Source organism: Juglans regia, chromosome 8, assembly GCF_001411555.2.
Source record: "Juglans regia cultivar Chandler chromosome 8, Walnut 2.0, whole genome shotgun sequence".
Classification (NCBI taxonomy): domain Eukaryota; kingdom Viridiplantae; phylum Streptophyta; class Magnoliopsida; order Fagales; family Juglandaceae; genus Juglans; species Juglans regia.
Window position 1 is genome coordinate 27696875 of NC_049908.1, and position 60948 is coordinate 27757822.

Sequence of the window (60948 nt, forward strand, 5' to 3'; positions counted from 1 at the left end):
ACAGATGTTTTGAATTGATCTATAAATAGTAGTATTTTATGATTCTCATTGATAAGATGTGTCTGGCTGTAAATAAGTTAATATATTTATTTGAATATATGAAATAGGTTAAAATGAACTTAATTTTTTTATGAAAAGTTAAAAAAATAATAAGTCTCATCAATGATTGGTTTGTGATGAGTTGAACTCATTAGTCTAATTAACAACCGAACACAGCTGTAAAGCTAAGCTATTAACTATCCTTAAATGTCACACCAAATGATAAAGTGATGAGAATTAGCGCCAAATAACAAGTCCTGATCATTTTTTTAGCTAAAAGCTTGAAGAAAATAGACATTCCAATGTAGGGAGCTGATAGCTAGGGAAGTCATATTTTTGGAGTTTTTAAGGAAATTTCTTGTAACATGAGGAAGGCTTTGTTAAATCATTTGGTTGTTATCATCGATCATTTCATTTCACATCATGCCTTGTCCCATCTATTGGACACATGAGTTCAAGCAAAATAATCAAAAAGGCAAATTATGATCAGAAATAACACTAATTGGCAGCAATTATTGTCTTTGACATTAATGCCATTTCTAAATTTCATAGGCTTGACACAAATGAGTTATATATCCTAGAAAGATAAAATTGATCAGAACAAAGATCAGGAAACAGAAAACAGAAAACAACGGGAAATTAACAAGTCCACCATTGCCAAGTCAAACCCAGCAGAACAGGTCCTCTAAAATGAACAAAAGAAAAGAAAATGAGAAACTAGACAAACAAATTAAAACTTCATTTAAAAGACTGCTTTCCTTTGTTTGATTCATTAATATTGCCTACATCGATCTTTTGGTTTATTCAATAATTAATTAGACGTTTCTCATACGTACGGTAAATCTCCATGCATTTTCTTCTTTTGAATTGACTGAAAGAAAAATATTATCTTCTTTTGAATTGACTTGGTAATTCTTGGCATTAATCATTTTCATTGTTATTAATCATTAAGATTGATTTAACATGTAATTAATCATTTTAATTCATTGTGATTAATCGAATTAGGCCGGCCGTGGTTTCTCTTCTCGATCTTTTCCTCTTACTGAAAAAATACATTTTCTTTCTTGTGGTATAAACTCTTCAACTTCGCAACATTAATTTCCTCCCATTTTCTGATAATTGAAAGAACAAATTAATGGGTTAGCATTGCATACAGGTTTTGTCTTGGACAGCTTTTCAAGGTCCCCACTCGAAGCAAAACTGAAGAATACGTTGTTGGGAAAATACCTATAAGAAAGAGGATATATCATAAGAATAATCTACCCTTCAGCCGGTTTTACCATCACATGCCACACGAAAGCTGATATGGCAAACTTGGTTTATTTACATGCCGGTCAGTGGTTAAATCTCCATCTTCTCTCTTCCCCTATGAATCCCTCAAAACAAATTTCTCATCTAAGAACTATTCTCCGCATAAACTTCTTTCTCGTTACTTCTTTTGCTCTAATAAGTTGAAAATTCCAATTTTGGAGGTCGCCATGTTCAATAGGAAGTAGACAAAAAATACAAAAGAAAAAAAAAAATCAAACTTTCACAACTTTGATTTTCAGTGCTTGATAAAAATTAAAGAAAAAAACCCAAACTTTATCCAAGAAACAAGCACTGATCTGGAGGCTTATAACCATCATTTTTCTTCAACCATGGATGCTTGAAAGAAACTTACAAGGCATAAGAAAAACAGGAAAAAAAATAAAAAAATTTCAGGAATAAAAAAGAAAGAGAAAACATGTGTGAGTCGATCGTGGCTGGGATCAGTCAGCCAGTTAGTCGGAGCTTTCTCGTCGGAGATCCCAGATGGTTACTGTGAAGGCTGGCAGAGGAAGAACGCAGGGGGAAAGGGGGGGACCAATGATGCTTTGCTCTGCTTTGATTTGGGTATGGAAGGGGTTAGTTGTAAAACTAAATGCAACGTGTAACACCCCGTTCCTGAAGGTTCGGAGAGTTAACTCTTAATACCTAAAATTAATTTAAATAACATAACTATAAAATCCAGAAAATCCCATAAAATATCAATACATTTAATCAATCCAAAAATCTAAGTTCCTCTATAGGGACAATAAAGAAATTTCCAATAACATAAATTAGAAATTCTCCAAAAACTCGAAAATATCATCAACTCATCAAATCAAAATACCCGAAAAATAAATCAGTTTACTAACTACGACTCTCAAATAAGCATTTGTACCCTCAGACACTTATTCCACTACAATCATCACACATTGCTTAACTTTCTACTCTTGTTCTCCAGCTAAACCATAAAAAATATTTGAGAAATAATTGGAGATAAGAGGTGAATTATCAACAATTCAGTAAGCAGATGACATATACTAGTATGTAAACATGAGCATTTACAGAGTTCAGAATGCAGAACACACAAATTTTCTTTCAGAATGCATAATCAAAATAATGTTTTCAAAATGCAGCATCAGAACATGTTATCAAAAATATCAGAGCTAAAGTTCGAAAATATTCATAATCAAAATCTCTTTGGCATAGCATAAACTGAAACATCACATCTTATCTTATCATATCATAACAAATACCATGTTTAACCCCCATGGTAGGGTTGTGCAAACCCTGGTAGCTAACCGAGTAGAAACAGAATGTGAATATTCCCCTTATTCATTCTCGGAGCCCCGAGTGTGCACATAGGAAAGACCACGCAGAAAACCACTTTGTTTTCAAAGTGTGTGCACCAGAAACAGAAAAGTTGGTACCAACTCGAATAGAGGCCACAGTTTTACACCCTTGGTAAGGTTAGAACAGAACAGAAACAGAAACAGAATATTATGCCAGAGATTTTCAAAAATCACATCAGATCATATCAAAGTAGATAAAATCTTCAGAACAGAACAAAATCATATCACAACATAATTTATGCATAAAATTTCATATTCACTCTCTTTTCCGAAGTTCAGAAACAGAATGTCAAAAAGAAACTCATGTCTACACCAGTCATGACAGAAAATAATTTCTTCTTAAACAGAATCTCATGTGTAATGCAGAACAAATAACTGAAGTAGTTCAAATTTATTTTCATAATCAAATATGTAAATTTTTCAAAAATCAACATCAGTTCATTATATTTTAATGCAAAGTCTAGTATAAGAACCATGCTTACTTAGACTTTTTAGCTTTTTCAGAATTTTTCTCAAAAATGTCAAACAATAACTAATCGTCACCTATAAAATAATCATGTAATTCTTGTAAATTTACAATTAATCACATATTTCGATCTTTAATTCTAAGCTTCTAAGATAATCTATTTAATTCCTCAAAACCTAAAATCTCATAACCTCAAATTATAAATCATCACTTTCTAAAATCATCAATATTGATTTAATTATAACTTTGACTAAAACATTTAAAAGTCTGACCTATTTATTATTGAGAACAAACTATAAGGTTTAATATTGGATAATAGAATTATCCCAAAACATTTTAAAATAAACCATGACTATTTTTTTTTTTTATAGACTAAATCATATCTAAAGTGTAAAAATAACATTAGACCAATATTGTTTACTCTTAAAATAAATCTTTACTTAACAACATGTTAAAATACTTAAGTGATTTTTTGTAATCATAATATATAAGGGTGTACTAATATATAATAAAAGTTTAAAAGCACATTAATATAACATGTCGTAAAGGGTATTAAGGTAATTTCATTTAATTCTTTGAAAACAAACAAAATCTGCGTAAAACAAATAACTTGCATGGCAAGGCTTACACAAGGAGAATTCACGCGGCAGCGTGCAATGGCTGGACTGGGTAGGCAGTGGCGACGCTGTTGGAGAGCAGGCGTGCGGCGAAGATGCTGTCAAGCTGAGCTAAGCATGAGAGAGAGAAAATGGAGAGTGAGAGAGCGAAGGCCACAACATGCGGAAAGGAACGAAATCAGACCATGAGATGGGAAGGAGGCGTGCGACGGAGGCTCACTGAGAGAAGTGGAGCTACGACGGAGTTGGGCAGGTGCGCTAGTGGTGGTAGGTACTGCGGCGGTGCACTGGAAGAGAGAGAGAGTGAGAAAGAGAAACACTGTGAGAGAGAAACAAAGAAAGACGGAGAAGCACTGCAAGCGTTCGGCAAAAGCTCACTGCGAGGGACAAGGCGGAACTGAGGCGGCTCGAGGCTGACGTAAAGGTGACAACCGGCAGATTTTGTGGCTATCTTGATAATTTTCCCGTCGTACGGTGGTGACCAACTGGATTTGTGGTGATGCTCTGTTTTTGAGAGGAGAAACAGGGACTCTCTTATTTTTTGGTGATGGCCAGCGGTGGTTCCGTGCGGGTTCACGGCAGCTTATGGAGATGTAGACCAGGTTCATCAGGAAGGTGGCTGCGATGGCTTCACGCGGCATGCAACTTGGTGCACGTCACGTGGAGTAGGAAGGCAGAGGCTTCCTGTTAGGTTGGCATGGTGTTTTCCGAATGGGTTAGGACAGGCTGCTGTGATGCTGGGACGGCGTGGGTCGTGGCTTGTGAAGGTTGGTTTTGTGCGGCAGTTGTGTGAGCCGTGACTAGGTGGGTCGAGACCGAGCTAGAGGGTGGTGCGCTGTTTGCAAAGAGGAGGAATTGTTGGGCTACGGTTTCGTGTTGGAGGGCAACTGCGTGAGCTTTTTTCATATATATATATATATATAGGTGATTGAACATGAAAAGAAAACCCTAGAGGAGGAGACGTGGATGGCAAAAACCCTAGAGAAAAAAAAAAACAAGAGACGTGGTAGAACATGCATGCCGTGGACCTAAGGAAAACTCTAGGGGTGGAAAACAAACGAAAAAAAAAAAAACATGCAGAAAAGTTTAACGTGTAAAAACAATATAAATAAATAAATAAAAAGAACTTGATTGGGTCCGGGTGTTACACAACGTTTAGTTAAAAAATAAAAAAATAAAAGCCAAATCATCAGTTGATGTATGTGGAAAGGAGGGTAGCTTTACTCATATCATAATGTTAACGATCCTACAAACCAACTTACGTATGTCTCACAATATTTAAAATTCTATTCCGGTGATCATTCTCATTAAAGTACGGGAATGGAATATTTCAAGTGCACGTACCGTTTCAGAATTAGCTATTTAATTCTATAAAAGATGAAAAAAGTGCACAAAATAATAGAATATTTTAAGGTCCCACTCACATGTAAAAGCACTGATCTGGATCTGTTGGAATTATTGGTGCATGATCGCATCTCTTAATCACTCCAATAGCAAGACCAATATCAGCATCAACAAAGTGATCTGATGTTGTTACTTTGCAGAGAGCCCTATCCCGCAGAACTCTATTTTTTCTAGCTTGAATATATAAGTTCGATCGAAATATATATGCGTTAGTTTTCCTAATTTCAGCTGCTGTTTGAACGTTTTGAATCAATTGTTTCAGTTGTAGATTTGTTATACAAGGCAAGTAGAGGAAACTTGCCAAACTGGGTCTGCTATAAGGCAAGAAAAACTTGCCAAAAGTGAAAAAGGGAACATATTCTAACCGAGAATTTTAGAACTCTAGCAGCCCTAAAACCAGGGCTAGCGCTGTTGAGTTCTCTATAGGTTAAGAAAATTTCCTTAACTGGAATCAAGGAAAATGAAGCTTGTAGGAAGCTTGAAACTGCTTCCCGGCCCTCATCAGGAAATAGATCTAAAATGGGGAAGAAAAAGAAACCAACATCATTAAGCTGAAGTACGTACTCACCGGGAACTGGATATATTCCCAGCTATGAACTTGGCGGCAACGAATTAAGATTGACCATTTTCAAAAGGGCGTACAGATTTTATCATTAAATTCTTCGAAATAATTACAAAACAGATGGACAAATTATAATAAATTCAAACGGCAAAGGAAATTACCAAGAAAAATGATTTTCCATACTCGTCCATTCACGTACTTAATTCCATTTCTGATTCTCTATTAATAACCAACCAGAGTAACAAGCTGGTGGCTGGTCATTGGTAAGATACGTTGCCTTGGCCATATCATTAATTAATTACACATAATCCTGTCCATTATTTTACTCAAATCACGCTATATACTAAACCAAAAAGAGAAACTTTTCTTGTGAAATCTTCTCCCTTCCATATATAGCTGCACCTCAGAATCAATATGTATATATATATATATATATATATGTATGTATATAAATTAGACGTGCGGCCTCTTAGGTGTTTTTCCCACAATTGTGTTCCGATCCCTCTCTTGTATCCTTTTTTCTAGATCTGTCTTTGCCATTGTATGGTGATCGCCATGGCTTGTTTGGCTACAGGCGCAATGATTTTGCTCAGTTTCATGTCTGCCGTTGGTGTCTGCTTTGGTGCTGTGTATAAGGTGGGCGACTCAAACGGGTGGACTAACGAAACCAACGTTGATTACAAGGTTTGGTCTTCTAATTCGACCTTCTTCGTCGGCGATACCTTTTGTACGTAAGCTTTTCTGATCTTAATATTATTGGTACTTCATTTTCTTTTTAATTTCTAATATTATTGAGATGTTTTTTTTCAATCACATATAAGTGATTAATAGTTTTGGCGGAATTTCTTTAATTAGTTTGATCGATTAATTAAGATCAGAGAGCGATGGACAAACCAAAATGATTTTATTGTACATAAACAAGAGTAAATTAAGTATTTTGGCGGCTTGTCCATACATGTTCCTTAATTTGTCCGTGCACACATGATCATGAACTGTATTTTAGTACTGCATGTTTATGTGAATAGTGAAAACAGTACTACTGTTTAGAGAGAACTCATCTTTTATTATTGCATAACAGATATATATATATATAGGAAAATGATTATATGTCATCTAAGTTTGTCTAGTCAATTTGACTGTTCATGTAGTTTATTTTATTTTATTCTTTTACTTGATGATTTAAGAAGTGACTAGTGTATTGATGTTTTTTTTTTAAATGTTTAAAGATGTCTAAAAGTTATTTTTAAAAAAAATTACACTAGGGGCATACCAAGTGGGCAAATATGAGTGACATAGTAGCACTACCCATATATATACTGAAAAATTATATTCATCATTTTCACACACCACACATCGATCATGCACCACACTTTTTTTTTTCAATTAGCTTATACGGACTTATACATTCTAAACAAATATATATATATATATATATAAAAATTAGTACAATTTCTTATTAATATATATAAGATGGTAGTTGCTATTTGACGTGCAGTTTTTCAGTATGATTACAAATCCAACGACGTAATGGAAGTGAGCCGCGAGGATTTCGAGTCATGCAACGTAAGAAGTCCACTCAACTTATACACTAGCGGCAGGGACTCCATCACCATGTGGAAGCCTGGCCATTTTTACTACCTTTGCTCCTTTCCGGGTCACTGCCAAGCCGGCCAGAAGGTCGACATCAGGGTCCTGATCCAACCTCCAAACCCGACTCCTTCTCCAAGCCCAAGTCCATCAGATCCACGTACCTCATCAACTCCAAGTCCAAGTCCAAGTCCAAGTTCCACACTACCATCTACACCAAGTTATCAGCCAACCCATCCACCTAGCCCAAGTCCCAGTACTACTACCATTCCGGCCACTCCGGACGCTCAACCACCACATTTCTCTCTGCCGGGAGCAGAGGCGCCTGCACCATTAAAGAACACTGCCCCGACATCGTTCCTACCATCCAAGGTCTTGCTTGGTCTTCACCTTATGATGGCTTTGGGTTTTCTTGCATATTATTAATATGGATGCAGCGATTCTATAGGAAGGATAGAGATCATATAGTTCCCAGCTACTAGTAGTAGTAGTAGTAGTTAACTAGTTACGTTTAATTAATCAATAACCAAACGTTCTACGTACGATTTACTTAAACAAGCTTAAATTTGTTTCTTTATTAATTTAGTGATCATCAACGGTACTATGATCAAAGAAGTCTTCCTGATTGTTTATATATATAATTTGAAGACTTGCAAACAAGTGATTATGCTTCTGCAGAGTGCCTTGGAGCATATACAACTTACAAGTAAGAAATTATTTTGTTTATTTTTGGAAAGAATCCACATGATTACGATAATCAAAATCCGGCCTGAAACTTTTATAAATTAAGCAGATTTACACTTGAATTGAAAATGAAAGAATTGATGGAAAATGAATAAAGAATTGCATGCATACAGATGCCATTGAACTTCAGATCTTTGATCTAGTTAACAAACCTGCAGTCCTTCCTGACCTCACCCTGTCTTCCTGTGAGAACATCGATGTAACCCATTTTCACCATAGCTGAAGCAAACTTGTTGGCCCAAGCTGCATCATTCCTTGCATTGTTCCTCACAATATTTTTCGTTGAAGAGCTGCTAAAAAGAGTTTGGTCAGATGTCAACAAGCCTTGGTGGTTCTTCAAATCTTTGTAGTACTTGTTATCTAGCTTGTTTGGTGTGAGAACATCTAGTGGCACCGTTGGATCACGTTCATCTCCGGCATTTGACGGTGGGGGACACTTAGCTTTTAAGCTTCTAGCAAATATGGGGTCCATCGAGGGATCTTGTGGATGTGTTGCATTGAAAGAGTATAAGCGAGTTGAGAAGGAAGAACAATGTGAGACCCCTATAGAATGTGCCCCGGAAAGCGTCACCATTTCATCCAGACTAAGGCCTTTTCTTTCAAAATTTTCTTGTAGTTCCTTGGCATTAAAGGAAGGTGGTGGGAGGTTCACGTCAGGCTCATCCTTCAAAGATACTCTGCCATCACGACGTCCTGATGGCACCGCATAATTTATACCACCCACTTTATAGGAACTGTCACGAGCAGCAAAGGCTACAATATCTGCACACGACACGGTTTGAGGGCATTGAGATTCAATTTCTGACTTTGCCTCGTAAATCACTTCAAAGCCTCGCAAGCTTGGATTGTTGGCTCTATTTTCTTTCTCTGCTGGATTTCCAGGTGTTGAATCTAGTAGAACGGAAGCATCACAGCCCTGAAATATTTAACGTGAATGAAATTATATAAGGGGGGATATTACGATATGGTTTTGCTTTTAAAATATATGAGATTCAGTACTTTGTGAAAAGAAGAAACAAACATACCCTAACAAAACAGTCATGGAAATGCATTCTAATGAGACCTGCAGCTATGCCAGGATTTCTTGACACGGCTTTGTTCACAGCTTTCCTCACAAGTACTTCAGCAGTAGGACAACTTGTCCTATAAAAGCCCACTTTGAGGGATGCCAACGAGACTGAGGCCATAGTAGACATAGTAAGAAAGAAAATCAAGCTTAAGTATAGGATTGGCATATTCACTGTGCAACCAAAGGACCTCATCTTTTCGAGAGACAATATTAAAGAGCACAAAACAAGGGAATATATTGGAACAAAGCAAGAAAATTACTGAGAGAGAGACTAGAGAGAGAGATGGTGAAATGAAGTGGTTGAGATATTGGATGGAAGAGTTGATACTATGTTTATTTATAGGCAGAGAAAAGGTGAAGATGGAGATTGATGATATTGCTATGGACGGCTGTACTTTGTAAACCATGCAAAGCGTGTTATCATACAGCCGCTGCAAATAATCAAGCAGAGAAGCTTGAAGCTGTCTCAGTTTGAACAATTCCATAGTGATAGAGAAGCTTGAAGGCGTCTGAAGTTTGAAAACTTCCATATATTATTCCCTGATCAGTAATTCCCAGGTCCCTTGGCCACCTAATTCCCTGATTTGAATTATTTATGATCTGTTTATATTCTCCTTTTGGCAATAGACGTATTCATCGCTTATTGTTTGACTTTCAAATATGTCCAAAAAGCATGGTTGTCAAATTCTACTATTTATATATTTATATTTTTTTTAAAAATGATATTTACGATTTTAAATTATGCAGTTCCGAGTATTATTTTTTTTAAAAAAATATATAAATTTGAAATTTATGTAAAAAAATTATTTTTTTAATAATAAACTTTAATTTTTTTAAAAAAAATGTGCAAGACTTACGTATTTTAATATTGTATTTGTTCCAGAAATTCAAAATTAATATGTGGAATATTTTTTATTTAAAATTCAAGTACTCTTGTAATTAAACCAAAACTTATTATATCATTGGTTTTTTTTTCTTGACTTTCAAAGGGGTTAAATGGAATTACACGATGGTAATAATATATTATATTAATGCTGAATAGTCAATCGTATACCACATTCTCAATAATCAATAAATATGTTCGGTACATAATAAATATATGGGTCATGCTGGGCTGGCCCGCTGGCGTGCCGCCAGCCACAAATCTTATTTTTTATTTTATTTTTTATTAATATATTTAAATTTTTTTAAAAGAATAAAAAAAATACAACAATATATTAAAAATTATTTATTTAATTATTAAGTGAAAAAAAAATTAAATATGCAAGTGATGAATCATGAAAGTGAGGCCGGGGAACTAACATTTTTCAATAAATAAACATAATAATTACTAAGAGAAATGATATATATAAGTTTTAAATAAACAAGTCTCGCACAAATCCTTTATAAAAAAATGGATTACACTATAAAAAAATGTAAAAAACTCAATTTTTCTTGATGGGACTCACATTTTTATAAAAGACTTGTACAAGACTATTACATTTAGAGTTTGTGTCTAACATTACTCAATTACCAATACAATAAAAATTTTAGATCCGTGGGTTTGTGAACAAGCTGACACGTGTCAAAAATCCATGCATCGTGCATAAAAAATATAATTTTTATATTCAGTCATTTGTATGCATTCTTTACATATTTTATTATGTGATTTATTATATAATTTTTTTAATATAAAATAATTATTTTAATCAATTACATCAATAAAATACATAAAAAAATATACAAAAATATTATATATAACAAAATTCAATTACTTTTTATATAATCATTATCAAAACTACTGTTAATTAAAAGTGTTGGTGCTAATCATTTTCAAGACAACTTTCAATCACTATTTTCTTTTTTTTTCTATTTTAACCATCACATGACGGACTGCCACCCCAAAAGACAATCCGGAATCCGGCTGCCGACAACCACTTGCATCAAGTTATTTTTTAAAAAAAAAATTATAAATCCTAATTTTTAAAACAAAATTGTAAAAAGAGCTATATAATTTTCCTATGGATTATCTTAGGTCTGTGGAGTACTGGACCATTCAAGCACATAACACTTCATTGAACTCGATCGGTTGAGTGAAAGCAATATTCGATTGCAATATGTACGTAGGATCACTCCTTGCAAACGGGGTCCGAAACAAACATCATGTCTTAGATTGCATTTAAGTAGTGAGATTATCTCAGATATTTTATAGATAATAAATAATAAAAAATAATGAACAATAATACTGGAGTATTCTCATAGGACAGTACCCAAACGGAGCCGTCTTATAAGGATATATATATCACTCTACTTTTTTAGATCAACAGAATTTTCTTTAGGATTATTGGGTTTTAAACTTCAAAAGAATAGAATTACACTTGCATAACATTGAAGGATGAATGTAGAGTAAAAAGCATAAAGGAAAGAAAAGCCCCAAATAATTTAGTTAACAACCCTACAGTTCTTCCTGATCTCACCCTGGCTTCCCGTGAGAACATCAATAGAACCCATTTTTACCATGGCTGCAGTAAACTTGTAAGCCCATGCTGCACCATGCCTTGCATTGTTCTTCACAATACCCGCAGTGGAAGTGCTGCTCAGAAGAGTTTGATCAGACGTCAATATGCCCCGGCGGTTCTTCAAATCTGTGTAGTATTTATTATCAAGCCTGTTTGGTGTAAGAACATCGAGTGGCACCGTTGGATCATTGACATTTCCAGCATTTTGAGGTGGTCGGGGACACTTTCTTTTCAGAATTCTAGCAAATATGGGGTCCATTGAAGGGTCTTGTGGATGTGTCGCATTGAAAGAGTATAAACGAGTTGAAAAGGACAAACAATGAGACACGCCTATAGAATGTGCCCCAGAAAGTGTCACCATTTCATCAAGACTCAGGCCTTTTCTTGCAAAATTTTCTTGGAGTTGCATGGCATTCAAAGAAGGTGACGGCAGGTTTTGGGAAGGCTCGTCGCTAAGTGATACCCTGCCATCGCGTCGTCCTGAAGGCACTTTATAACTTATGCCTCCAACTTTGTAGGCGCTGTCACGGGCAGCAAATGCTAGAACGTCTGCGCATGAGACAGTTTGTGGGCATTGAGCTTCAAGTTCAGCCTTTGCTTCATCGATCACTTCGAAGCCTCTTAAGCTTGGATTGTTGGCTGGATGTTCCTTCTCTGATGGATTCCCAGGGGTTGAATCAAGTAGAACGGAGCCGTCACAACCCTGTAATAATAGTTAGGTGATCAGTGAATATGATTAACATGAGTACTTAAGACATCTATTGCCATAAATTCCTTCTACAAATGCTGTTTGACTCAATTTGTCTCTTGAAGATGAATTTGCGAAACTTGCAACGTTCATAAGAAGTTTAACACCACAAAAAAAGGAACCTAATTAACAAAGTTAATCGGTTGCAGAGAGCATACCCTGACGAAACAGTCGTGAAAATGCATTCTGATGAGGCCCGCAGCTATGCCAGGGTTCTGTGACACGGCTTTGTTTACAGCTTTTCTCACAATTGACTCTGCAGAATAACAAGTTGAATGATAGAAACCCACTTTGAGCGATGCCAATGATACTGAGACCATAGTAGACATGATGGTTAGAAAGAAAACCATGAAAATCTTGATGGTTGCCATATTTACTTTGCAACCCAAAAGCCTCTTTATTGTAATGATCAGAGAATGAAAGAGTCACAGAACTATGAAAGAGAATGGAGTAAACTATGAGCAGCAAGAATAATGATAAGGGAATGATGGAGATGGAGGGAATGGTTGAGCCATTTATAGAGAAAAAGGAGAAGTACAGCTTGAGGCTGACGGTTTTACTTTGTAAACCAAAGCGTGTATTGCATAGCAGAGAAGCTTGAAGTTGTCCAAGTTTGAGCAGTTCAAAGCTAGGTATATAAGAGGAAACCTTCTTCACTGGCTAGCTCACTCTTCCACGTAAAGTTTCTTATTATATATATATATATATATATATATATATATATTATTTAATTTCTGTCAATTTATCAGTCAAGTTTTTACTCGTGTCCGACTAGTCGATCGGTCGAGACCTCTAACTGAAATTAAATTGGTTTTATATCTATCTTATAATTTTGCAACAGGCAAGTTGATCAGTGAGTTTCTTCAGTATTTTTTATCAGCTAGATAGGGTTCTTGTATATGTGTCTTATGACGTTTAAACCAGATGTATTAATGAAAGTTTGGTAAGACATGGTACGTAGGGCCGCCATTATATATATATATATATATATGGAAAGGATAAGTTATATTTGTAATTTTTAAATGGAGATTATATGTACAAACTATTCGTTAAATGAAAAAAAAAATATTATTTTAATAAAGATATTATTGTAATTTAAAAAAAATTTAAAGATAAAATTGATTAGACTTCTACATACTATCTATTTGGAGACTATAAGTTGGATTGCTCTATGCAAAATACTATATATATATATATATATATATTTGAAATGAATGACTTGGAAGCAAAGTAATTTACAAAGGATCGAGGTAACATCCACTCTTGACCGTACTGCCAGGAAACCGCGTGACATATGGATGGATATTGGAAAGTTAGGCCGTCTTCCCATGACAATTGGTAGCATTTCTGCATCGGAACCCATTGAAAATTACCATTTCAATTTACTTAAAAAGTCACTCTGGTGAAGATCATATGCCTTGCAGAAGACAGCTTTAAATGCATGGCAGGCCAAAGGGCATGTATATATAATGACCAAATCGTATCAAACTTGATGCTGTCTTTGTTTGAACAGTTCCAGAAGTTGGCCGGCCTCTCTCCATTACTCATGTAGGGCTGTAAATAAATCATTATGTTCAATAGCTCACTCGATATATTCATCTAATTAAATTCGAATCAAATTCGACTTGTGAAAAAAAAAATGCTCGCTCGTGAAAACAGATACCCACTCGATTAGTAAATGGCACATATTCGACTAAAATCGACTCAGCTAAAACTAGTTAAGGTCCACTCATTTATGCCCGAGTCAACTCAATTAAAACTCATTCAATTTGGTCATTATAGATGCCATTGAACTTCAAATCTTTGATCTAGTTAACAAACTTGCAGTCCTTCCTGGCCTCACCTTGTCTTCTTGTGAGAATATCGATGTAACCCATTTTCACCATAGCTGCAACAAACTTGTTGGCCCAAGCTGCATTATTCCTTGAATTGTTCCTCACAATATTTTTCGTTGAAGAGCTGCTAAAAAGAGTTTGGTCAGATGTCAACAAGCCTTGGTGGTTCTTCAAATCTTTGTATATAGTACTTGTTATCTAGCTTGTTTGGTGTGAGAACATCAAGTGGCACCGTTGGATCACATCCATCTCCGGAATTTGATGGTGGGGGACACTTTGCTTTTAAGCTTCTAGCAAATATGGGGTCCATCGAGGGATCTTGTGGATGTGTTGCATTGAAAGAGTATAAGCGAGTTGAGAAGGAAGAACAATGTGAGACCCCTATAGAATGTGCCTCGGAAAGTGTCACCATTTCATCCAAACTAAAGCCTTTTCTTTCAAAATTTTCTTGTAGTTCCTTAGCATTAAAGGAAGGTGCTGAGAGGTTCACGTCAGGCTCATCCTTCAAAGATACTCTGCCATCACGACGTCCTGATGGCACTGCATAATTTATACCACCCACTTTATAGGAATTGTCACGAGCAGCAAAGGCTACAATGTCTGCACACGACACGGCTTCTTCTTTTTTTTTTAATGGAGGACGGGACCTCCGAGCTTTATTGAAGAAAAAAAAATCACTTATGGCGGAGGAAAACCGTAGTTACAAGGAACTATATATTGTGTAAATTACATTTCCATGAAAAGAAACAGTGATACATTTCTAGAACTATCGACTTTCTAGAGCCAAGAGAATATCAGGGGTATGCCAAGGCCGTTTGTCATCCCATGTTCCAAGCCACCCAACCATAAAAACTACACCCTCATAGCAGGTTAGCCTGCTTTATCAATTTGCAAGAGGCCCCTAATCTGTGATGGGATAGAAGATGATTCGGTCCACAAGCCTGAAAAACCATCAGTCCCCAACTTTGCCAAACCATCTGCCACAACATTCCCCTCTCTGAAAACATGTTTTATCCTGTACGAAAAACCAACAAGTAACACAACAATCTCCTCCCAAAACTATTGTAATTTCCAAATGCCACAGCTACCAATACGTAACCATTTAATCAGAATAGCAGTCACATTCAATTTCTACACCCCTCAAGCCCAACTGGGCAGAATGCCGTAAACCATATAACAATGCCATTAATTCAGCATTGTTATTCGTATCGGGCTCTAGTCTTTTAGCAGAAGCAAGAATGAGTTCACCCCTATCATTTCTTATAATACCTCAGGCACTTGAAAGACCAGGATTATCTTTACTACATCCATCTAAGTTAAGCTTACACCACCCAAAAAATTGGTTTCTGCCACACAACAAATCTCGGCTTCCTCGTAGCATTATAATTTATGGTCAAGCCTAAATCTTCCACAATACTTTCATCATCAGCATGCCATTCTTTCACAACCTTGATTTTAAGACCCACCCACGAAATCCAAAAACGGATTTTCCTCCAGACTGACTCTATATTTTCAACCCTTCCCTCCATGCAAACTGTACAACGCCATAGCCATAATTGCCAAGTAATAATGGAAGGAATTAAGCCAAACAACATACCTCTTATATTGGATCTCCTTGCCCTTCGAAACCAAAGCTCAATTTTTTGCCTCCAACTTCCATTTCGATCAGACCTCAGCCCCAACCTCCCAGATATTCTTTTCTAGATTGCAGAAGCCATTTGATCTTCCACCAAGACATAATTTTGGTCTTCATATGCCCCTCTTGAGCAACACACACATTTGGAGACAATAGGCACACCAATACTCTGAAGCTTGTCATCAACCGGTAATCCCTTATGCATGGCTTGCCACATAGTAGTAGAGATTTTCTTTGGAAGAGCTGGATGCCAAACCCACTTCATCCAAGGTACCTTGGCCTTTTCTTTGATACACTCCCAAGCGCTACTCACTGAGAAGGACCCGTTTTTTTACCCTTCCCAGAAAATTTTGTCAAGACCCTGCTTGCAGTTGCTGAGCTTGGCTAAAACTTCCAAAGTTGCCTCATGACCAATAAGAGAAATTAACAACTCTTCATTCCAACCAGTTTCTAATTTATCCTCTTGTAAGATTAACTTTAAAGAGACAATATTTTCTCTATTCAAACCCAATGGCTCCAATTCAGACCATTTGTTCCACCAAAAAGAAATGTTTCAATCTTTTACCTTTCATCTTGACTACTTTAAAACCACTGGCACACAATTCATCACCATTTGCCAAAACCTTGTTCCTTTACTCGGATCCACCAAGGATATATGAGAATTTTTAATATACTTAGCACGGAAGAATGAAGCCCACAAGGAATTTTCTGCAATAATTTTCCATGCGAATTTCATGTGCAAAGCTTTTTGGACCTCTCGAAGCTTCCGTAACCCAACTCCACCTTCCCTTCCGGGTCTACAAATTTTTTCCCAAGCAATCCATTTTTTTTTAGTCTGCCATTTTCTATACCCCAAAAGAAAGTGCTGAAACTTTTATTAACAGCATCTAAAAATGCTTTAGGGACGTGTATAACAGATAAAAGATGAACTAGAATATTAGATAGAACATGACCATCCACATTGGTCTATGCATATGTATATGAAAAGTCATATTTGTATAATATGACCCTAAAATCCTCTACATTGACTTATGCATATCTAAATATTTAGCTAGTTATGAACAATGCTTATCTAAATTTGGATAACTACTATTCACTCAACAAAACATATTTTAATCATTATTTTCTCTCTCCTTCCACTCTCTCTCTCACAATCCCTTCATTTTCTCCCTCCTTCAACAACACAACAAACATTCACCTGCACATTCATTTTATTATTATAATATATTATAGTTTTTTTCATTTTATTATATTTTTAATATAATATATAAAAAAATTATATTTTTTTATTATTGCAATTATATTATTAATGTCAAATGTATGTAGTGGATGCTAATTGTAAAATATATATAAAAAATTAATTTTAGAAAAAAATTAATAATAATAATATTTTATTATTTTATTACAAATATGCAAAAGCCAATGTGAGAATTTTACTTGAATAGCAAAGTGGATATGCAAAAGAGGTGATTTTGCATATACATATACATAAACCAATGCTAATACTAGTAACAATACTCTGGCTCCCTTAAACAACAACCGAGCCTTCCACCCTTCAATTTTCCCTGTTACCTTCCTCGGCAATTCTTCCAAGTGCCTTGTAAGCAATCTACATGTAATGATGGGGACCCCTAAATATTTAAAGGGGAGGTTTCCTCGAACAAAACCTGTAATCCGAAGGCTTGACCTTCTTCTAGCAGCCTGAATCTTATCAGAGAAGTAGATAGCAGTTTTTTCTTTACTCACTACCTATCATGTCCACGCTTCGTACTTCTTCAAGCATTCCATAACAGCCTCAAAGGATTTTTTTTCACCATTAGCGAAAATCACCACGTCATCAGCATATGAAAGATAAGAGATTAAGGGAGCTCCCTTTGGGTGGGAGAAGCTACCAATAGCTCCTTTTTCATATTTTTCCTTCAGCAATCTAGTGAGTAACTCTTCTACTAAAATAAAAAAATATGGCAATAAAGGGTCACCTTGCCAAAAACCCCTACCTCCTTTATAGAAACCCTTAACAGTACCATTCATCACTATCGAGTACCAAACTGAGGTGACACACTATTCTACCAAATTGCAAACATCATGAGAAAAACCAAAAGCCGCAAAATATTAAGCAGGAATTCCCATTCATGCTATCATATGCTTTGGCAAAATCCACCTTAATCAAAACATTTCCTCCTCTCACCTGTTTGTTTAAGCTATGCATTAGTTCCTATGTTAGACTCACATTTTCTAAGATACTTCGTCCCAGTATTAAGGCCTCTTGTTCCCTAGAGACAAGCCGAGACATCAAAAGGGAAAATTGTTTTACTAACAGCTTAGAACAGACCTTGTAAATTACTGAACACAGGTTAATTGGTTTGAAGTTTTCAAACCCAGTTGGATTGGTCACTTCCGGAATGAGAACTACATAAGACGTAGTATAAAATCTAGGCAACACAGCACCTCTAAAGAAATCCCAAACCGCATCCACTACATATGTCTTCACGATCTCCTAACATTCTTTGAAAAAACTCGAGCCAAAGCCATCTGGTCCGGGACTACTTTCAACTAGAATTGAGAACATAACCTCTTTAATATCTTGGATTGAATGAAGCTCACACATTTTCTTATTCTCAGCCTTTATCAAGTCTTTGTTAATCCAAAGGGATAAATCTTGGTGATCAGCAACTGGACGAGTTTCCATGAAGTTTTTGAAAAACTCAACCGCTTCCTCATGCACTGCTTCTGGCGAGGAGAAATTGCAACCATCCCTCAGCCGCATTCAACCCACAAAATTAGAATCTCGCCTAGCCAAAGCAAGATAGAAGCTCATACTCACCTCACCCTTCTCAGCCCAATTTTGTTTAGTAATCTACGTCAGCCTCACTTCTTCCCTTCGAAGCCACACATCGAGTTCTGTTTTTGTCGCCAGTAAAGCAACCACATCCTCCTCTGTATTTTTACTTTGAAGATTCTGATCAAGTGCTTCAATCTCCCACTCTAACCTGCTTATATGATTGTGTATCCATCCAAAAATCTGTTTATTCCAGATCCTTAAAGCCACCCTCAGTTTCTTTAATTTCCCCGCCAATTTCCATAGCCCACTCACATCAACCTGCTCTTCTCAGACTTGCTTCACACACCTCTAAAAATCTTCATGCAGACTCCACATTTGTTGAAACCGAAGTAAGATGGTCCATAGCGTTCAAAAGGCTTTTCCATCCATACCACCATAGGTGCATGATCCGAGTAGGCTCGAGATAAATATTTCATTCAAGCACTATGGAAACAATCAAAACACGTAGTATTTACCAGAGTTTTATCCAAGCGAGACCAACTTCTAGTCCAATCTCCATGCCCATTACACCAAGACATAGGCCCTCCCATGAAAGACATCTCTTGTAAACAATTAACATCAATGAAAGAGTTAAACTCCCCCATAGCCACCGTCGATCTTGCCCTTCGGCCTTTACGCTCTGTATCCATCCTAATAACGTTGAAATCCCCAACGACAACCCATGCAACCTTATCCGTAACCACATTTGAAAGATCATGCCAAAGTTTCCTGTGCTCCTGTACCGTACATTTAGCATATACAAAGGAGATCAAAACATGCTTATCATTTTCCATCACTGAAACAGTTATGTTGCTCCGACTTCGCCACCATAACGGGTTGAATTCCATTATCCCATAACAGCCACAATTTCCCTCCCTCTAAACTATTAGAAGTACCATCCTTCAAATGTAACTCGTGCACATTCTTTGGCAGGCTATCATCTGAGCTAAAAGGTTCCGCTAGGCATACTAACTTCAACTTAAACATTCACATCAGCTTTTTAAGCATCTGTTTCGAGGACCTTAGTCCTCGAACATTCCAAAACATATAATTGCACTTCATAAATTAAGGCGAGAGGGTTTTCTAGGAACCTGAGTAGAACTTCTAAATTTAAGAACTTTCTTATGTTGACCATTATTCTCAGAATCCGTAGGCCAATCTTTCATTTTTTTCTTATTGTTTTTTCCACTTTGAGTTTCTGATTCCAAAACAGAACCAGAAGCCCCATTTATGCCATCCTCTTCTCCAACATCAGCATCCTCCTCGCTACTTTCATTTACTCCTTCCTGCTGTGATTCAACCACATCCCCAAATAGAGGCCCAACTAATTCCTCAAAGTTTCCCACCACATTCCCAGCACATTCCTCAACCCGTACCTCCTCTGCCAATTTTATTCATACACTAGTTCAAATCATGGTTGAATGCTTTAAAAAATTATCCTCAACAACATTCCTAACAATTTGTTCTTTACCTCCCGACAAGGCCACTTCAATTCCCTAAAGGATATCTCCCAGAGATTGTGGAACATCAAGCTGTAGCCCCTGGCCTTTTATCTACTGATGAGCCAGTTCACCTACTTTCTCCCCAGCTGGCATACCCTTTATATTCACTCTTTCTTGGACCTGTTGATCCGAAGTTCCAGGAGGAACCTCCTGATTTTCGGTGGCCTCCTTTCGAGCCCAAATTTGCTTTGCCTTCCCTCCAAGCAGAGTATTTGTTTCCTCCCCTAACAGGCAACCCATTGTGCCCTTGCATATGACATGCCTGACAATATGCAGATAAGGTTTCATAGACAACCACCTGCAACGAGCTTCTAGGCTGCCCAGCCGTGCCAATCCAAAACGACATTAATGGAGTTTTTGTGATATCCATTTCAACGCATACCCGTGCAGCATCAGTTTTAGTGGCACATCGTGTTGTATTATCCCTATGAAGAAATTTTCCAATGGGAGCCGTTTTGTTCCTCAAGAAAGATTCGTGGAAAAAATTCGGTGGCAATCCCGGTAATGTCACCCCCACCGGCACCATAGTAGGCTCCTGATCTTCATTAAATTCTAGTTTCCAATGGAAAGCCTTGTATGGTATGCCCTCCACATCACAGGATTCGCAAGCCAAGGATTTCAGAAAATCATCCTCCTTTGCGAAATGCACAAAAATATTCATAGGTTTTTTCATGGCCAAAACCACCGGCTGGCTAGCAAGGCCCCATCGATTCATAATATACGCACGTATGCAATCCAATGAGGGCCTTTTTCTGAGAAATTTTAACATCAAGGCAAATTTGAAGGGCATCGTAAAGGCCTCAATTTCTTCTTTTGAAAATACAACAAAAACCTCCCCAGCAACCTGTTTTGGAGCTCTAAACGGGACCTGGACTTCAGGAATAGGTTGTGGAGACTTGGTAACTAAATCTGTAAAACTACGCAACAAGCAGCCAATGTTGTCACACCCCGTATTTTAGTATATTTTTAATTGAAGGGTTAGTTTTATTAATTTAAATATTGATTCTCTTGTTTTAAGTTTATCGGATTTTTTCTTGGTTTATTTTTATGATTTTTAATTTGTGAAAATTATTTTGATATGTTTTCTTAATATTAATTATTGTTATACATTTAAACTGCTCTTTATTTTAAATTAATTTATTCTTGGATTTAATTATTTTATTTTCATTTAATCACTACGTTTAAATTATTTTATTTGACTTGCTGTTTTAAAATCTTTTTCATTAGATCATTTGTGTGACCCAAGATGTGAGGATTTGACCTCATTTCTTTCCCTCACTTTTTTTTATTCCTTTTTTCTTTTTCCGCTTTTTCTTTTCTTCTTCATTTCTTTTTCTCCTCTCTCTCTTCTCCCTCGCGTGAATTCCCTCTCTCTCTCTCCCTCCCGTGTGTCGTCCACCACAGCGCCGCCATGCGCCACCCATTGCCGTCACCGCCCCTCCCATTTTCTTCCCCTCCAGCCGGCGACCATACCCTCCAATTTCCAGCTCCTCTGGCACCGCCGTGAGCCCCCACGCACGGCTTCAAGCCGCGGCACTTCTTGAGCTTGCGCGCCGCCGTCGCGCCGCCATTGGCCACCACCTCTTAACCACATCACCGGCTACCCCCCAGCTACCTAACCCACTCATCCTCAGCTCCGATCCGCCACCGGTGAAGTCCATCCAACTCTATTTCTGTTTTGAGTTTTTTGGACTTCAACCGCCCTCTACGCCGCCACCCACGGCCAACCACCACCACCATTAGCTTCACCAACATCCCTAAGCCATTCCTTAACAATCTCAAGTCTTCGTTTGTCTCCGTTCAAAATCTAGCATTTTGAGACCCACGACCATAGTGCATTTTACACTGTTACATTGTTGTATCCCCACTTCTAGTACCTCTGTGATCCTTCGAAAGAACTTTTCCAAAGAACTTTCATGATTTAAATGTAATTTTACACTAACTCATTTTTACTGTGATTTGATTGGTTATGTTGGACTGAGTCGGAAAAGTAAGGGGGTCTGGATTAAAGGATGGAGTTGTTTGTGTGACTAGTCTATGTTGTGATCTGTTGGTTGTTGGATGTTGTGTCGTATCATGTACAATGCATATTTGTACGCATGTTCATGCTTATAAATGAAAACTTGGTTTTCGCATGATTGCATACATGTTCATGTTTATTTTTGAAATTTGGGTTTTCATGTGAGAAATGGTTTTGGGTGCGTGTGTATCACTACTCCAAGTCGAGATGGGGCATTATCTCGGTGGAGTTCATCTGGTCACTCAGAAGCGGAATATACTGAGTGACGACCCCTGGGTTGTCGTTGGGCGACAATGGGATCGGACAGGATGGTAACGCTCTCGTACCGACTCCGTGACCCTTCTGTTGGCGAGGGCTAAAGGATGCTTGGCCACTAACGCGCTGGGCGTAGAACTGGGCATCTCTCGTTATGAAGTCACTCGAATGGTCGTTACCCGTGGTATGACAAAGGGAGCCAACGTGTGGGGATGATCCCTAGGGGAGATCATGGCGCATACGGTTAAAATGGATTATTTGTTTTGGGCCATTTTCTAAGAAAATGATGGATTATTGATTTGGGCCATTTCTGGGAAAATGTTTATGGAAATATTTTGGGCCAAAAATGGAATTTTGGCATGCGTTGGAAAATATTCGTTTTCAGGGAAAATGTTGTTTTAGGTCTAATGCATATTCCATCATATGCATGCATAATTGCTGGTTGCATTAATGCATTTTTATTCTCGAGTGTTATTATTACTTATCTGCGATATCCTTTTATAGTAACACAGATTTTGATGCAGATGATACTAAGGGTGAGCCTGAGCATTCCGCTCCGCCGAAGAAGTGATATGGGATCACTCGTTTATATCTTTGGACTTTGTATTATATTTTTCGGAATAACTATAAAACTCTTTTTTAAATGATTTACTTATGTAAATTTGTATTAAACAATTCTGGTACCTAGTTGACTTACTTAAACAATCCCGCATTGTTCACTGTACATTGCTGTATGTACACACACTTGGCACTATTATTAGGATGCTTGACCATGTTATCATCATCTGGGTGTCTCGATGCCCGAGTTTCTATACATGGGGGTCAGGAGCGCCACAAATGCCGAGGGGCCTGGAGGGCCACCAACGTCAGCCATCGCAACCAAAGGTGGCAACCCTAGCAGAGACAATTTTTTTGCATGCCACGTCACCCTATTAAAAAGTGCCTCACTTATTCGAATAAAACAACCACACGACACAGTTTGAGGGAATTGAGATTCAATTTCTGACTTTGTCTCATAAATCATTTCAAAGCCTCGCAAGCTTGGTTTGTTGGCTCCATTTTCTTTCTCTGCTGGATTTCCAGGTGTTGAATCTAGTAGAATGGAAGCATCACAGCCCTGAAATATTTAACGTGAATGAAATAATATAAGGGGATATCACGATATGGTTCTGCTTTTAAAATATATGAGATTCAGTACTTTGCAAAAAGAAGAAACAAGCATACCCTAACAAAACAGTCATGGAAATGCATTCTAATGAGGCCTACAGCTATGCCAGGATTTCTTGACACAGTTTTGGTCACAGCTTTCCTCACAATTAATTCAGCAGTAGGACAACTTGTCCTATAAAAGCCCACTTTGAGGGATGCCAACGAGATAGTAGACATAGAAAGAAAATCAAGCAAAAGTAGTATAGGGTTGGCATATTCACCGTGCAACCAAAGGACCTCATCTTTTCGAGAGACAATATTAAAGAGCAACAAACAAGGGAATATATTGGAACAAAGCAAGAATGTTACTGAGAAAGAGACAATGAAATGAAGTCACCACAAGAAAAACGGGTATTTGTGACATTTTTTTGCGATGAAAATGATTATTTGTGACGAAAATATACTCATTTTCACTAAAAATAATCATTTTACTGAAAATGATTAGTCGCATATAAACAGTTTTGTTGTAGTGAGTGGTTGAGATATTGGATGGAAAAGTTGATACTCTTATGTATTTATAGGCAGAGAAAAGGTCAAGATGGAGATTGATGATGATATTGCTATTGGCGGCTGTAGTACTTTGTAAACCATGCAAAACGTGTACGTTATCTTACAGCCGCTGCAAATAATCAAGCAAAGAAGCTTGAAGCTGTCTCAGTTTGAACAATTCCATGGTGATAGAGAAGCTTGAAGCCGTCTGAAGTTTGAAAACTTCCATATATAGTCATATATTATTCCCTGATCAGTAATTCCCAGGCCCCTAGCCACCTAATTCATGATTTGAATTATTTCTGATCTGTTTTTATTCTCCTTTTGGCAAAAGACGTATTCATCGCTAGCTTATTGTTTGACTTTAATTTCAAATATGTCCAAAAAGCATCGTTGTCAAATTCTAGTACTATTTGTATATTTATATTTTTAAAGGGAAATAATTTTTACGATTTTAAATATTTATGAAAGTTCGGAGTATTATTTTTTAAAAAGAAATAGATAAATTTAAAATTTATGTAAAAAAATTATTTTTCAATGATAAATTTTAATTTTTTTAAAGAAAACGATGCAAGACTTGCGCACTTTCATATTATATTTAACATTAGTCGTTCCTGAAATTCAAAATTAATATTTAGAATATTTTTTATTTAAAATTCAAGTACTCTTGTAATTAAACCAAAACTTATTGCTTGCAATCATTTGTTTCCTCTCACTTTTATTTTTATAAAAATTTTATATCCAGTTATCACTACAAGAGAAAGCAGTTTTTGCTGCCAAAAACTGAAGAGGCGAATAAGTTTTGGCCGCAACAGACCATCATTTTACTGTAGCCGCGTTTTTGTAGTGGCGGCAATGAAATTCGCCATAATACATACTTTTTGTGGCGACATGATATCATTTGAGGCGACTGTTTCTCTTCGCAAATAATTTCCACCGTAAGATGCAAAATTAGTCGGTGCAAAGACTTAATGCGGCGACATGTTTGGAATCGATCCCCTGTAATCAGAAGCGTGCATACATCCAATTTCCCTAAAATCACAAACCCATGTTCGCAGATATTGATCTCTGTCTTCAACGTCTCTTCCACCCAATTTTGCTGCAGCCATCGTGAGCCTCCACCACCAAGCATGAACCAGCCGTCCCTAGCCAGCTTGCCTTCACCACCGAAACAGAGCATAACCCCCTCCATCAGTCCATCCCAGCCTTCACGTTGAATAGGGTCTGAGAAAACCCACCGATTATTCTCTGTGACATTTTCGACTTCCCTGCTGCACGCCGTCGCCTCCTCGCCGAGCCGGTAAGTCTCCTCCGTCTCCCTCATAGTCAATTGACCGCCCGTCTCACTCTCTCTCTCTAACTTCCACTCAGTCCCTCTCTCTCTATAGGCTGCCCAATCGTTAACCATCGTCGCACACGGCTTCTCACTCAGTCCCGATTTCAGCAACCTATTTCATCTCCGAGGCATCTGCGGTATTTCTCTCCTTCATTCCGTATCTATCTCTCTCTATTTCCGGTGTATGTATTTAGCTAGTTTTTTTTTTGGGTTCGTTTGCAAGAGAAAGGTAAAGTCACTTGCATAAAAATATTCAGTTACTTGCTTAAATTGATTTTGAATCTATTACAAATTACAGTGACAACTTTTGGAAACAACAGTGAGAGAAATTTCTCTGCTATATTGTAGTTTTAGCATAGTGTAAATTGATTAAAATTTTTCTATATTGTTTGGCAAATGTTGTTTTGGGTGATATACTAGTTTAGAAAGATTGTGAATCTATTACATCAGTGTTTTATCTGGTACTTGACAACTTTTGGAATCCATCAGTGTTACATCAGTGTTTTCCTGGTGCTCTGTTGCCTTTATTCTCTTTATAATTATGCATAAGTCAAGGAAATATTACAAACTCTGTGTTTAAATATATGATTCCTACAGAAAGATATTGTGATTAAGTATTCCATTATTAAACTCAACTTTTATACCACGCACAGAACTATAATTTTATGCTCATTCATAACAGAAGTTGTACTGCTACCTCTGCATCTTAATTAGCTACCTAGGTTTGTATCGAATTCTTAATGGCCAAAGTGCCTCTAGCTAGCTCTCCCTAAATAAGCCACCATACCTTCTCTCCTAGCTTGATATTATTAGGCTTGAAATCAACAAGATCAGTACTAGTAGTACTATATCTCTAAATTAATTTATTATGCCCTGCCAATCGGCCACTTCCAATCAAAACCATGATCTATACATACAAAATGTCATCGACAGCTTCGTGTGGATGCCAAAATCCATGCCTAGGACTTCATCTTTATATATATATATATATATATATATACCTCCATTTAGCCAGAGAAGAACAGGTTTTCCTTCTGGTTTCTTTGTAGCTTCAAAGAACCAGTAGAAGAGTGCTCTTCCATGAGTTTGATTGACAGTAACATATCCTGCATATTGCTTGAAGTTCACCAAAGGCTGGCCTAGAGGTCTATGCACTCTTTCTGCTTCTTGTTGGGCCAAGCTTTCATCATGGAGTATAAGCTGGCTCAGACCTTGCTGAAAAATTTGTATCTAAACATATTAAAATTACAAGCAAATATTTTAATTTGGAAATTGAGAGAGAATGGAGAGAAAGCCATTAGGACCACCTCTTTCGGCCTTATCTTCTCTCTTTCTCAAAATTAACACGTAGAAACACACAATGAACGTACAGATTGTATGGTTTAAATAGGAAAGGATTGGAAGGCACATATATAAGAATCACATATATTCCTATATATATATATATATATATATATATATATATATATATGGCTGTCAATATCTTTTATTACATACGAAAGATCCACTCCATTCCATGATACACCATGATGGAATTATTCCATATAGCCGTGGAAGCGTTTCGTTAAGGAAGTATGCTTAGGCCAGTATATAGTTGAATTTTAATTAACCGATATTTGAAATTATTGCTTCTATTAAAAACAAAGGGACCATTTGACTTCTTGAACTTGAAAGTATAGTGCCTTTATGTAGAAGGGAGTGATCCTTTTTCTTTTCAATCCACGGCTAGCTTGAGATTTTTTGCTTCAATCAAAAGGACGAGATATGCGGTCTATCTAGTCAATATATATATAATGCTTAATTTGCATTGAAATCTTTGAAGCTGCACTACACCAACTTAATGAATGTTATGAATTAATAATGTACTGATCCTTAGATTATCTTTCAAACACATGCACCATCTTTCAATCTATCATTCTACAATATGACTGCAAACTATCAAAATAGACGTGCTCTAATCATGATCATGAATTCTAGTTTAAGTAGACAACTATCCAACTCCTCTATTTTAATCTTACAGTGATTTTGACATGGACAAAAGCTGGATGCGTATTATCGACCGATTTAGGTCAGCAGAATATAGGGAAGGGGTATATCAATTCATTACAATGGCCCAAGCTCATGCAACAACAAACAATATAAGGTGTCCTTGTCGTACCTGTCGTAATAACTTTTTTCATCCTATTGACTTGGTGGAAAGACACTTGTTCACCATAGGAATTGATGAAAACTACACTGAATGGATTTTTCATGGTGAGGAAGAATCCTGGGATGCTAATGAGTTTGATGATGATGTCAATGAAGTGCAAAGGGACGAGTACGTTGATGACATGGATGAGATGTTAGATGACATTAGACTTGGATCATTTCCAAATGTGGAGCCAATAGAACCTAGTACCAGTGAAGGTCCCACCTATGAAGAGCCTAGACCAAAAAATTTTGATCAATTATTGGAAGATGCCAGACGTCCACTCTATCCAGGATGTGCTAACTTCTCAAAGTTATCATTCATTGTGAAGTTGTTGCATATAAGGACGATTGGAGGGTGGAGTGTTAAATCATTTGACATGCTACTAAAGTTGTTGAAAGATTCGTTCCCGGATGCACTTTTGCCTGACTCATACCGCGAGTCACGACGGATGGAGCGGGCCCTTGGTTTTGGTTATATGAAGATTGATGTATGTCCAAATGATTGTATACTATATTGGAAGGAAAATGCTGACAAGCATGATTGTCCCAAATGTGGTATGTCAAGATGGGTAACACCCACAACTAAACAAAAAAAAATCCCACACAAAGTACTTCGATATTTTCCGTTAAAACCAAGGTTGAAGAGGTTGTTTATGTCGAAAAAAACAGCAGTATCCATGAGGTGGCACAATGAACATCGTGTTGAGGATTCGAATGTGATGAGGCATCCACGTGACTCAGTAGGGTGGAAGGAATTTGATCAAGAGCATATCTCATTTGCGAGTGATGCGAGAAACGTGCGCCTTGGTCTAGCCAGTGATGGGTTCAACCCTTTTAATAATATGAGCAAACCTTATAGTGTATGGCCAGTAATACTTGTTCCTTACAACCTACCACCATGGTTGTGCATGAAAGACCATTTCTTCATGATGTCTCTTTTAATTCCTGGACCAAAGGCGCCGGGCAATGAGATTGATGTGTATTTGCGGCCTCTTATTGATGAATTGGTTGATTTGTGGGAAAATGGTGTTGATACGTATGATGCATCAACAAAACAAATGTTTCAATTACATGCAGCTTTGTTGTGGACGATTAATGACTTTCCTGCATATGGAAATCTATCTGGCTGGAGCACGAAGGGAAAATTGGCATGCCCTACTTGTAATGGTGACACAGACTCTTTGTGGTTGAAATATGGTCGAAAGCATTGTTACATGGGTCATCGTCGTTTCCTATCTCCAGAACATAGTTGGAGGAGGAAGAAGGCTAATTTTAATGGCAATAATGATCACCGCATGCCACCTTGTGAATTATCTGGCCACGATGTCCTGGATCAACTAAATAATGTTGGAGATATATTATTTGGCAAAGGTGGAAGGAAGAGAAAGCGACGACCTGATGAACTTAATTGGACAAAAACAAGTATCTTTTTCCAATTACCTTACTGGTCAACATTGAAACTTCGACATAATCTTGACGTCATGCATATTGAGAAGAACATCTGTGACAACGTCTTGGGAACTTTGATGAGTATTCCAGGCAAAACAAAAGATTCTGTTAATGCACGCAGGGACTTGATGATTCTTGGTATAAAGAAGGAATTACATTTACAAGAACATGGACAACGTCTTGTTATGCCACCTGCATGTTACACGTTACAAGGGGATGAGAGGAAAGGCTTTTGCGAGTGGTTACAAGCTGTGAAATTCCCAGATGGATTTGCTGGGAATATTGCTCGATGTGTTACATTAAATGGTTGTAAAATATCAGGAATGAAGAGTCATGACTGTCATATTTTCCTACAAAGACTACTTCCTGTTGCTATTGCCGGGTACCTAAGACCTGACATTCGCTTGGCTTTGACTGAGTTAAGCACATTTTTTAGACAGTTGTGCACACGCACATTGTCTATAGATGTCTTGAACCGTCTTGAGATTGATATTCCAATCATCCTTTGCAAACTTGAAATAATACTCCCTCCTGCATTCTTTGATGTAATGGTGCACCTAGCTATTCATCTACCACGTGAGGCATTGTATGGAGGGCCTGTACAGTATAGGTGGATGTATCCATTTGAAAGGTATTTAGGAAAATTTAAGCGTTATGTCCGAAACAAAGCCCGTGCTGAAGGCTCGATTGCTGAGGCATACATTCACACAGAATGCTTGTCATTTTGCTCGATGTATCTCCATGATGTCGAGACTAGATTTGATCGAGAAGAAAGAAATGTAGATGTTTGTGAAGGACGTCAACAATGTGAATTTTCGATATTCACACAAAAGGTACGGCCATTGGGTGCATCAAATCCTACTCGACCAGATAATAAAGTATTTGCCAAACAATATTGGTATGTACTCAACAATTGTCCTGAGATTGCCCAATACCTAGAGTAAGTCGTAACAAATTGTCGACTTTTTTCACTTACAATATTTAGCCTAATTTCCATTTTTACCCATTACTTAACACATTTTAAGTTGAATTATGCAGTGAGCATCACAACAAATTGACAGACGAATGTGTCAATAATATTGAGGATGTGCATGAAAGTCAATTTCCTATATGGTTCAAGGAGCGTGTGAGTATGTTGTTGGTAACTACGGTTGGCCAAATTTAGGTCCCATTTAGTTTATCTTACAACTTGGGTGATTTAAATTGTCTAACATTTGTGTATTATAAACAGATTAGGCAACTACGTAATTCTAGTCCCGAAGAGGTGTCCGATGATCTGTACGCGCTAGCATGTGGACCTGACCCATGGGTTTCATCATATACTGGTTGCATTATGAATGGAACTAGGTTCCACACAGCACAACGTGAAGAACATCGTCTTACACAAAACAGTGGTGTGCTTGTTCCTGGGGACCATCAAGGTAGGCCTATTGAGTACTACGGAGTTCTAATGGACATTATTGTACTTAACTACCTAGGATGGCGCCATGTATATTTGTTCAAATGTGATTGGTTTGATGTATGTGATATGCGAAGAGGAGTTCGTGTTGGTAATCACTTTACAAGTGTCGACTCAACTAGGAAATCTTACAAGGAAGAGCCTTTTGTACTTGCATGCCAAGCGTCACAAGTATTTTATCTCAAAGATACGAGTTTAGGGAGAAATTGGCTAGTAGTACAGAAGGTAACCACTAGGAATGTTTATGACATTCCCAGCACAACAGTTGGGGATGAGGATGAGGATCACTTGATTGAGGATGAAGCGTACCAGGATGAAGAATTTTCTCCACCAGCCCATTTTGTAATGGAAGATGATACATGTCTAGATATGCCTTTGCATCGAAACGATATAGACCCGATTTTAGTTGATGATATAGTCATGTTAGACCACCCCGATCCAAGAGTTGAGGAAGATGAGTTTCTTAGTAACTACTCATCGGAGGATGACAGTGATTGGAATAGTGACAACACTGCAGATTCAAGCGGAGAGGATGGTCATAGTGATCATGAAAACTTACTCTAATGATTAGGTAAGCATTTTAGTACTATTTATGTTATAATGCACTGGGCAAAGTAATTATATGTATATCTTTGTGAATATATCAATCATATAATTATGTTGATAATGACTTTGTCCAATGTTTTTCTGAGTTGATTCATTCATCTTAATTGATAATAATCAACTAGGTATTATTTTTGTTGAGAGTCCTTCAATTAATGGGTTCCTGTTAGGTGTATTTGTGGTTTTCCTCTATAATTGTCTTGGTCAAACGTGTGGTATTTGTTTTTTCACTAATGTGTATATATATATATGGTGTTGCAGACAAAGAGGGAGATTGCCACCTTGAAGCTCCTCAAACATCCTACGTGGTGATTACACGAGGTATACATGTGCATCCTTTTCTTATATTCCCTCTCACCTTGAACCTCCTCAAACATTCTACGTTATATATCTTCGTCTTAATCTATCTTCTTACTGATGGTGATACCTTTTTTATGGCAATAAATGAAGGCCTTCTTGCAATAAAAAAAAAATTATGTAGTGGAATATTTGAGAACACATATAATGCATTTCCTGGTATGGTATGGGCTTGGAATATCTTCATCTCTGTCTTTTTTTTTTTTAATTCTCAAAAAGGTATGTTGATGGAGACTTTATGTGCATAGATAAGGGTTGTGAACCAGAAATAAGCTGTTTATGTGAAAACATATATTATTTTCAGACTCCATTTAATATTGTGAGTTGATTATTTATTTCTACTCTATTTATTTATTTACTCACGCATTGCATCTTTCTTTTACCACAGTGCTACTTAGCTTATTCTATATAAGCTGAAGTTTCTGGAGGGGAGGATAACTGAAGTCCACAATGCTGCCGAGTTTTTGCATTAGTTTAAGCATAAATTGGTAGAAAGCTGATAATTGCATTTTGACATTTCACTTGTAAATTTGTAATGGAATGGTTTGAATATTTGGATGTTGAACCGTCTGGTTAAAGTTACTCTGTCTCCGATATAACACATGATGTGTAGTCTACTTTTGAAGGTGACCATAGTATGGAAACAACGTAGATGATTGTTTTGTATACGTGTAAGTACTTGTTGGAAAATCAGGTTTTCTTGATGGATATGTACTTGATATTGTGATTCTTTATCTATTAAATATTGTGAGATATAGTAATAGATGCAGGTGATATTCTGAATCTTAGTGCAAAATGTATCAATCATCATGTGAGTTTGGGAAGGTCTAGAAATTGTATGCATATGGTGAAGAGGCCTCTATATCATGAACTAGGCGAGGCTGCATATAAATTAGGGGCTTAATGCTTGAATTCCTTACTAGCAGATATGTATAATTTATTTTTGCTTTTTACTCTTGACAATGGGCATTAAGTTTCAATTGAGAGATCGATCGAAAGTGCAATTGTATAGTCTTTAATTGGCACGATGCATGCTAGTGCTAATTGTTAAGTACTACTGCTGCTCAGTTTGATTAATTATGTAGAATTTAAAACAATTAATTATACCCTCAAAACTTACTAGAAAAGGCCAATGAGCAATGTTGTGATCACCGTGATCCTATTTTTGTTCTGGCCCAAAACAATAATGTTGTTATTGTGGATTTTAAGTAGTTTTATTGATCAATCATTAATTCGTTTGATCCTGCATATTCTAGCGTACGACGTGAAGAGATATGGATGAGATGTTAATTAATTTCATCAGGTAGCTAGCTTGCTCATGAATGGTGTTAAGAAATAAATTGAAGAATAATTTCTGTATATTTTTCATTGATGGTCTCATACACATATATACATGAGTAGATGATTTATACATGGAAGACACAAGTAATTTAGCTGTACGTACAAAAATTACGTAACTATCAAATGATCATCTTCTTTTGGTGGGATTGATTTGGTGGGATTGCTGATCATCTACTTTTGTGGGATCTTGGTGCTAGCTATAATACATGGCTCGCCCAGTATGGCCAAATCCTTCATGTGTCTTCCATTGCTTTCCCTGCCTTTCTCTGTTGAGATAATATATTAGCCTTAACACATTATTTTATTTAATAGTCGCATTTTGAAAAGAGAGAATAAAATATGAGAATAAAATTATATACTATTAAACACTAGAAAATCTAACGTCCATGTATGTATTTTTTTTATATAAAGGTGCTTTAATGATTTACATTTACATTCAATGTAAATCACACAAAAGGGCCTGACTTAAAAAAAATGGGTTATTCTTTATGTTAATGTAATAAACGGGTTGTATGAAGCTTCCTTTTTTTTTTTTTCTTGAGACAAGGGCTGTTAATTGTTAGAGAAGGAAGAATGGTTTCCATATCAGTGTGTACAAGGGTCCCACCGTCAGGAGGAAATAGTGAAATTTGCTTTTTGTGATGGGAAGTTGTTATACGCGGGATCACGAAATATTTAGTAGAAATTGGAGGGAAATAAGCTTTTCGATTTTATTTAATAGTTGATAAAGTGACTTCAGCCCACTACACAAAAGTAGCGCAGTACAGACAAAAAGTTAAGAGTTATCTCATTGGTGGAAAAGGAGCAAGAGAGCCCTGTATTCAAACTGACCTTTAAGCACCAAGAGATCAGCCCTGTAAGTATTTTCCTACCATCTTTTATTCATCCATCACCACTACTTATTATAATAAGTAGATTCTTCTGTATGAAACTATTTACGAGTTTCAAAAAAATGGGGATCCTGAGTTTATTTCCCCCACATTGTTGGGGTGAAGCTAAACTAAACTAAGCTTTTCTATTATTCTCAGTTGAGGTGAACTCAGAATATCTTACACAAATTTGCAGTTGGTTGTTTGCAAACTAAGCTTATCATATGGTGAAGAGGAAAGTTTAGAGATGATTGCAAATCATCAACTTATTTCACAAATCTGTTATATGGATTTGCACAGTTTAATGATAGAGGTGAAATGACCTCGATAATAGAGCTCAAACTGGGGTTTAATAAACTGACCTTAGTGCAAAATCTTGGTGAAGGTAAGGAAAATATGAGGAGATAGACGTGGATTTGCAAGTAAAATGATTTTCACTCAGTTTTGTTATTTGTGCAAACAATGATACTAAGTATATTTATCAACTTGTCTACAATCATAGACCAAAGATGAATTTATATTTAGAAGTTTTTCTTGTTGCCATTCAGCTTTCATGAAAGAAGGTTTCTTTATGGGTCTACAAGCATGCCTCAATCATATTGGGGGTTCGGATGATTGTTTTATTACCCACATCATCCAGCTTTATCATACATGGACGTTAGAAAGTAGACTTTATGGTTGTAGAAATGTTGCATTTTCACTCAGTTTTGTTATTTGTGCAAACAATGATACTAAGTATATTTATCAACTTGTCTACAACCATAGACCAAAGATGAATTTATATTTAGAAGTTTTTCTTGTTGCCATTCAGATTTCATGAAAAAAGGTTTCTTTATGGGTCTACCAGCATGTCTAATAGAGACACTCCAGGAAATGTTTAGCTGGATGGCCTTCTAAACTGGGATTTTTTGATATTTTGCTCCATTTGCTGCCAGGCACATATTTTATTTAATAGTTGTCTAGATTTTTGGGTGCAGGACCTGCATGTTAGTTGTACTTGCTGGATGTTCCTTGGTGGAATTATAAAATGTCCTGGGCAACAATATTTTGGTGGGATTACTCTGTTAAAGGTTATGAGAAAACATTGTAAGTATGCTTTAAAACCCCTAGAAACTACATGTATTTTCTTCAATGGCTAAGAGAGTTGCTGATGCATATTCTATAAGATTAGTTATGATGCTAGTGATATTAAAAGCTTGAAACTTGAGAGATGTATACCAGGTACAAAGAAATGTTTGGTAATTTTTTCTGTAATAGACTATAGGTACAGATTTATGTTGAATATACATGTAAAGATTTAGCCATTGCCTGATGCATCTTCTATTTTCCTATGAAATATGGATGATATAACAGATTTTAATGAATTATTGGAGGCTTTTGCTTAGTTTAGTTTGTTCATGTAATGAGTGACATAAGTTTAGTTCCTTGATGACATGATTGGCATGAATTGTTGTCTGCTTTAGTTTGCTGCAATGACTGGCATAATTAGTTTAGTTTTTGGTTGATTATTTTTATCTTACAAGGTAGACATCAGCAATTACTTCAAGCACATGAATAATTGTTTGAAGCATGTATATTTTTCAGGTAGAAAGCAAATGGCATATGTTGATATAAATCACCCAAGCTGGAATTTTTTGATGCAACACTACAAGAGCCTGCTGGATGCTACATATGTGGATTCACTCCCAGGTTTAAATTAATGTATAGGGTTTAAGGTTAATGTATAACCATGTTGACAACAATTGGTTGAGATGCACACATTCTTCATCAAGTGTTTAGTGTCAGTAAATGGAGATAGGAATTTAAGTAATTGCATGACAATTAGAAGGAACCTGCTATAATGTATGATGTAAAAAGTAAATGAAATGTTCACATTCAAGCTTTTTTGATGAAATCTGGATGGCAATGTACATGATAAAAACAGGGGAAAAAGTGTATGGTGTTTGAATTATATTAAATATAAAACAAAAGTCCTCAAAATCTGGTACTTGGCAGAGTACTAAATGAGAGGAATCTCAAAGATAATTTCCCATTGGTAAAGCTTAAATTCTTCCTCGGCTACATACGTTACTACTCTTTAGACAAAATCTTCTTGAACTTCTTTATTTTTTCTGAGTTAGTGTGGTGTAAAGAATGCTTAATCTAATTAGATCCTGTTACCACAAATTGCAAAGTATAGATATGTAGTATCTAAATTTCTTTAATTCCCCTGTTTTTTATAAAGAATAATCTATATGCATTTAAGATGATCAGGACGTATGGTTTAAATTTCTAAATTCCCGTGAAGTAGTGGTATATGCTAATATATGCTATTTCCCTAGCTCTTATTATATATAATATTGCTCCAAGGTTGTAGATTGGTTTTGGCATTTTATTCATGAGTCACAGAGTACATACTGAGCTATTGGGATAAATATAAATTAGATGCATCTACACATCTCTATCTAATTTTCTGATCATGATCTTTAAATTAAAGAAGAAGAATTTTTTATGATTGGTCATTATAAATTCATGAAACATATACTGGGGCAAGGAATCAATATAAATAAAATATATTTAATGATTGGTGGAGAATCAATATGCATGCCAAGATGCTATACATGAATTTATGCGATAGAGGTTGTTTCAATTCAGATTGAGTACATATTGAATGACTTTGCTAACTAACCTGGGTGAAGAACATCAGCTTTAAATAACGTAAAGCAGAAATTGAAGCCAGCGAATCCAAAAACCCATAAATTCCTGCAACGACGTGCTGCATCAGTGAACCCAAAAACCCATAAATTTGCTCTGATCAACTATTGTTTGAAGCCACCGTTCAGAAAACCCATCAATCTAATAAACCGAGTGGGTTCTTATAATTTATTCACCGCATACCCAAAAACCCATATGTGCCTGCTTTGTTGTAAATTTGTAAGCAAGCTCGCGGTGATATTAATTGGCATTTCCTGCGCCATACATGCTCACCGTATGTAAAATCCATCTGAGATTGCGGCGTGGTAATCTAATTCACCGCATGTAGAATCAAAACCAAATGCGGGGATCTCGCTATTTCACCGTATGGATCAGCACTATCTTCTTGCGGCGTCATAATCAAATTCACCGCATGTTGAATAAATGGAATTGCGGGGATCTCGATCTTTCACCGTATGTAAAATCCTTGAATTTGCGGCGTCTATAAATTCACCGCAACCTTGGGAAGAAAGCTTCTTTGCGGCCAGCCCCAAATTCGCCGAAATCTGGATTTTACGGACCCGCAAAATCGCCGTAAATCACCCCAAATTTGCGACGCCTCATCACCGTAATTGCCCTTCTCCCAAATTGGCAAGGCGATTTTGCTGCGAGAGATGAACCGCCGAGTTAGGTGCAGCAATTGCGGCCGCTGATGATTTATCACCGAAAATCAACTGAGCAGACGTTTTACTTTCGACCGATTAGCTGCGAGTAATTATCGCAGTTTCTGAAAATTTGCTGCGAGAAAACAGGGGAAATGCGGGGATTTCGCTCCCCGCGAGAAGGAAAATTTCCTGTAGTGTATTTTTTTGTGTTCTTTACATATTCTATTATATGATTAGTTGCATAATTTTTTTAATATAAAATAATTATTTTGATCAAATACATCAATAGAGTACGTAAAAAATACACAAAAATGATTATATATAACATAACTCTATTACTCATTATTAAACTGGAAACTTATACCCCAACTTACTTTGCCACATTTTTTTATTTTTTTTGAGCTCAATGATGATCACATATTAAACAAGGGTATAAATGATCAAACTTCAATAGTTCTTATAAGAAGGTCAATTAGTGTCAATTTTAATAGATTAGAATTGCAAATAAAGAAAATGACAATAACTTGCAATTGCAAAATATATTTTTTTATATAATCGTTATCAAAACTACTCTTAATTAAAAGTGTTGGCGCTAATCATTTTCAAGACAACTTTCAATCACTATATATTTTTTTTACCATCACACGAAGGACTGCCACCCCAAAAGACAATCCGGACATCCACTAGTGGTGGAACCACCGGAATCCGGCTGCCGACAACCACAGCTTTCATCAAGTTATTTTAAAAAAAAAAATTATAAATCTTAGTACTAAAATATTCTCGTAATACTCTAATACCCAAACGGAGCCTTACTCTTATAAAGATATATATATCACTCTACTTTTTAGATCAACAGAATTTTCTTTAGGATTATTGGGTTTTAAACTTCAAAAGAATTGATTTACACTTGCATAACATTGAAGGATGAATGTAGAGTACAAAGCATACAGGAAAGAAAAGCCCCAAATAATTTAGTTAACAACCCTACAGTTCTTCCTGATCTCACCCTGGCTTCCTGTGAGAACATCAATAGAACCCATTTTTACCATGGCTGCAGTAAACTTGTAAGCCCATGCTGCACCATGCCTTGCATTTTTCTTCAAAATACCCGCAGTCGAAGTGCTGCTCAGAAGAGTTTGATCAGACGTCAATATGCCCCGGCGGTTCTTCAAACCTGTGTAGTATTTATTATCAAGCCTGTTTGGTGTAAGACCATCGAGTGGCACCGTTGGATCATTGACATTTCCAGCATTTTGAGGTGGTCGGGGACACTTTCTTTTCAGATTTCTAGCAAATATGGGGTCCATTGAAGGGTCTTGTGGATGTGTTGCATTGAAAGAGTATAAACGAGTTGAGAAGGAAGAACAATGAGACACGCCTATAGAATGTGCCCCAGAAAGTGTCACCATTTCATCAAGACTCAGGCCTTTTCTTGCAAAATTTTCTTGGAGTTGCATGGCATTTAAGGAAGGTTGCGGCAGGTTTTGGGAAGGCTCGTCGCTAAGTGATACCCTGCCATCGCGTCGTCCTGATGGCACTTTATAACTTATGCCTCCAACTTTGTAGGCGCTGTCACGGGCAGCAAATGCTAGAACGTCTGCGCATGAGACAGTTTGTGGGCATTGAGCTTCAAGTTCAGCCTTTGCTTCATCGATCACTTCGAAGCCTCTTAAGCTTGGATTGTTGGCTGGATGTTCCTTCTCTGATGGATTCCCAGGGGTTGAATCAAGTAGAACGGAGCCGTCACAACCCTGTAATAATTGATAGGTGATCAGTGAATATGATTAACATGAGTAATACTTAAGACATCTATTGCCATAAATTCTTTCTACAAATGCAGTTTGACTCAATTTGTCTCTTGAAGATGAATTTGCGAAACATGCAACGTTCATACGAAGTTTAACACCACAGCAAAAGGAACCTAATTAACAAAGTTAATGGGTTGCAGAGAGCATACCCTGACGAAACAGTCGTGAAAATGCATTCTGATGAGGCCCGCAGCTATGCCAGGGTTCTGTGACACGGCTTTGTTTACAGCTTTTCTCACAATTGACTCTGCAGAATAACAAGTCGAATGATAGAAATCCACTTTGAGCGATGCCAATGATACTGAGACCATAGTAGACATGATGGTTAGAAAGAAAACCATGAAAATCTTGATGGTTGCCATATTTACTTTGCAACCCAGAAGCCTCGTTATTGTAATGATCAGAGAATGAAGGAGTCACAGAACTGTGAAAGAGAATGGAGTAAACTATGAGCAGCAAGAATAATGATAAGGGAATGATGGAGATGGAGGGAAAGGTTGAGCCATTTATAGAGAAAAAGGAGAAGTACAGGCGCTTGAGGCTGACGGTTTTACTTTGTAAACCAAAGCGTGTATTGCATAGCAGAGAAGCTTGAAGTTGTCCAAGTTTGAGCAGTTCAAAGCTAGGTATATAAGAGGAAACCTTCTTCACTGGCTAGCTCACTCTCCCACGTAAAGTTTCTTATTATATATAGATATATATATATATTATTATATATGCTTGATATATTATTGTATATATATATATGCTAATCATTCTGAGTGGGTGGTATTGCATATCTTCTTTGACTTTCAAAATATATACTAGCTTTTCCTCTCCCCTTTCCCCAGGGTCGGTCGGGAGAAATATTAATTTGAAGTCTTTTCAAAAAATTATTTAATTTCTGTCAATTTATCAATCAAGTTTTTACTCGAGTTCGACTAGTCGGTCGAGACCTCTAACTGAAATTAAATTGGTTTTATATCTGTCAATTTATAATTTTGCAACACGCGAGTTGATCAGTGAGTTTCTTCAGCTAGATATATACGGTTCTTGTATATGTGTCTTATGACGTTTAAACCAGATATATTAATGAAAGTTCGGTAAGACATGGTACGTAGGGCCGCCATTATATATATATATATATATATATATATATATATATAAGAGAAATAATATTTACAATTTTTAAATGGAGACTGTATGTACAAACCATTCATTAAATTAATAAAAAGTACTATTTTAATAAGGATATTATTGTAATTTTAAAAAAATTTAAAGACAAAATCGACTAAGCTTTTACATGGAGTCTCCAAATAGAGACTATACCTTGCATTGCTCTATGAAAAATACTATATATATATATATATATATATATTATATATATATATATATATATATATATGAAATGAATGACTTGTAAGCAAAGTAATTTACAAAGGATCGAGGTAACATCCACTCTTGCTAGTACTGCCTGGGAGCAACCAGGAAACCGCGTGACATATGGATGGATATTGGAAAGTTAGGCCGTCTTCCCATGACAATTGGTAGCATTTCTGCATGGAACCCATTGAAAATTACCATTTCAATTTACTTAAAAGGTCACCCCTCTGGTGAAGATCATATGCCTTGCAGAAGACAGCTTTAATTGCATGGCAGGCCAAAGGGCATGTATATATAAAAATGACCAAATCGTATCAAACTTGAAGCTGTCTTTGTTTGAACAGTTCCAGAAGTTGGCCGGCCTCCCTCCATTACTCATGTAGGGTTGTAAATGAATCATTCTGTTCGATAACTCACTCAATATACTCGTCCAGTTAAATTCGAATCGAACTCAACTCGTAAAAAAAAAAAGACTCGCTTGTGAAAGCAGATACTCACTCAATTAGTAAATGACACATATTCAACTAAAATCGACTCGACTCAACTAAAGCTAGTTAAGGTCCGCTCATTTATGCCCGATTCAACTCAATTAAAACTCATTCAATTTTGTCATTATAGATGCCATTGAACTTCATATATTTGATCTAGTTAACAAGCCTGCAATCCTTCCTGAGCTCACCCTGTCTTCCTGTGAGAATATCGATGTAACCCATTTTCACCATAGCTGCAGCAAACTTGTTGGCCCAAGCTGCATCATTCCTTGCATTGTTCCTCACAATATTTTTCGTTGAAGAGCTACTAAAAAGAGTTTGGTCAGATGACAACAAGCCTTGGTGGTTCTTCAAATCTTTGTAGTACTTGTCATCTAGCTTGTTTGGTGTGAGAACATCAAGTGGCAACCGTTGGATCACATCCACCTCTGGAATTTGATGGTGGGGGACACTTTGCTTTTAAGCTTCTAGCAAATATGGGTCTATCGAGGGATCTAGTGGATGTGTTGCATTGAAAGAAAATAAGCGAGTTGAGAAGGAAGAACAATGTGAGACCCCAATAGAATGTGCCCCGGAAAGTGCCACCATTTCATCCAAACTAAGGCCTTTTCTTTCAAAATTTTCTTGTAGTTCCTTGGCATTAAAGGAAGGTGATGGGAGGTTCACGTCAGGCTCATCCTTCAAAGATACTCTGCCATCACGACATCCTAATGGCACCGCATAATTTATACCACCAACTTTAAAGGAACTGTCACAAGCAGTAATGGCTAGAATGTTTGCACACGACACAGCTTTTTTTTTTTTTTTTAATGTAGGACGCGACCTCTGAGCTTTATTGAAGAAAAAAACTCACTTATGGCGGAGGAAAATTGTAGTTACAAGGAACTACATATTGCTGTAAATTACATTTCCATGAAAAGCAACAGTGATACATTTCCAGAACTATCAACTTTCTGGAGCCAAGAGAATATCGGGGGTATGCCAAGGTCCTTCCTCATCCCATGTTCCAAGCCACCCAACCATAAAAACTACACCCTCGTAGCAGGTAAGCCTTCTTTATCAATTCGCAAGAGGCTCCTAATCTGTGATGGAATAGAAAATGATTCGGTCCACAAGCCTGAAAAACCATCAGCCCCCAACTTTGCCAAACCATCCACCACAACATTCCCTTCTCTGAAAACATGTTTTATCTTGTGTGAAAAACCAGCAAGCAACACAACAATCTTCTCCCAAAACTCTTGTAATTTCCAAATGCCACAGCTACCATTACGTAACCATTTAATTAGAATAGCAGAGTCACATTCAATTTCTACACCCCTCAAGCCCAACTAGGCAGAATGCCGTAAACCATATAACAATGCCATTAATTTAGCATTGTTATTCGTACCGGGCTCTAGTCTTTCAGCATAAGCAAGAATGAGTTCACACTTATCATTTCTTATAATACCTCATGCACCTGAAAAACCAGGATTACCTTTACTACATCCATCTGAGTTAAGCACACCACCCAAAAATTGGTTTCTGCCACACAACCAATCTCGGCTTCCTCTTAACATTAGAATTTATGGTCAAACCTAAATCTTCCACAATACTTTCATCATCAGCATGTCATTCCTTTACAACCTTGATTTTAAGACCCACCCACGAAATCCAATAAAGGATTTTCCTCCAGACTGACTCTATATTTTCAACCCTTCCGGCCATGCGAACTGTACAACGCCATAACCATAATTGCCAAGTAATAATGGAAGGAATTAAGCCAAACAACATACCTCTTATATTGGATCTCCTTGCCCTTCGAAACCAAAGCTCAATTTTTTGCCTCCAACTTCCATTTCGATCAGACCTCAGCCCCAACCTCCCAGATATTCTTTTCCAGATTGTAGAGGCCATTTCACCTTCTGCCCAGACATGGTTCTGGTCTTCATATGCCCCTCTTGAGCAGCACACACATTTGGAGACAATAGGCACACCAATACTCTTAAGCTTGTCATCAACCGGTAATCCCTTATGTATGGCTTGCCACATAGTAGTAGAGATTTTCTTTGGAAGAGCTGGATGTCAAACCCACTTCATCCAAGGTACCTCCGGGACCTTTTCTCTAATACACTCCCAAGCGCTACTCACTGAGAAGGACCCGTTTTTTTACCCTTCCCAAAAAATTTTGTCAAGACCCTGCTTGCAGTTGCTGAGCTTGGCTAAAACTTCCAAAGTTGCCTCACGACCAATAAGAGAAATTAGCAACTCTTCATTCCAACCAGTTTCTGATTTATCCTCTTGTAAGGTTAACTTTGGAGAGACAATATTTCTCTATTCAAACCCAACGGCTCCAATTCAAACCATTTGTCCCACCAAAAGGAAACCTTTCTATCTTTTACCTTCCATCTTGACTGCTTTAAAACCACTGGCACACAGTTCATCACCATTCTCCAAAACCTTGTTACTTTACTCGGATCCACCAAGGATATATGAGAATTTTTAATATACTTAGCATGGAAGAATGAAGCCCACAAAGAATTTTACGCAATAATTTTCCACGCGAATTTCAAATGCGAAGCTTTTTGGACATCTTGAAGCTTCTGTAACCCAACTCCACCTTCCCTTGCCGGTCTACAAATTTTTTCCCAAGCAATCCATTTTTTTTTTGGTCTGCCATTTTCTATACCCCAAAAGAAAGTGTTGAAACTTTTATTAACAGCATCTAAAAATGCTTTAGGGACTTGTATAACAGATAAAAGATGAACTGGAATATTAGATAGAACATTAGCATCCACATTGGTCTATGCATATGTATATATATAAAGTCAATTTGCATATTATAACCCTAAAATCATTTACATTGGTTTATACATATCCAAATATTTAGCCAGCTATGAAGAGTGCTTATCTAAATTTGGATAACTACTATTCACTCTACAAAATATATTTTAATCATTATTTCTCTCTCCTCCCACTCTCTCTCTCTCACAACCCATTCATTTTCTCCCTCCTTCAACAACACAATAAACATTCACCTGCACATTCATTTTATTATTATAATATATTATAATTTTTTTTCATTTTATTATATTTTTAATATCATCTATAAAAAATTATATTTTTTATTATTGCATTTGTATTATTAATGTCAAATGTATGTAATGGATGCTAATTGCAAAATACATATAAAAAAATTGAATTTTCAAAAAAATTAATAATAACAAAGTAATAATATTTTATTATTATTTTATCTCAAATATGCATAAGTCAATGTGAGGATTTTACTTGAATGGCAAAGTGGTTATGAGAAAGAGGTGATTTTGCATATGCATATGTATAGACCAATGCTAATGCTCGTAACAATACTCTAGCTCCCTTAAACAACAACCAAGCTTTCCAACTTTCAATTTTCCCTATTACCTTCCTCAACAATTCTTCCAAGTGCCTTGTAAGCAATCTACCTCTAATGATGGGGACCTTTAAATATTTAAAGGGGAGGTTTCCTCGAACAAAACCTATAATCCGATGGCTTGACCTTCTTCTAGCAGCCTGAATCTTATCAGAGAAGTAAATAGCAGTTTTTTTTTTTACTCACAACCTATCATGTCCACGCTTCATACGTCTTCAGGCACTCCATAACAGCCTTTACGGATTTTTTTCCACCATTAGCGAAAATCACCACGTCATCAGCATATAAAATATGAGAGATTAAAGGAGCTCCTTTTGGGTGGGAGAAGCTACCAATAGTTCCTTTTTCATATTTTTCCTTCAGCAATCTAGTGAGTAACTCTTCTACTAAAATAAAAAGATATGGCGATAAAGGGTCATCTTGCCGAAGACCCCTACCTCCTTTATAGAAACCCTTAACAGTACCATTCATCACTATCGAGTACCAAACTGAGGTGACACATTGTCCTACCAAATTGCAAACATCATGAGAAAAACCAAAAGCCTCAAAATATTAAGTATGAATTCCCAGTTCATGCTATCATATACTTTGGCAAAATCCACCTTACTCAAAACATTTCCTCATCTCACCTGTTTGTTTAAGCTAAGCATTAGTTCCAGTGTTAGGCTCACATTTTCCAAGATACTTCATCCCGGTAAGAACGCCCCTTGTTCCCTAGAGACAAGCCGAGACATCAAAGGGGTAAACCATTTCACTAACAGCTTAGAACAGACCTTGTAAATTACTAAACATAGGCTAATTGGTCTGAAGTTTTCAAACCCAGATGAATTGGGCACTTTCGGAATGAGAACTACATAAGACGTAGTATAAAATCTAGGCAACACAGCACCTCTAAAGAAATCCCAAACTGCATCCACTATATCTGTCATCACGATCTCCCAACATTCTTTGAAAAAACTCGAGCCAAAACCGTCTAGTCTGGGACTACTTTCAACTGGAATTGAGAACATAACCTCTTTAATATCTTGGATTGAAGGAAACTCACACATTTTCTCATTCTCGACCTCTGTAATGTCTTTGTTAATCCAAAGGGATAAGTCTGGGCGATCAGCAATTGGACGAGTTTCTAGGAAGTTTTAGAAAAACTCAACCGCTTCCTCATGCACTGCTTCTGGCGAGGAGAATTTCCAACTATCCCTCAACCGCATTCAACCCACAAAATTAGAATCTCGCCTAGCCAAAGCACAATAGAAGCTCATACTTACCTCACCCTTCTCAGCCCAATTTTGTTTAGTAATATGCGCCAGCCTCTCTTCTTCCTTTCGAAGCCACACATCGAGTTCTGTTTTTGTCGCTAGTAAAGCAACCACATCCTCCTCTGTATTTTTACTTTGAAGATTCTGATCAAGTGCTTAAATCTCCTGCTCTAACCTACTTATATGATTGTGTCTCCATCTTAAAATCTGTTTATTCCATATCCTTAAAGCCCCCCTCAGTTTCTTTAATTTCCCCGCCAATTTCCATAGCCCACTCCCATCAACCTGCTCTTCCTAGACTTGCTTCACACACCTTTGAAAATCTTCATGCAGGCTCCACATTTGTTGAAACCGAAAGTAAGATGGTCCATAGCGTTCAAAAGGCTTTTCCATCCATACCACCATAGGTGCATGATCCAAGGAGGTTCGAGATAAATATTTCATTCAAGCACTAGGGAAACAATCAAAACACGTAGTATTTACCAGAGTTCTATCCAAGCGAGACCAGCTTCTAGTCCAATCTCCATGCCCATTACACCAAGACATAGGCCCTCCCATGAAAGACATCTCTTGTAAAAAATTAACATCAATGAAAGAGTTAAACTCCCCCATAGCCACCGTCGATCTTGCTCTTCCGCCTCTATGCTCTGTATCCATCCTAATAACGTTAAAATCCCCAACGACAACCCATGCAACATTATCCGTAACCACATCTGAAAGATCATTCCAAAGTTTCCTTCGCTCATGTACCGTACATTTAGCATATACAAGGGAGATCAAAACACGCTTATCATTTTCCCTCATTGAAACAGTTGTGTTGCTCCAACTTCGCCACCATAACGAGTTGAATTTCATTATCCCATAACAGCCACAATTTCCCTCCCTCTACACTATTAGAAGTACCATCCTTCAAATGTAACTCGTGCACAAGCTTTGGCAGCCTATCATCTGAGCTAAAAGGTTCCACTAGGAAGACTAACTTCAGCTTAAACATTCACATCAGCTTTTTAAGCCTCTATTTCGAGGACCTCAGTCTTCGGATGTTCCAAAACATATAGTTGCACTTCATAAATTAAGGCCAGAGGGTTTGCTAGGAACCCGAGTAGAACTTTAAGATTTAATAAATTTCTTGTGTTGACCGTTATTCTCAGAATCCGAAGGCCAATCTTTCATTTTTTTTTTCTTATTTGCTTTTCCACTTTGAGCTTCAGATTCCGAAACAGAACCAGAAGCCCCATCTCTGCCATCATCTTCTCAAACATCATCATCCTCCTCGCTACTTTCATTTACTCCTTCCTGGTGTGATTCAACCACATCCCCAAATAGAGGCCCAACTAATGTCTCAAAGTTTCCCACCACATTCCAAGCACATTCCTCAACCCGTACCTCCTCTGCCAATTTTATTCCTACACTAGTTAAAATCACGGTTGAATGCTATACAAAATTATCCTCAACAACATTCCCAACAATTTGTTCTTTACCTTCCGACAAGGCTGCTTCAGTTCCCTCAAGGATATCTCCCAGAGATTGTGGAACATCAAGCTGTATCCCCTGGCCTATAGCACTGTAAGTATTTTCTTAAAAAACTTTCGTGATTTAAATGTATTTTTGCACTAACTCATTTTTACTGTGATTTGGCTGGTTGTGCCGAACTGAATCCGATGAGTAAGGGGGTCGGATGGTTTGGAGCATGAAGTTGTTTGTGTGACTGGTCTATGTTGTGATCTGTTGGCTGTTGGATATTGTGTCGTATCATGTACATTGCATATTTGCACACATGTTCATGCTTGTAAATGAAAACTGGGTTTTCGCATGATTGCATACATGTTCATGTGTATTTTTGAAAACTGGGTTTTCATGTGAAATGGTTTTCGGTGCGTGTATATCACGACTCCAAGCCGAGATAGGGTATTATCTCGATGGAGCTCATCTGGTCACTCGGGAGCGGAATATACTGAGTGACGTCTCATGAGTTGTCGCTGGGTGACAACGGGATCGGACAGGATGGTAACACTCTCGTGCCGACTCTGTGGCCTCTCTGCTAGCGGGGGCTAGAGGATGCTTGGACACGAACGCGCTAGGCGCGGAACTGGGCATCGCTCATTATGAAGTCACTCGCACGGTCGTTACCCGTGGTGTGACGAAGGGAGACAGGGTGTACGGATAATCCCTAGGGGAGATCATGGTGCATACGGTTAAAATGGATTATTTGTTTTGGGCCATTTTTTGGAAAAATGGTGGATTATTGATTTGGGTCATTTCTAGGAAAATCGCGGGAAAATATTTTGGGCCAAAAATGGGATTTTGGCGTGCGTTGGAAAATATTCGTTTTCAGGAAAAATGTTGTTTTGGTTCTAATACATATTCCATCATATGCATGCATAATTGTTGGTTGCATTAATGCATTTTTATTCTTGAGGGTTGTTTGGATTATTACTTACCTGCGGTACCGTTTTATGGTAACGCAGATTTTGATGCAGATGATGATGAGGGTGAGTCTGAGGATTCAGCTCTGCTGGAGGAGTGATATGGGATCACTCGTTTATATATTTGGGCTTTGTATTATATTTTTCGGGATAACTGTATAACTCTTTTTAAAATGATTTACTTATGTAAATTTGTATTAAACAATTATAGTACCTAGTTGACTTACTTAAACTATCTCGCATTATTCATTGTACACTGTTGCATGTACACACACTTGACACTATCATTGGGATGCGTGACTGTGTTGTCATCATCCAGGCATCTCGATTCCTGAATTTCAGTACATGGGGGTCGGGGGCGCCACAAATGCTGAGGGGCCTGGAGGGCCCCCAGCGTCAGCCATTGCGAGCAGAGGTAGCAACCCTAGCAGTGACAATTTTTTCGCATGCCACGTCACCCTATAACTATTTGAATAAAACAACCACACAACATGGTTTGAGGGAATTGAGATTCAATTTCCGACTTTGCCTCATAAATCACTTCAAAGCCTCGCAAGCTTGGATTGTTGGCTCCATTTTCTTTCTCTGCTGGATTTCAAGGTGTTGAATCTAGTAGAACGGAGGCATCACAGCCCTAAAATATTTAACGTGAATGAAATAATATAAGGGGATATTACAATATGGTTATGCTTTTAAAATATATGAGATTCAGTACTTTGCGAAAAGAAGAAACAAACATACCCTAACAAAACAGTCATGGAAATGCATTATAACGAGGCCTGTAGCTATGCAAGGATTTCTTGACATGGCTTTGTTCACAGCATTCCTCACAATTACTTCAGCAGTAGGACAACTTGTCCTATAAAAGCCCACTTTGAGGGATGCCAATGAGACTAAGGGAGGCCATAGTAGACATAGTAAGAAAGAAAATCAAGCAAAAGTAGTATAGGGTTGACATATTCACCGTGCAGCCAAAGGACCTCATCTTTTTGAGAGACAATATTAAAGGGCAACAAACAAGGGAATATATTGGAACAAAGCAAGAATGTTACAGAGAAAGAGACGGTGAAATGAAGTCATCACAAGAAAAATGGGTATTTGTGGCCTTTTTTGCGACGAATATGATTATTTGTGACGAAAATAGACTCATTTTAATTAAAAATAATCGTTTTACTGAAAATTATTAGTCGCAAATAAGCAATTTTGTTGTAATGAGTGGCTAAGATATTGGATGGAAGAGTTGATACTATATGTATTTATAGGCAGAGAAAAGGTGAAGATGGAGATTGATGATGATATTGCTATGGGCGGCTGTAGTACTTTGTAAACCATGCAAAACGTGTTATCATACAGCCGCTGCAAATAATCAAGCAGAGAAGCTTGAAGCTGTCTCAGTTTGAACAATTCCATAGTGATAGAGAAGCTTGAAGCCGTCTGAAGTTTGAACACTTCCATATATTATTCCCTGATCGGCAATTCCCAGGTCCCTTGGCCACCTAATTCCCTGATTTGAATTAATTCTGATCTGTTTATATTCTCCATTTGGCAAAACACGTATTCATCGATCGCTTATTGTTTGACTTTCAAATATGTCCAAAAAGCCTCGTTATCAAATTCTAGTACTATTTATATTTTTAAAGAGAAATAATATTTGTGATTTTCACTTATGCAAGTTCCGAGTATTATTTTTGAAAAAAAAAATAGATAAATTTGAAATTTTTGTAAAAAAAATATTTTTTTAATAATAAATTTTAATTGTTTTAAAGAAATTCTGCAAGACTTGCACACTCTAATATTATATTTAGCATTAGTCATTTCTGAAATTCAAAATTAATATGTGGAATATTTTTTATTTAAAATTCAAGTATATTTTAATCAATTACATCAGTAGAATACTTAAGAATTACACAAAAATATTTGTATATAACAAAACTCAATTACTCATTATTAAACTGGAAACTTATACCCCAACTTACTTTGCCACATTGTTTTTTTTTTTTTTTGAGCTCAATGATGATCAGATATTAAACAAGGGTATAAATGATCAAACTTCAATAGTTCTTATAAGAAGGTCAATTAGTGTCAATTTTAATAGATTAGAATTGCAAATAAAGAAAATGACAATAACTTGCAATTGCAAAATATATATTTTTATATAATCGTTATCAAAACTACTCTTAATTAAAAGTGTTGGCGCTAATCATTTTCAAGACAACTTTCAATCACTCTTAATTAAAAGATTTTCCTATGGATTATCTTTGGTCTGTGGACTGGACCATGCATGCACGTACATATATAACACTTCATTGAACTAGGTTGAGGGAAAGCAATCGATTGAAATATGCAGGATCACTAGTCCTTGCAAACGGGGGCCAAAACAAACATCATGTTAAGGTTGTGTTTAGGTAGTGAGATTATCTAAAATATTCTGTAAATAATAGTAAAAAAATAATAATAAAATATTAAATAGTAATAAAAAATAATAATAAATAATAATAAAATAATAAACAGTAGTACAGAATATACTCATAATACTCTAGCTAGTACCACCTATCTCAACTCACATCAACTCATCTCATCAACTTCATCATTATAACTTTTTTAAATTTCCACACAAAATATAATAAACAATTCAATATTTTCAAATCCAAAAATAATTTTATTAAACTCTCATACAAAATATAATAAATAATTCAATTTTTTTAAATCTTAAAACGATAATAATATTCTAAAAATATTTTATTTTATTATTCATCAACTATCTCAATTCTTCTCAACACATCTCTAAATCCAAATGACATCATACTCATATAAAGATATATATATCACTCTACTTTTTAGATCAACAGAACTTTCTTTAGGATTATTGGGTTTTAAACTTCAAAAGAATAGATTTACACTTGCATAACATTGAAGGATGAATGTAGAGTACAAAGCATACAGGAAAGAAAAGCCCCAAATAATTTAGTTAACAACCCTACAGTTCTTCCTGATCTCACCCTGGCTTCCTGTGAGAACATCAATAGAACCCATTTTTACCATGGCTGCAGTAAACTTGTAAGCCCATGCTGCACCATGCCTTGCATTGTTCTTCACAATACCCGCAGTGGAAGTGCTGCTCAGAAGAGTTTGATCCGACGTCAATATGCCCCTGCGGTTCTTCAAATCTGTGTAGTATTTATTATCAAGCCTGTTTGGCGTAAGAACATCGAGTGGCACGGTTGGATCATTGACATTTCCAGCATTTTGAGGTGGTCGGGGACACTTTCTTTTCAGATTTCTAGCAAATATGGGGTCCATTGAAGGGTCTTGTGGATGTGTTGCATTGAAAGAGTATAAACGAGTTGAAAAGGACGAACAATGAGACACGCCTATAGAATGTGCCCCAGAAAGTGTCACCATTTCATCAAGACTCAGGCCTTTTCTTGCAAAATTTTCTTGGAGTTGCATGGCATTGGAAGAAGGTGACGGCAGGTTTTGGGAAGGCTCGTCGCTAACTGATACCCTGCCATCGCGTCGTCCTGATGGCACTTTATAACTTATGCCTCCAACTTTGTAGGCGCTGTCACGGGCAGCAAATGCTAGAACGTCTGCGCATGAGACAGTTTGTGGGCATTGAGCTTCAAGTTCAGCCTTTGCTTCATCGATCACTTCGAAGCCTCTTAAGCTTGGATTGTTGGCTGGATGTTCCTTCTCTGATGGATTCCCAGGGGTTGAATCAAGTAGAACGGAGCCGTCACAACCCTGTAATAATTGATAGGTGATCAGTGAATATGATTAACATTAGTAGTACTTAAGACATCTATTGCCATAAATTCCTTCTACAAATGCTGTTTGACTCAATTTGTCTCTTGAAGATGAATTTGCGAAACGTGCAACGTGCATAAGAAGTTTAACACCACAGAAAAAGGAGCCTAATTAACAAAGTTAATGGGTTGCAAAGAGCATACCCTGACGAAACAGTCGTGAAAATGCATTCTGATGAGGCCAGCAGCTATGCCAGGGTTCTGTGACACGGCTTTGTTTACTGCTTTTCTCACAATTGACTCTGCAGAATAACAAGTTGAATGATAGAAACCCACTTTGAGCGATGCCAATGATACTGAGACCATAGTAGACATGATGGTTAGAAAGAAAACCATGAAAATCTTGATGGTTGCCATATTTACTTTGCAACCCAAAAGCCTCTTTATTGTAATGATCAGAGAATGAAAGAGTCACAGAACTGTGAAAGAGAATGGAGTAAACTATGAGCAGCAAGAATAATGATAAGGGGATGATGGAGATGGAGGGAATGGTTGAGCCATTTATAGAGAAAAAGGAGAGTACAGCTTGAGGCTGACGGTTTTACTTTGTAAACCAAAGCGTGTATTGCGTAGCAGAGAAGCTTGAAGCTGTCCAAGTTTGAGCAGTTCAAAGCTAGGTATATAAGAGGAAACCTTCTTCACTGGCTCACTCTCCCACGTACAGTTTCTTATTTTATATATATATATATATATATTATTATATATATTATTATATATGCTTGATCTTCTATATATTATTGTATACATATATAAGCTATTCATTCTGAGTGGGTGGTATTGCATATCTTCTTTGACTTGCAAAATTTGTTAACTGACAACGAGGATGGATAACGTTCAGGATGAAAATTCTAAAATACGAAACAATATTATACATAGTTTTAAATTTGGGGAAATTTCTTAATGGTGCATGCAGTAGTTCTAGCTTTTCCTGATCTCCCCTTTCCCCAGGGTCGATCGGGAGAAATATTTGAAGTCTTTTCAAAAAATTATTTAATTTCTGTCAATTTATCAGTCAAGTTTTTACTCGTGTCCGACTAGTCGGTCGAGACCTCTAACTGAAATTAAATTGGTTTTATATGATCTATCTTATAATTTTGCAACACGCGAGTTGATCAGTGAGTTTCTTCAATATTTTTATCTCCATTTTTTATCAGCTAGATAGGGTTCTTGTATGTGTCTTATAATGACGTTTAAACCAGATATATTAATGAAAGTTTGGTAAGACATGGTACGTAGGGCCGCTATTATATACATATATATATATATATATATATAAATGAATGACTTGTAAGCAAAGTAATTTACAAAGGATCGAGCTGGTAACATCCACTCATGCCAGTACTGCCTGGGAACAACCAGGAAACCGCGTGACATATGCATGGATGGATATTGGAAAGTTAGGCCGTCTTCCCATGACAATTGGTAGCATTTCTGCATCGGAACCCATTGAAAATTACTATTTCAATTTACTTAAGAAGTCACCCCTCTGGTGAAGATCGTATGCCTTGCAGAAGACAGCTTTAATTGCATGGCAGGCCAAAGGGCATGTATATATAATGACCAAATCGTATCAAACTTGAAGCTTTCTTTGTTTGAACAGTTCCAGAAGTTGGCCACCCTCCTTTCTTTTTGGGCTGTAAACGAAACAATCTGTTTGATAGCTCACTCAATACTTGTTCAGTTAAACTCAAATCAAATTCGACTCTTGAAAAAATAAAAACTCGCTAATGAAAGAAGATATCCACTCAATTAGTAAATGACATATATCCGACTAAAATCAACTTGACTCGACTAAAGCCCGCTCATTTATATCTGAGTCAACTTGTTAGCTCGATTTGATTAAAACTTATTAATATATTAATGTTAAATATATAAATACACATATGTTTGTGTGTGTATATATATATATTAGCTAATAATATAAGAATAACTCTTTTATAATTAAATATATTATATGTAACCTAATTATTTATTCCTAGTCACTTATGCCTATAAATTGAATATGTTTCATAACTATATATATTTTATAATTGTATAATAATTAGCCGATAAGATTTGATAATTTCATATGCTAGTATGTGAGAATCATATATGAATGCTATCATATTATGTGTACGTATTAATAATTTATATAGACATATAATATATTGTTATTATTGATAAATATCAACTAATTACATATTAATTATTTATAAATTTTTAAAATCTTATAATTTAATAAATTTTCTACTTGTTAGTTGTATAAATTTAATATTAAATTTTTTTTTTTATTTATATAATTTATTAATTATTAAATATTATTAAATAAATAAATACATAAACAACTCAAGCCTAACTCGAGATCGAGTAATTAGGACTTTAACTTACCAAGCCGAAGTCGAACAAAATTATTTTTATTTTTTTTAGATTCGTCGATGGCAAAATCAGGAAAAACTGCATTAATATGCCATTTGAGAAAGGTGAGTACAAATACTAGATTTCAGACTTTTAAAGGTTTTAAATGGTCATGGTGTATGAAAAGTCAACACTTGCCACACGGTTCTCAATCAGTCCATACACAACCTTTCAAACTTTCATATATTATATTTTTTTAAAAATTTTAATATTTTTTAATATTTTTTTTAAAATTTTTTTGAGTTTATTATTTTTAAAATAATTTAATTTTTCTATTTATTATTTATATACTAAATATTTAATAAAAAATAATAATAATAATTAAAAAATATGTGATATATAAAGATTGTATAAATAGTAAAAAGTTACGTAGATTTTTTCATAAATAGGTTCGGTACTGTATAAATAAATGTATTGTAATTACCAATCAAACAAAAATGGTAGGCGTTGAGATTGCAGAACGATCTCCAAGTTTAAAAAGTAAAGGTTACACTTTGTTATCTCAAATTTTTACTTAATTTTTAATATTTTCAATCCTCCCATTTCGTAAACCAATAACGTTTAATCTCATGGAAATTTATTGTACATTCTGCTTATGTGCATAATATTTATTATAAAGATATAATTTTTATCTAATTTATTATCATTGACTATATAAAATATAAAATAATATATATTATCAATTAATAATAAATTATAAATTATTAAATAATTTTTTTTATTAATTTATATATGGTTAATGAATATCAAATAATTTTATTGCATACATAGATTATTCATATTTGCTTGCAACTTAGGTTAATGATTAATGATTTATTATTAATTGATAGCAAATATTATGTTATATTGTCAATGATAATAAATTAGATGAAAATTATATTTTTATAGTAAATTTTTGTTAGATTTGACGCTGCTAGTAAACAGAATGAGGGATTGAGAAGTTTTGAAAGTTCAAGGGTCAACACATTGTGAATTGAGTGAAAGTTCAATAGGACAAAGTGTAATTAACCGAAAAAATAATGATACTAATGTGACTTAGTTTTATTAAAATGTGCAGTCCAAAGTGGGCACGTGAAATCCACATGCCACCGCTAAGGATGCTTTTCTGCCACCACGCTCGGTTTTTCTAGGTCTAGGATCACCAATTACTTCAGACTTGATTGACCGCTATACTCCCAGGGTAGTGCGTGGCTCTCACGCACCATCATAGTCACTTTGTTTTTCTTTTTTACTTCAAAGGTTGAAAATACGGTTATATGTCTTTCCAAAATATAATTCGTTTTTTCTCATGTATCTTTAATTTCTATTATATCTTTTGTTTTAGGAAAATAAAAACAAAAAACACACAGTCTCTTGGACTTTTGTCCATATAATGTGTCCTATACTCCGTCTTAGATAGAGTATGAAATTTATAAATTCTATCTTGGACAGAGTTGTACTGTCTCTCAAACGTTGGTCTGTAGAGGTTTGCAGCATGGATTAGGTCATATCAGTCACAATTGTGTATTGGAGAGCTATTAATATTGTAATTGGTTTGTTATATATGTTTCAGGTGAAAATTATAATGTCCGTTATTAATAAATACAATATATTTTATCAAAAAAAATTATATAATAATATTAAAATAGAATTATATTATTTATCATTTTCTTTTAAGACATGTTTTTTGGGGCCTCAAATAATCAAATTACCATCACTTGTATTATTGCCTTTTAAGACTTGAAATTGTGATAAATTAACAGGTTTTCTGTATGTGACGGAGTTCTTATCAAACTAAGCACATAAGGTTAACGGAAAAGGCCACGTTTTTTTTTTTTTTTATAAAGAGCAGGAAGTGTATGTCCAATAATAACCCATCCCAAATTTATTAATAATACACTCACTTATGACAAAGTAATACCATGGTGACAAGAAATGACCTTGGGAAAACCCATCAAGCCAACAACTAAGACTAACAAATCTAGGACAAACTTATTTATTGACTATTAAACAATAACACAAAAACCAGAATAAAAACTAAACTCTTAAAGATGGAAGACCTAAGAAATCTAAACGGAGCAAATCCCGAAAAGTCCACGGAAAAACACAATTATTAGAAAAAGCCCGCCTAAGGCGCCTTCCTTGACTAACCAATCCGCCACCATATTATCCTCACGAAACATATGTTGAAACCGATAATGAAGAGAACGAAAAGGCCACTTGTCTTTAAGAAAAAGCAGTAAAAACATCGAAGAGATTGACTTACATCCTGTTAAAAATTTATTAAATACATGAACAAAATTGAAAAATTGATTAAAAAAAACAAAATCCACTTATTTTTTCATTTAAAGCGATTATGTCCGTTCATTTTTCAAACAAGTGAAATTTTAGGAGGAAGTAAGAGTTTTTTGGTGCAATAATGACAAGCATACAACAGAAAAAAATTAAGATTGCCACTACGTAAATGACAATTACGATGGCAGATGTAGGTTTTCATTGACTTCAGTTAAGGGAAAGCAATCGATTGGATCTTTCTTTGCACACTGGGGTTTTCGATAAGGGTCAAAACAACAATGTCATGCTAACTCGAAGTTAAGTTAAGAAGAGAGAAGAAAAAGCAAAACAAGACAAAAACTGCTGTTTTTAGAGTTTACAACAATCCGATCCAACTCTATCTCTGCCAGCCCGATGCTGATCATTCATCACATCACACCCCTCGCACCAAATTATTTTGCAACTCACGCTGACGGATGAGCAAAAATAATTGTCAAACTATGCCGCAGACATTATGCAATCAATTGCCTGTTTGCAGATTCCGGTCATGGTTGCCTCTGGCCCGAAAACCTACGTGAAAAATAAAAAATTAAAAAATCAATACAGTTCATCCACCAAGAACCATAGAGGTTTTCCCTATTTCAATCCAGGCAGAATTGGTCTGAAATTATCTATAGCATCGCTGCAACTTTTGATTTTTTACACAAGGTTTCCATAAAATAGTCATTAACTCATTGCATACCTCAATGGGTATGCCAAGTTCCTCTCCCAAAGTGCGCATCTTTGCCAAACCAGTTTGATAGTTTGGACCACCTCTTCGAACATAGATGTTCATTCTTGCTGCTTTTAATTTGGATTCCTGTCGCACAGCGACACAGAATAGAGAATTAATTGGTGAGAAAACAACATTAAGCGCTTTGTATAAATTCAACTAGAACACCTTTTCTTTAAGAGCTCGAATTATGCCATTGAAAGTAGCAGCAACATCAGTGAAGTTAGCAATACCCCCTCCAATAAGAAGGGCTCTCTTACGACCATCGGGGTCTGCAGTAGCACACTGCAAGACCATTAAGAATACATCGATTCAGAACAAATGAAGACATGAAGAGCAGTTGAAGTTCTGAAATAAACAAAAATATTTTCTTACGTCAATAACAACTCTGGCATATTGCAACACCTCTTCCTCATTTGGGGCTCCACTATACTCTGCATAGTTACCAAGCTCCTGTGCATATCCCAAATCTCCAACCTAGTTGAACACGAGGAAAAAGTAAGTCACAGAAGAAGCAAGCATCCCGCAGTCCTTGGTAAAGGGTGCTGCATAACTAAAACTTTCAGCAAAGATGTGGTTATGATGTGATTCATGAGAATGGCAGATGCACTATAGAGAATGATATTGGGTTTCTTACAGTGTCGGCATATATAACACTTGCACCACCTCCAGCTACCATTGTCCAGATGCGTCCTTTTGGATTCAACACTGTGAATTTCAAAGATGCACTTGTCTGCAACGTCAACAGAAGAATATGACTTAAGTTGTTTTATTTTATACTGTTGAATAGCAGATTCCAGATTCCATGATTGAACTCAATATCAAGCCTAAAAGACTTGATGAATAGGAAATATAAATAAGAGATACAAAAATGCAATTACCTTTTCATCCAGTGAATGAACGAAGCTTTCTGTAGGACTCATGACTCTCCCAAAAGGCAGAGGAAACTCAATGTTACCCCACCTGAATGGACAAAATATATCCATGAGACAACACATTCTTCCAAATGCATTTAGTGTGCAGTTCTGATGTCAATTAAGCAAGCCTCCAAAAATAGACATAAAGAAATGTATACTTCTTGAAGTTCTTAAATGCAGCAGTGTCATCCAATTCACCCCTCATATCCAAGGGATATGGCTCCCCATTCACCAATGTGAATGGATTCATCTCGAGGAAACTGAAGTCAAGATCTATGAGAAGAAAATAAAAATGTTAGAATTTAACAACAGCAGCATTAAGAAGATATCCCAGTCAAAGAAAAGTGATGACCAAAAGCTTGAATAAAAAAGGACAAATCTTCTCTTTCTTGACAATGAAGCAAAGCACAAGCAGTTTCAGTCTTTAGACATTGCATACCTTCAAATACATTAAACACACCGGTTACAAAGTCGGTAATTTTTCCCCGAACCTAAGTGAAATAGAAGTAGAATCAGCACATGCCAGATATATTCCAATACCAAAAAAGAATGAAACCAATAATAAATAAGCAGGAAACTGAAAAATTTTGAGCCTGAGAAATTTGAAAATGAGGAAGAGTAAATAGCATCAAGGGCATTAAATTCAACAAGCAGACACGGGAAAGCTATCAACTGGTCAACTTGGTCTACCCTATAAATCAGTGCATTGGAAGTACAACAGCGTAATGACGTCTGATTACACATCGTTCAATGTATCAGCCTTTGCAAAAAGTTATAGAAGCCATCCCAATTGGAAAATAAACAAAATAAAACATAAAATAATAGCATAAACTCACCTCCAAGGGTAGTGTAGCAATCAATGGAGCACAGGCCTCCAATGTCAAAGTCTTCTCACTTGGAAGGTATATGGTCTTAACCTGTATAAATCAAATTCATGACAAACTTTAAGATACAAACACTCCAACCACAGATCTACAATGAATAATAATACCAGGAATCTATATATATATATATATATATATATATATATATAGAGAGAGAGAGAGAGAGAGAGAGAGAGAGAGAGTATCAATGAACTGTATGGCCGTACTTTATCCCAGTTCTCTTCAATTTCAATACCCCCACATTCTGAAAAGCTAATGGTGCATCCAAGCCGTTCAGAGACTATCGAAAGATAATACTCTTGGTCATGGGGAACAAATGGCTCAACAATGAACGTAGTTATTGGTGCCTTGCAACCACCCATTTCAACCTAAAAAGGATCCAATACCCACATCACCAAAGTGAAAGTTATACAAATCTAAAGAAGATTATAACAACTGTGTCTTGCACATTACCTGAACACCAAGGCGAGCTTTCACAAACTCAGCAACTTGAGCTAAATCCAAGTTCAGTGCCACCAAGCCACTCTTTCCACGCTTCCCAAACAACATGTCAGGCTTCACAACCAACCTAGTGGACGAAAGCCATGGCTCCGCGTTTGTTAACTCAGCAAAGTCCGTTGCCTCTGTCACCTAAGCCATAAAACTGTCATTTCTCACTCAACCTTTTAGCAAGATATATATTCTTCCTGCTCCTCTTTTTTCTTTTCCTTTTTTTGGTTTTATTAAAGACAGATTCACCATACACTTATTATAAAATACCAACTTTTTTGCAACCAACCAACATGCTTAATCAAAAATACTAAAAAAAAAAATTCTTTGAATTTTAAATTTTACATAAATTCCATCCATTCAAAACGAGTTATAAAAAGAGCTGTAAAAAGGTGGAATGTGTATCATTACTTGTCAATTTCAACCTGTATCGCTTAGCTTATACCTTTTTTGCTTTTTCTTTTTGCTTCTGCTTCTGAAGGGATCACAAGCAGGCACACTTTCATACGTGCACACACACAAACACGTATAAAATTTAATATTGTGAACAGAATACTAAGAACATTGCTTAGCATAAATTCTTCCGGAAGACACGCATATTCGTATATTTTGCATACTTAGTTACCGATCAAAAACATATTTCCATAACTTAGTCAGATTTACAGCTAAACCAATAAAAGGAACATCAAAAAACAAAATTTTAAAGAAGCTTCTGATGTCGTGAAAAAAGAATCAGAATTTTCAACTTAATTTTATGCATTTTAAATTAGGAATTCAAACAGTCCAAAGTTAATTGAAAATGTTTCCAATGCTAATAGCTAGAAAGAGAGGGGGAAAAGGAAACAGGAAAGGCAGTTCCGGAAGAATCTAGAAGCATCGGGATGGATGGAGGGTTGCGAGAGTACCTGGGCGGAATGGATCTGGAGGTCAATGTTGGCAAGGCGTTTGAGATGCTCCTTTAGGAGGCGCTTAGAGTCGTACTCTCTGATCTTCTTCCTCGCCATTCACAACGGATTTTACAACAACAACAACAAGCTCCTTTGGGATCAGACAGTGGAAGAATCTCGCGACAGTGAAGAAAATATACAGAGAGGCAGAGCAGTTGGGTGCGTGCGTGGTTAGTTGGCCTAAGGCCCTATACGATCCAATGAATTTTATAAGCATTTTCCATTTTATAAATACAAACCATTGACCATTCATCCTCGGAAATCTAATAAAATGTTAATAATATAAAAAAATATATAAAATTTCTTGACAGATTTTATTGATAAGAAATTCTTTGTTATTGGCGACACATATCTAATTTATTTTTTATTTTAATTTTTAATAGTTTTTAAAAGGTATTTCAAATTTACACTCTCTCTAATAATATAATAAATAAGGTTAATTACAGTTATAATCATTCATTTTTACAAATAATATACACAAAATTTATATTATATTTCTAATATAATATATCATCCAAATAAAATTTTGCTATATGGAATTTGAAATAAAAAACTATTTTATTCAAACTTTACAATTTAGAAGGGGATATATTTTTTGATCGAAATACATAGAATATTTATAATATAAGCTTTTAAATTTTATAATTTAGAGCGAGTTAAATAAAGTAGTATA

General features: G+C 36.3%; 6 protein-coding genes, 2 long non-coding RNA genes and 2 pseudogenes across 9 annotated transcripts; 2 read left to right on the forward strand and 8 right to left on the reverse strand.

The window, feature by feature from the left end:
- Positions 1–8197: 8197 nt before the first annotated feature.
- On the reverse strand, positions 8198–9293 carry LOC108986244 (peroxidase 5-like). The gene is made up of 2 exons (XM_018958801.2): positions 9084–9293; positions 8198–8974 (listed from the first exon to the last, which is right to left on the reverse strand). Exons 1-2 carry the CDS (start codon positions 9291–9293, stop codon positions 8198–8200), a joined length of 987 nt encoding a protein of 328 aa, XP_018814346.1.
- Positions 9294–11284: 1991 nt separating this feature from the next.
- On the reverse strand, positions 11285–12862 carry LOC108986243 (peroxidase 5-like). The gene is made up of 2 exons (XM_018958800.2): positions 12532–12862; positions 11285–12328 (listed from the first exon to the last, which is right to left on the reverse strand). The coding sequence occupies exons 1-2, from the start codon at positions 12742–12744 to the stop codon at positions 11549–11551; spliced, it is 993 nt and encodes a 330-aa protein (XP_018814345.1). The 5' UTR covers positions 12745–12862; the 3' UTR covers positions 11285–11548.
- A 1319-nt stretch (positions 12863–14181) lies between these two features.
- On the reverse strand, positions 14182–25548 carry LOC108986239 (annotated as a pseudogene).
- Positions 25549–27506: 1958 nt separating this feature from the next.
- LOC108986238 lies at positions 27507–31138 on the forward strand. Its single transcript, XM_035692846.1, has 3 exons — positions 27507–30055; positions 30154–30241; positions 30347–31138. Exons 1-3 carry the CDS (start codon positions 27507–27509, stop codon positions 31136–31138), a joined length of 3429 nt encoding a protein of 1142 aa, XP_035548739.1.
- A 1736-nt stretch (positions 31139–32874) lies between these two features.
- Positions 32875–37280, reverse strand: LOC118349234. Its single transcript, XR_004802179.1, has 2 exons — positions 36413–37280; positions 32875–33141 (listed from the first exon to the last, which is right to left on the reverse strand). It is a non-coding gene; the product is annotated as an uncharacterized LOC118349234 (long non-coding RNA).
- LOC118349235 lies at positions 33149–36406 on the forward strand. Of its 2 annotated transcripts, none has more exons than XR_004802181.1 (3): positions 33149–33731; positions 33904–34830; positions 35329–36406. It is a non-coding gene; the product is annotated as an uncharacterized LOC118349235 (long non-coding RNA). The 2 variants fall into 2 exon arrangements; XR_004802180.1 differs by having other exon boundaries at positions 33170–33731; positions 34708–34830.
- A 732-nt stretch (positions 37281–38012) lies between the features above and the next one.
- LOC109021383 (peroxidase 5-like) lies at positions 38013–39344 on the reverse strand. Its single transcript, XM_019004005.2, has 2 exons — positions 39040–39344; positions 38013–38833 (listed from the first exon to the last, which is right to left on the reverse strand). Exons 1-2 carry the CDS (start codon positions 39250–39252, stop codon positions 38054–38056), a joined length of 993 nt encoding a protein of 330 aa, XP_018859550.1. The 5' UTR covers positions 39253–39344; the 3' UTR covers positions 38013–38053.
- Positions 39345–40896: 1552 nt separating this feature from the next.
- LOC109021386 lies at positions 40897–48771 on the reverse strand (annotated as a pseudogene).
- A 1766-nt stretch (positions 48772–50537) lies between these two features.
- LOC109021385 (peroxidase 5-like) lies at positions 50538–52094 on the reverse strand. Its single transcript, XM_019004007.2, has 2 exons — positions 51764–52094; positions 50538–51557 (listed from the first exon to the last, which is right to left on the reverse strand). The coding sequence occupies exons 1-2, from the start codon at positions 51974–51976 to the stop codon at positions 50778–50780; spliced, it is 993 nt and encodes a 330-aa protein (XP_018859552.1). The 5' UTR covers positions 51977–52094; the 3' UTR covers positions 50538–50777.
- Positions 52095–56453: 4359 nt separating this feature from the next.
- LOC109021384 (ATP-citrate synthase alpha chain protein 3-like) lies at positions 56454–60477 on the reverse strand. The gene is made up of 12 exons (XM_019004006.2): positions 60234–60477; positions 59293–59469; positions 59046–59207; positions 58792–58872; positions 58395–58446; positions 58114–58228; positions 57920–58001; positions 57676–57771; positions 57414–57515; positions 57207–57323; positions 57009–57125; positions 56454–56836 (listed from the first exon to the last, which is right to left on the reverse strand). The coding sequence occupies exons 1-12, from the start codon at positions 60330–60332 to the stop codon at positions 56765–56767; spliced, it is 1272 nt and encodes a 423-aa protein (XP_018859551.1). The 5' UTR covers positions 60333–60477; the 3' UTR covers positions 56454–56764.
- Positions 60478–60948: the final 471 nt, after the last annotated feature.

Excerpts from the sequence above, each read along its gene's own strand:
- LOC109021385 (XM_019004007.2), bottom strand. The coding sequence starts at position 51,976 with ATGGCAACCATCAAGATTTTCATGGTTTTCTTTCTAACCATCATGTCT. Across the intron at positions 51,558-51,763 it reads TTCACGACTGTTTCGTCAGG|GGTTGTGACGGCTCCGTTCT; the intron begins GTATGCTCTTTG and ends CAATTATTACAG.
- LOC109021384 (XM_019004006.2), bottom strand. The coding sequence starts at position 60,332 with ATGGCGAGGAAGAAGATCAGAGAGTACGACTCTAAGCGCCTCCTAAAG. Across the intron at positions 57,516-57,675 it reads GTGTTATATATGCCGACACT|GTTGGAGATTTGGGATATGC; the intron begins GTAAGAAACCCA and ends GTGTTCAACTAG. Across the intron at positions 56,837-57,008 it reads AACTTGGCATACCCATTGAG|GTTTTCGGGCCAGAGGCAAC; the intron begins GTATGCAATGAG and ends TTTTTCACGTAG.
- LOC109021383 (XM_019004005.2), bottom strand. The coding sequence starts at position 39,252 with ATGGCAACCATCAAGATTTTCATGGTTTTCTTTCTAACCATCATGTCT. Across the intron at positions 38,834-39,039 it reads TTCACGACTGTTTCGTCAGG|GGTTGTGACGGCTCCGTTCT; the intron begins GTATGCTCTCTG and ends CAATTATTACAG.
- LOC108986244 (XM_018958801.2), bottom strand. The coding sequence starts at position 9,293 with ATGCCAATCCTATACTTAAGCTTGATTTTCTTTCTTACTATGTCTACT. Across the intron at positions 8,975-9,083 it reads TCCATGACTGTTTTGTTAGG|GGCTGTGATGCTTCCGTTCT; the intron begins GTATGTTTGTTT and ends TAAATATTTCAG.
- LOC108986243 (XM_018958800.2), bottom strand. The coding sequence starts at position 12,744 with ATGGCAACCATCAAGATTTTCATGGTTTTCTTTCTAACCATCATGTCT. Across the intron at positions 12,329-12,531 it reads TTCACGACTGTTTCGTCAGG|GGTTGTGACGGCTCCGTTCT; the intron begins GTATGCTCTCTG and ends CTATTATTACAG.
- LOC108986238 (XM_035692846.1), top strand. The coding sequence starts at position 27,507 with ATGGACAAAAGCTGGATGCGTATTATCGACCGATTTAGGTCAGCAGAA. Across the intron at positions 30,056-30,153 it reads GAGATTGCCCAATACCTAGA|TGAGCATCACAACAAATTGA; the intron begins GTAAGTCGTAAC and ends TGAATTATGCAG. Across the intron at positions 30,242-30,346 it reads CTATATGGTTCAAGGAGCGT|ATTAGGCAACTACGTAATTC; the intron begins GTGAGTATGTTG and ends TATTATAAACAG.